Raw genomic sequence first — 71917 nt, 5'->3', positions numbered from 1 at the left:
CTAGACAACTTGGGATCCGCAGGTTTGAGAACAACATCGAGACAAGCGTGATTCGGTTCGTACTCTTTCAACAAAAAAACGGATTTACATCCCAATGGTGCAACCCCGTGCACTCTCCAATTACATCCGGGTTTGGAACAAACGGCAGTGACACGACCTGGTTCATTCTTGATATATTTGTAGTTGTTCTTCGTTGCAATGGTATATCGACCAAGAGCTTCTCGAAAAGCTTTGACACCACCGGGGAATATTTGCCCAATCTCCGTAAATACGTCGCCCCATGAGTCACATACTAACTTTTTCTCATTATTTTGAGATGTAGAAAGTGACCTTTCAGTTTCCATACTGCAAAATTGAATAAAATGTTATGAAAGTATCATCAATTGTATTAAAATGTTAACAAATGTGTGAACATCTAGTGTAATGTCTAAACACCGAGAATAATGTTTTGACATGCGTAGGAATGTTTGGTTATCATGGAGAATGTCGTAGAATTATACGTAATGTGTGAGTTTATGTGAAAATGATGGATAACATTATACTGATTGTTTCGAATATGTGGTATAATCAGGTGGTCCAAGAAGCAATGTCTGATCATTCTATCAAATGTTGAAGCAATGTCTAATCATTCTATCAAATGTTGGTCTAACTGCTAGTTCAATAGCTATGAAACAAATGTGTTAACACATGATAAACTACTTTTAACATGTACCATGTGTTCAGACATTTTAGAAAATGTTAAAACAAACTTCAAAGTTGTACCAGAAACCAAAAGATTGTACGGACAGCGGTAGAACTGTACGGACATTCCAGAAACTAAACAGTAGACGAGAAGGAAGAACAAGAGCATAAAAATCATAAAAAAGAGATTCAACATCAACAGTTACCTGGATTTATAGGACAAGAATATGGTGATTCGAACAAGTTGATGAGTCTAGAAACAAACAAGTTGATGGCTTATCTCTATGATGACTGAAGGAATAAAGGGTTTTGTAACTCGGTTTGGAGATGTAGGTGATGACTGAATATTAGAGAGAGAAACGTGAAAACGAAGATGATGATCGAAGAGATGAAGACTGTAGATAGATGAAGGTGGAAAAAAAGGGTTTGTATTTCGGTTTAGGTAGAGAGATAAAGTGAAAAAGAATTTGGAGAGAGAAACTAAATCAGATTTTGGAGAGAGATAGATATGAGTTGTTAGAGTTGAGGGATATATATAGGAGGGCAAAAGAGGGTTTAAAAGAAAATAGGAAATCTTAGAGATAAGAGTTGGGCCCGGATTGCACATTGGGATGTGTATTTGGGTTTGATATGAGTTATTATTTGATTATTGGGTTTTGGGTGAGATATTAAACCTTGTTGGGTTTTTTTTTGTATTTGGGCCCAAAATTTGGGCCTTTCATCAAAATTTTCAATAAAATTCACATAGCTTGTTATCTATTGCGGGCACATTGTCTCCCTTGTAATTGTGGGAAAAATGTCTCTTTAAAATGACAATCTCCACACCTTGTGGTAAAAATATAACCTATCATAGGTTTTATATATCTATAATAACAGTTGAATCAAAACCAAAGTGTAACCCTAATTATCGTTGAGGTACGAATTTCGTAAGATGAGTGAGTGTGGTAGGGACATGCACCAACATCCAAAAATACACAACTGAGAAATATTTGGTTGATGACCCAAACAAGTTGCAAAGAGTATTAGCCAAATGAGTTGTAGATGTATTATGAATGATTCAGCTAAACCATTCTAAGTATGAGCAAAAGCTACGGGATATTCAACATCAATGCCAAATGATATACAACATGCATCAAAAGTCTTTGATGTAAATTCACTTGCCCAGCAAGACGTATAAATTTAATTGGAAAATCTGGCAAATGAGCTTGTAATCTTAAAACTTGGAGATCAATACGAGTAGACATGAGATTAACATAAGACCATCTAACATATACATATATTAATATCGTAAAGTATTAGCCAAATGAGTTGTAGATGGGTTCCCTTTTTTCCTCGATCTTTGTTTGCTTCTTCATCTGGTCCATCTCTTCTTGCAATTTCAGAAGGGTGGATTGCATCAAGAGCATGGCGTCTTCATCCCGCATCTTTTCTTCCTTCAACCTTGCGATTTTTGCTGACAACTCTTCACTAGGAGACATGAAAAATTCACTTGATTGTATGTTCTTGAATTTGTGGGAACAAAATGCTCAAAAGATTGTTAAGTCTGTTTTTAACGAACGTTCGGGGGTTGCTAGAGGGCCCTCCTTCCTCTAATGCTCCAAAGTGATTATGTGGGAAAATGGTTTCCCCAGATATCTTCCTGACAATCAAGATCTCTGATCAGATGGTGAACTTTTCGTTGTGTTCTCGACTTGATGAAGTGGGCAAGTTCTGCAAAAAAAAAAAATTATACACTATGAGGCCAAAGCCATTAGTTTATTTTTTTTTGTAGTTTAAGCAAGTAATTAAAAAGTTTAAGTATAGAAAGATGACCTTCGATCCCTTTTAATGATAAACCTGATATGCTTAGGTAGGTTTGGATGACAACGTCAAAGTACAGCTGAGATGATGCGGTGATAAGGAATCAATTCTGATGATAACCACATGAATATGGTCGTTTGGAGGATAATATCTGATGAGTGCATATCTTTTGACACTAAACCTGTGACACAAACAAGTCATCTATGAGAAGTGTATCTTTGGCTATGTCTGGCCTTTCACGTCATTGTCGTTCTCTTCATGCAGATCTGAGTTCAAGGATGCCGAGCTCACTCTGGCCGATTATTTTGTGGCTTCGACCAGGGCTTAGGTCACGAAGTTGAATTGGATCCACCTTCCCACTTGCCTCGAGGCATAGCTGAGCTCAAGGTGCTGAGTTGACTTCTGTAGACTTCCCTCCATTATTCCAAGGCCATAGCAAATCTCTTACCAGAGCTGGTTTGGATTCACCTCTTCGCTTGCCCCTGTGTCAGTGTAGGGTTCAAGGTGCCTAAGACTAGGGGTGGGAATCGGGCGGGCGCGGACGGGCTCGGACTACAAAGTGCCGGGCTGGGGCGGATCAGGCTCGGATAAGCCGGGCGGATCGGGCCGGGCGAATCATTGAATTGAAGTGCCCGTAGCCTGTCCGAGCCCGGCTACCCGAACGGGTTTCAACGGGCTCGGGTCGGACGAGCTCGGGTCGGACGGGCTCGGGTTTTAAAGAATTATTAAAAAATATAAAATAAACAATAATTTAATAAAAAAAACAATAATTAATTAAAATACCAACCATTTTATATATGATTATCAGATTATATCATAAACAAAATTACATAATCATGAAAAGACCCATGCTAATAACAAAAAGTACCAAAAGGTCCAAAATATAAACAAAAAGTTACATTTCCCTCCTTCATTAATCGAGCAATTGAACTTGAGACATGCTAGGACTAGGAGTTGGTTCGGGAAACCCGTCGTTTAACGGATCAAACTCCTTCAAAGTAACATTAAGCTCATGTTTCCACCAATCCTTAAGACAAACACAACACTCCAACATTTTCGGAGTTAGGCTACTCTGATAGTCCCCCAAAATTCTTTTACCTAAAGAGAAAGCCGACACGGAAGCAACAGTCGAAACCGGGACAGCAAGAACATCACGTGCTATTCGGGACAAAATCGGATACCTCTTCTCGTTCTCACTCCACCAACCCAAAACATTAAACTTTTCAATATTATCAACCGAGGGATCCAGCTCCGACTCATATCTAGATATTTCTTCGGAAGCGGTAGCTATAGGGTCCTTTCGGACTCTCTAAATACTTCTCCAAAAAGCACCACGCCTAGACGATCCATCGGGCTCACTCTCGGGTTGATCAACAATAGACGATGAAGAAACGGATGTAGGCACACTCAAATCAGCCGTATACTCTTTAAATAATTCGCGTAATTTGCCGATTATGGTGATAGATTGTTGAGTAGAACACTTGATAACATGAGACGAACTTTCGAAACAGTGCTCAAGTTCAGTTAAAAGCATATCAACTTTCATTTTGATCATTGGATCTAAAATACATGCAATACCGAACAATACTGGAGTTTCACCCTAATACTTGTAAAATTTAGCTTCCATCGAGTGAATAATGCCTGCGAACATAGGATCATCTCGATTATCCAAAAATACCATCCCAATATCAACCAAATACTCCAAGACGGAGTTAGAAGTCACATAATCAACACCAGAAAAGAAATTGGTTGCCTCATAAAAAGGCTTCAAAAACTTGTACAACAAAGTGGCGTGCTGCCAATCACTACTCGATAAGACAAAAGGTGGAGATCGATCAGATAAAAACGAGTCAATCGGATCCTTAAACGGAAGGGCACTTCTCAACATAAGATAAGTTGAGTTCCAACGATGTTTTACATCCAACTGCAATTTTTTAGGAGAATAATTATTTGATTCACAATGTGTTCGAAATTGTGCATTTCGAGTCTCCGATGCAGCGATATATTCAAGACAACCTTTCAGCCGTGTAAGCATTTCTTTAAACTGAGGAACTTTAAAACCATCCTGAACAACTAAGTTCAAGATATGACAGCAACATCGAACATGAAATAATTCGCCTCTCAATGGTAAATGAGGCATTAACTCGATGAATCGAGAAATAGACACAGTATTTGCACTGGCATTATCCATTGACAGGGAAAACACTTTGCCAGATATCATCCAATCATTAGTTAACTTATCATACAAAACATTGGCAATGTGTTCCCCAGTATGAGACTTGTCCAATAGAATGTAAGAGATGATTCTCTTTTGGACACACCAAATCTCATCGATGTAATACGCAGTTATGCACATGTAACTCAGCCTCTGGTTCGAAGACCAGATATCAGAAGTAAGAGCAATTCGGCCAGGAGCACTAAGTAAAGCATTTCTAAGTGCATCTTTTTCTTCCTTAAAATATTTAAGGATATCATTTCTAACTGTGCTCCTGGAAAATGACTTGAACCCAGGATGGAAGGAATCAGTAATATAAAACTCAAAGAAAGGATCCTCCACAAATTGCATCGGCAACTCGCGAAAGATTAAAAGCTTGATCGTGTTTTTGCGAGCTCTCGCCTGACTAAACTGAAATGAACCCATATTTCCACTCTTTGGATCTTGTACCAACTTTGATTGAGATAAGTCGATTTTGAATTTGACAGCACACTTAAAGGTGTGTCTCTTAAAATGGGTTGTCCCATTAGAAGATTTCAAATTTCGAGAAACACCACAAAAATTGCATTTGGCCATCTTAATGATCTTGCCTTCATTTTTAGGATCAGGAGCATCATGAAAGGAATAAAAGTCCCAAACATTAGATGTTCTATCTCTCGTACAGGTTGATTTTCCAGTCGGCAAATCTACTTCGTCTGCGGGAAAACCAGTAGGAGCAGATACACCAGGAACAAGAGGATCAGCAGTACCAGCAGGAGATATTTCTCCATGAGCACCACTCTGACTCTCCGTCAAATCAACCTAAGTAGAACCACAACCAACATAGAAAGTCATTCTACTAAACTGAGTTCATGTGAAGAGAACTAAGATAACGAAGTTCATCATCGGTTTGTAGGAACGTCAATTTTCTTTCGGACATTCAATTTCTAAGTGTTTAAACAAAGCATCCGAAACTGAAATGACAAGTGATCCAGTCTGAAATCATGAATCCTAAAGAGAAGTTAAGAAACATACAAGTTAGAAATAGACAAGTTCTGAAAACAAATAATTTAAGAACTTAGAAGATAGAAACAAAGGAGTTAGAATAAAAATAAGTTATGACAACAAAGAGAAGAGGAGTTTTAGAAAACAAAACAGAGAGAAGTGAATAGAAGTTTAAAAAAAAAGAAAACATAAAAAAGAGTTGTTTTAGAAAAAAAAACAGAGAGAAGAATACATTTAAAAAAAGAAAACAAAGAGAGAAGTAGTTTTAGAAAAACAAATCAGAGAGAAGAGAAGTTTAGAAAACTTAGTTGTTTTAAAAAGAGAAGAGAATAGAAGTTTTAGAAAAAGAAAACTTAGATGTTTTAGAAAAAGAAAACAAAGAGAGAAATTTAAAAAACTTAGTTTTTCTAAAAAAGGAAAAAAATAGGGAAGAATAGTTTGAAAAAAGGAAAACACAGAGAAGAGTTTTTTAGAAAATCAAAACAGAGAAGAATAATTAAAAAAAAAAGAAACAAAGAGAAAATTTGTTTTAGAAAAACAAATCAGAGAGAAGATAAGTTTAGAAAACAAAGTTGTTTTAAAAAAGAAGAAAAAGAGAGAATAGTTTGAAAAAAAAATAAAACTGAGTTGTCCTGTTGATGAAGGCAAGATCATGTTGATGAAGTATGAACTTTGATTTTATGATCTATCTATCCATCTAATGGTTCTGAAACAGAACACTCTGATTTGTTTGATCAGACAGATCGATAGTCAGATCTGTCTGATTAAACAAATCAGACTCAAATGACATACATTATGTTTCAGAACTATAAAAAAAAAAAAAACTTGATAATCATAGTATCATACTATTGGACGAAATACTAATACCAATGATAGTATGGTACTATGAGTATGATCTATTTATCAATTTTATCTAATGGTTCTGAAACAGAACACTCGGATCTGTTTAATCAGACAGATCTATAGTTAGATCTGTCTGATTAAACAGATCAAACTCAAATGAGATGTGTTCTGTTTCAGAACTAAAAAAAAACATATCCACTAATTTTTGTATCTGTACATGTACATCTTCCATCGACATCAAGTCATCCACCACAAAAAAAAAATTACAAGAAGGAAACAGACCTCTATCCGATCCATTTGATCAGACAGATCAAAGGTTTACGTCTGTGATCTGTCTGATCAAACAGATCTGACTCGTTAGAGTCGAGATCTTCACAGATAATCATAACAAATAACATTATAGACATTATTCATTAAACATTACAACCTTTAACAAAAAAAAAAACAATAAATAACATCAAATAAATCAAATAACATCAAATAAGAAATAGATCTGACTCTAAGATGAGTTCGAAGGCTTAACCACATCCTTTGATCCGAAGATCATCAGCGTATACCCATTATGAACATAGCATCAGAGAGATCAGAGATTTCAACCCACATGTAGTCTACTGGAAAATCACAGAGAGATGATGTACTAACCATTTCTTGAAGCACCAAGGCAAGGACGATCAAAGAGAGACTTCGAGTTCGGTGTTATAAAAACAGTAGATGCAAAAAGAGAGACTTCGACTTCGAGAGTTTAACCCTAATGGAGTAGTGGTCTTTAATGGAGATAATAGAGAGAGATTAGTTTAACAGAAAGAGAGAGAGAGAAAGGGGCGGAAAGAGAGAGAGAGCGGCGGAAAGAGAGAGAGCGGCGGAAAGAGAGAGAGAGCGGCGGAAAGAGTTCGGTGAGTGAGAGGCTAGGGTTTTTAACCTGAGAAAAGAGAGGGTATATATATGGTGGTTGGATTTAATCCAACGGCTGAGATATTATTTAATCTCAGCCGTTGGATAAAAGAAAAAACAAGCGGATCCTTCGGGCTTATGGACGGGCTATTATTCGGGCTATTCAAACGGGCAACCTATCGGGCTCTATCATCGGGTTATTAATCGGGACGGGACTCGGACGGGCTTTACGGGCCGGGACTCGGAATTGAGAGCCTGTCCGAGTCCCGGCCCTCGGGTTAGCCCGGCTCGGGTTGCTTTCGGTCATCGGTCTCTCACGGTTCGGGCCGAACGGGCCGGACCGCGGGATTTCGGACCGTTTTCCCAGCCCTACCTAGGACACTCGTGGTGACCTCCCATGTTAAGACTCAAGTGGCAAAGTCACGTCGGATTACCTCCCTGGTGGCGTCGAAGAGGGTCCACTTACGTGTATCGTCGTTCAATCCGTTGACGTCTTAACTTGGCCAATGATGACCAATATTTTTGGCGTAGCATTATAGACTGTATGAACTTTGTTCATGACATGTTAATAGGTTTTTGTGGTTGAGACTTCGACCTAATTGATGTTAGGTGAAAATATTTGCGTGAATTATATGTTTGTTATATGATGAAGTTTACGTATGAAATGAAATCCTGTAACGACTAATGTTTAATGATGTTTTGAACATTGTGGTTTCTTGTATGATATGCGAAGTCGCTGAAGTGGGTTGGCACTAGTGATGCGACTTTGGAAGCTAAAGTGCTCCGGTCTCTGCCCAAGGTTCTCGCGCCTCCGCCGCGAGGCTCAAGGAATGTACACCTTTAACCGCTCGATTGGTTTTGAAGGGGATGATTGGGGTCGTTCTGCTTGGTGTCATATGACTTTTTGTTACTTTACCTTTATGTATATTTAATTAGGTTAAAAATGTCTGTTTTCATTCGAGAAGCAAATATTCAACTTCCAACTCTTCCAAGAATCTGAATGAAGGATGTTTAAAGATTTCAACTACAACAATTCAAGAATGGTTTTTTATGTTAGACTTCTTTCAGAGACAATAACAATGCTTTTTAAAGTATAAAAGAGAATAGGTGGTTCTTCCTGACCAGATACGGTAGGAACAACCTGACAATTACCTAAAAAGTTATGTCAGTCTGTTGTTTTGGATATTTTAGAATCTGTATGGGAAGGAATATCAATTGTAATGGTTTTAAAGGTTCGAGCGGTTCGATTTATAGAGAATGTTCTACTAAACTTTTGTCTCGTCTATAAGTTGCTAGGACGTGGTTGCACCTCCTTTCGAGCAAGGTACGTTATATTTTAGGGTTCGGTTGTTCTATATTAATTTATGGAATATGAGTACCTTCCTAATTCCAAAGCAAAACTGAAAAAGTTATATCTAGAAGTTAAGCACAAAAATCAGTAAGTAAAATTTAGAGATAATCCTAAAATGAGAAAACTTAAAAAACAAGTTGGCCTAAAAAAGCAAGATGATAATGTTGAGGGCAAAAAAAATCAATTGTTTTTAGAATACATGTTATCAATGTCTGCAGAAATAGCTAAGAATGACTAGAGATGGAACGTATACACCACTATCGTTTGTCCGAGCACAATAACATATAGGTGGATTGCTAGACTATCTTATGATTAACATAGATTGATCGCATGTTGCCCTTTCATAGGATCCTGAGCTATCTTAAGGAACCATACGGGAAAGATCGAAATTGCAGCAACAGTGTAAGCATATGGAGTATCCGTGACCGCATATGAATTGCAAGAGGTGTGTCTAGGGCAACTTTTGGTAAGCTGAATGGAGTTGAGAAGGGTACTCCTTGTTATCGGTTCATCTGTTACCTGTGCTTTGTTGATGAGTGACAATCAAGTGCCCCAATGACAAAAATTAAGAATCTGTTATAAGAATAACGAGCGATGGGTTTGAAGACTGTGGGATCAAGCTCGTCTACCGAGAGAGTAATGAAGCTGTAGATTTCCTATTAAAGGTTAAACCAATAGAAGACAAATACACAAGTTTTATGAAGAAAATATTTCAGGTGAACTATGTGACATTATTGGATGATAGATTAGGAGTTATACTATTCCGGCGAATTCTTATACAATAAGTTATGATATTGTCGCTACTTTTTTCGTGTAATTTGACGACTATGTGTCATTTTTCAGGGTCAGACTCTTCAATCCGCTGATATATGAGACGAGAAATAGTTACTACGATCTTATAACTCTGAAGAAAAAGATAATTGAGAACCTTTGAGCAAGTACATAAATTCATAAAACAAGATTCAAGATAATGTATTTACAATTAAACAAGACTAAAAAAAATACAAACCCTAAGGGAGAGAGATTGTTAGGTTCCTGATTTCTGAAACAGCAGCTGCATTTTTTTAAAAGGTATATATGATTCAAACTTTGATCTTTTCAGTGAGAACATGTACATAAACGCTAAGCGTTTCACAAATCGTTAGTGAAGAAAAAAATGAAAGCAAGCTTCTCCATCTACCTCCTTATATGTTGTTCTAATTCCACCATACCTATAACTTCTCCCCTTGATAGACGATCGAATCACGTATTTTCTTTCTTCAAAGGTGTGTAACTCCAAATCCTGAACATAATAATGTAAATTTTTAATGTTAATATGATAAAGATCCATGTGTAAATATAACATTGTCATAAAATATCGTTTTTCGAATCATTTCTCCCAGCTCTATAAAAGAACAAAGGTGAAAGGTCGCCTCAAAAGTGGACTGATCACATGCCGATGGTTGATGTGGTCGCACCGGATTGGTCAGGCGTCTTAGAGAGCGCCACCATAGCTCCACCATCTAGTGGTCACCACCACCACAACCACCACTTTCTTCCCCCTCCCACCACACCACCACCATCATCCACACATTACTACCCTCATCACCATTTTTCGATATCTACTTAAATCGGAACTAAGAAGAAATTAAGCACATTCAAATTCCAAATCATATGATAAAATATATCTCAGCTATTGAACATTTTCTCATAAAATCATTACTAAAGATATCCTAATATATTTTCTACCAAAAAGTTTTTTTGTGAATTTTTTTTTCTAATCTAATTTGATTACTATAATCAAATGCTTGAAGGATAATGCAATCAAAATAACACAAAAAAAAAAACTCATAATACAATTGTAAATAAAATTAAACAATCAAACCTTTCATCGAACATCTCTATCGACAACTTCAAGCTCTTCTCCTTTGTCTTCTTGTTCTTGTTTATCATTCATCAAAGAAGGTATAGGATTCATCACCATATTAACCACACCCTCTTGATTCTCATTACCAACACTCTCCATGTTCCATATTTGATTAAGAACCAAATCATCATTACCATTCTGATGTTCTAGATCATTATTATGAATTTGTTGCATAATCATTGAATGATTCATGGGACTACTATAAACATTCAAAGCCGAAGAAAACGAAGACGACGACGAATATGCTCTATATATATAGAGTTGATTTAAAACAAATCTAAGTTCATCTTCATATTGTTGAATTTTATTTTGAAGATCACAAACTAACTTATAACACCCACCAACAGGATCATCAGCTCTAACCTGAGCATGAAATATCATCGAACGAATCGCTTGTTCTTTATCTAATGGATCATTTAGGTTACGAATTGTCTTTAAAATATTACTAACACCAAAGAGTTTGTGTACATTGAGGAATTGAGTTTGAAAATGAGAAGGAAAATAAGGAGCAAGAACACAATCGGAACTACATTTTTTTCTCTGGTATTTACAAGCAGCACAAGCAGAAGAAACCGGCGTTGCACCACCTATTTTAGTGGATCTTCTTTGGGTATTTTCTGATTGATTTATGGTGGTGGTGGTATTTGTGTTAGGGTTTCTCGGCTCCATTTCCGGTGGTGTTTTTAATTTTTTTTTTTTTAGGGTTTCCGTGTTTTCTCTCTTACTATTTACCTTTTGATAAGGATGGAGATTGGAGAGAGAAAAAGGAAGACAAGAATGTTATGATTTGTTTCTATGTGGTGAGGATTCTAAAGAGAGAAAATATGAGGTATACAATGTTTAATTTTGGAAGAGATTTTAATTAACAGATTTTGGTGAATTTAATATTTTAAAATTTGAATTAATGGATTTGATATGGTGAATGTATTATAATTGTGCCCATATAAGTATACCATGGGAGATTTGGTCAAAACTTTATACATTATACTTTTTTTTTTTGAACTAACTTTATACATTATACTCTCCAGTGCAAAACTTTTAAAAAAATTATTGGGCTTATGTGTCAAATCGCGATTGAGATTTTCTGTTTCAAAATACACTGTTGAGGTAGTTGCTATGGTGTTGGCTGAAACCGTGGATTCTTAATTTGTTTAGTTAAAATATTATGTGAATTAAGGACGATTTTAATATTAACCATTCTAATGTTTTATTAACGATAATTTTGTCCATCAATATCAAATCAAATCATTCTGGGAATGGAAATCACAAGCTCACCCCCATCGCGTTCGCCAGTACCCTATTTAGAGCATCTCCAATGCAAAACTCAATCTTAAAAACTCGGAGTGCCACATAAGATTTTCTGAGTTGTTCTTAAAAAATCATCTCCAATGCAAAACTCAACTAAGATCTCAAAGATGATGTGTCGAGAGTTGAATAGAGATCTCAAGAGGACACTTTATTTTCAGAGTGTCCTCTTGAGATATCTCTAATTGTCCAACTCATCAATATTTAAATTTCAACCAATAGAAATCAAGTCTTCGTATATTTCCAAAATAACTAATTATTTTTTACAAAAATAACCATGACACGTAAGTAAAATAAAAGAGTTTAGAGTGTTGCATTGGAGACATAGAAGAATTGAGGATCTCTATTTTCGACACCTAGGAGTGAGAATCTCAATTGAAACTTGACAAATAGGACGAATAGAGATTTTTTTGAGTTTTGCATTGGAGATGCTCTTAGAGGAATCCCGTTCCTATAGCAATAAGATTCTCCATGTATTCCCGCGACCCAAACCACTGTCATGATTAGGATTCCCAAGAACCACATTCTATTCTCATGTGATACTCGCGCACCAAACACAGCCTTAGAGTTTTTAAGCTTGAGTCTTGCGTTAGGGTATTCTTAGGGAAAAAAAATCCATCAATCTTGTATACTCATCAATTTTGGTAATTTATCTCTAAAATAATTATTATTACGAAAATACCTTAAATCTCATGAGAAAAACATGTTAGTATGATAAGTAAATTTGGTGTTGGATTTTACTTTGGTTATCTTGTCCAAAAGAAAGTTAGTGTCGCCATGAAACACAAAGACAATGAAACATAGAGCCGCGACCAATTTTTTTACGTTTTAATAAAATCTTATAAAATTGCATATATGCTTAAAGACACTAGAAGACGGTGGTATATAGATTACGAGGTATAGCCTGTGCCCAAGGCACAAACAATTCTATAATCTCAACCCTTTGAGATAAGTTTGAGAGGTATAATCTCAACCATTTAAGAAAAGTATGGGAGATGGAATTTCAGTCCTTGGAGATAAATTTGGGAGGTGTAATCTTATCCATTGAAGAGGATGGTATATCCTAAAAAAGACATTCTCCTCCTTATTAATAGGATATATATATATATATACACACACACACACACTAGGTTATCTTCGCGTCCTGCGAACGATAATAATATAGAGTGATTAATCAAAAGAATAATATACCCATTGCAGTTGGACGATAATTTCATATCTAGTGAGAATTCATCGAGTTATCGATGGAGTAGTTAGCCAAGAAGATAAGTTTTTTTTTTTTGTTGAGATACAACGGAACTATCTAAACCAAATATACAACTCCTCTGGGAGATCTAATAAAGAAAGCCACAACCATGTTCCCCTATTCATTCGACTCCATTTTGCCAACTGGTCCGCTTTGTAGTTGCCCTCTGTGGGAATATGAGTACAGATCACCTGAGTAAAATTGCTTTCCAGCTGGTGCACTTTATCTATTAGCTTTTCGGTCTGCCATGTTATGTCTGTTTGCTCTTTGTTATCCAATGACCATTTCTCTCCAAAATCATAGGAAATAGAAAATTGTCAAGATTTACCAAAAAATATGTCATCTTTGGTTGAATCGAAAGTTGGTTTCTTTTGAGAAAATCGATATTTCCTCTTGATTTTCATGCTGAAGAAACAAATTGTGTATTAAGTACGCAACCCAAAGTCAAAGTAAATTAAGCTCTGGATGGAAGTTTAAACATCTTCCATGCAACACTCAATCTGAAAAACTCTAAGCGCCACTTAGGATCTAAGATGTATTAATATTTGAGATTTCTCTTGAGGATCTCAATAATGTCATATAGAAAAGATAATCTCATTTGATAGAATGATAAAAGTTTTTTTGCCCAACAACTGGCAGCCTATTTGATATTGCATCTACTTCGTAATAAAGAGGTCTGAAGTTCGATCCTATAAAAGTCCCAATCCAGAATTACTCCTTAAATTTGGTATAAATAAAGGTGGGTAATTTGGGGGAATAAGAAAATTATCCGAGGTGCAAAATTGTGGATGGAACCAAATTTTTTTTGGAACATTTTGTTTCCTCCAAACACTTCAACCTTTCAGCTTTTTCTTCCTCAACCAAAAATTCTGGCGACCCCCACCATACTCCGGCGACAACCACCATTAACGTCGGCGATTTCCATCACCAAGTTTGTCTCTTTTTCCTCTCTCTTCTTCCCTGTTCCTTTTCTCATCTTTTTCTCTTTCTTTTTAATCCTCTTCGCTGAAAACTCGTCTGGATCTAGTTCTTCCAGACCCAGACAAAGCAACCTCTGTCTAGATATGGAAGAACCAGATCCAGAAGAAGGGATCCAACGAAGGCGCTCTCCCCTTCACCAGAACTTGAGAGAGAAGCAGAGAGGGATGGAGAAAGAGAAAAAGAAGAGGGAAAAAGGGTAGAGAGGTAGAAAGCAGAAAGAGTTGTTGTCGTCTCGCTGGCGACTCTCTGTCAACAAGGGAGGACGTGTTTGACTATTTTTTTTTCACCTTTTAAAATTTTGCACCTCGGATACTTTTCTTATTTCTTCAAATCAGACACCTAAACAGAGTAGTCAGACGGGTTATAGGTCACTATTAACATGGCATTGATGTATCATTTGTAAGGGAACCTCCATTTTGTAGATCATTTGTAAGGTCTCTCAACTTCATAATCCCCAAATACCCACAAAAGTATCCGTATCCGATTATGGCGCTTTTTGCACCAAATCTCTTCACCTCTTCTCTTTCTCTCTCCTCTTCTTCTCCTTCTCTTTCATTTCTGATTCTACAAACCAGAACCCAATCTTCAAATGCTTGCAGAAATCTCAAACTCAGAACCTCTTGTTCATACCAAACAATCGAACTTGACAATGATGTACCCCAGAAAACTAAAACCCTTAAGAAGAAGAGAAAACTCCGACCCAGTTTTTATGAACAAATTCGAAATAGATGGTCTCTAAAACATCAGTCACTCAGGCAGAAATTTCCATGGCAAGACCAAGATGAACAAGATGAAGAAGAAGAAGAAGAAGATGATGATGATGAGGTGGAGGAAGAAAAAGAGGAAAAACAACAACTTTCTAATACCCAGAATTCATCACTAAAAAAAGAGGTAAATTTTGATGAAGGTAATAGAGTTATTTCACCTCCTTGGGTTTATAAACGCAAACCCACTGAACTACATTTGAATTCTGAAAAACCCAGTGAAATAAAGTTCAATTCTGAAATTAAAATTGCCAAAACCAGTTCTTTTAGTGATGAAGAAGATAATAATTTTGGTGTAAAATTGAAGGATTCAAAAAGGGTTGCTAATTCTAACTCGAGTTTTAAGGAAGAACATAAAGTTAGTGAATCTTTTAACTCTATTAGTAACATTGATGCATCTAAAATTGGGCTAGTAGAAGAGGGTTTAATGGATTTTAGTGATAAAATTAGTGTTAATTCTGTAAATGAATACAAATCTAGGTCTAACAATGTTAGTACTTCTGTGGGATCAAGTAGTTTTGGTAATTCCGTTGAGTTACCCTGGGAGAAGAGAAGAGTGGATTCTGTGGTTGGGCAAACATGGAGGAGGAACAAGACTGAGTTGGCTGAAAAATTAGTTCCAGAAATTGAATTGAGGAGGCTTAGAAATGTTGCTTTAAGAATGAAAGAGAGGATAAAAGTTGGAGCTGCAGGTATAACACAAGCATTGGTTGATTGCATTCATGAGAAATGGAAAGTTGATGAAGTAGTCAAGTTGAAATTCGAAGGGCCACCCGCCCTTAACATGCAAAGGACCCATGATACGTTAGAGGTTAGTATTTATAACTTATTATAAATTACGTCTACCCACAAATTGGATTATAAAATGTTCGTATTTTATACTGCGAAATGGTCTCCTTTTTCGTTTGGTTTGTTGTCTGGAGTAGTCTATTTTTTCTCTGTTAAAAGGGTATGACGAAGTCTCCTATACAAAGATTTCACTCGATTCAAGTAGTATTTTGACATGCTATGGCCACTATGTTTTGTCAGAGTAGAACAGGAGGACTGGTGATCTGGAGATCTGGTAGTTCAATTGTGTTGTTCAGGGGAATGTCTTACAAACTATCTTGTGTACAATCATATACTAAACAAAGTCAAGCGATTTTGATTAATACTCCCTTAAGAGGTTCATCTATTGATGGCATCCGTAGTGTAGGAGTTAGTGACTCTGTTAGAACATCAGACGCATCAGGTACTGGTTCAGCAAAATCGCGAAGAGATCCATCTGAAGAAGAACTCATAAATCTCGCTGAGCTAAATGATTTGTTGGATGAATTGGGTCCACGCTTCAGAGATTGGTCTGGTCGTGATCCGCTGCCTGTTGATGCGGACTTGCTTCCTGGTTTGGTTCCTGGATATAAGCCTCCTTTCAGACTCCTTCCCCACGGTATACGACATTGTCTTGGAAACAAGGAAATGACGTCTATTCGTAGGCTTGCGAGAACAGTTCCTCCTCATTTTGCCCTGGGTATGTGGTTTATGATATAAATATATATGTATGTATATATATATATATATATATATATATATATATATATATATGTATTCTTAACATTGTCCTTAGTCTTTTAGTACTTAACTACTGTAGGACGAAACAGAGAACTACAAGGCTTAGCTGATTCTATGGTGAAGCTTTGGAAAAGAAGTGCTATTGCAAAGATTGCCATCAAACGTGGTGTACAAAATACCTGTAATGAGAGAATGGCGGAAGAAATCAAGGTTTGGATATTAAACATTTGGAGGCTACTCACGTGTTGTATGCCTTCTTGAACCTGCTGTAATATGAAATATAGCATCTTAATTGACGTGATTTACATTTCTGCAGAAATTAACAGGCGGAACCCTTCTTTCTAGAAACAAAGATTTTATAGTCTTCTATAGAGGTAATGACTTCCTAACACCTGCTGTTACGGACGCATTAGTGGAGAGAGAGAAGTTATCTGTACTGCGCCAAGATCAGGAAGAAGAAGCACGGCAGAGGGCGTCAGCGTTAATGGCTTCAAGTTCTAAATCTTCGAGAGGTCCATTAGTTGCTGGTACCCTGGCTGAAACTCTGGCAGCAAAAGCTCGCTGGGCTAATCAGCCAAGCAGTGAAGATATGGAAAAAATGAAAAAGGACTTGGCATTGGCTAAACGTGCATCACTAGTTAGATACCTTGAGAAGAAGCTAGCTCAAGTAAGTTCAACCACGCTTTTGGGTCTTCCATCATTTTTGACGTAAAAAAAAAGCAGCAATAAAAGTTCATCTGCGGTCATATATAGGTAACTCGTTTTCCTCATTTTTAATTCGAATAACTTCAGGCACAAGAAAAGGTCAAAAAGGCAGAGAGGGCTTTGGGTAAAGTTCAGGAGTTCCTGCAGCCAACAGATCTCCCTACTGATTTAGAAACCATTACTGACGAGGAAAGGTTTTTGTTTCGTAAAATTGGTTTAAGTATGACACCGTTCTTGCTCCTAGGTAAAGCTCCTTCTCTTATACTTTCTTTCTCACTTGGCCGCAGACGAATAAAAGTATTTACCTTTTTCTCCATTGTTTAGGGAAGCGTGGAGTTTTCGATGGGACCGTGGAGAATATGCATTTACACTGGAAGTATAGAGAACTTGTGAAGCTAATTGTAAAGGGGAAGAGTTTCCCACAAGTGAAGCATATAGCAATCTCTCTAGAGGCTGAAAGTGGTGGCTTATTAATATCTTTGGACAAAACTACCAAAGGTTACGTGATAATCGTCTACCGTGGGAAGAATTATCAACGACCTAGTGCAATAAGGCCAAAGAATCTATTGACAAGGAGACAAGCATTAGCACGTTCAATCGAACTTCAAAGACGTGAGGTATAATTATAAATGTCATTTTTTCTCACATTTCTTGTGATGTTGATACCGTTTTTTCCTGACCTTCTAAGAATTTATTTGTTCATAATTGCCCCATACAATTTATTGGCAGGCATTAAATCATCATATTTTGAGTCTCCGAGAGAGGATTGAAATGCTAAAATCTCAACTGGTATATTTTCTGTTCTCTAATTTTAGTATTTCGATTGAAATGCCATGCCATTGTCCAATGACCACCTTGTGAATCGTACAGTACCAAATGGATGATATTAAGGAGACCGAAGATGATGAATTATACACAAAGTTGAAGGATGCTTATTCTTCTGATAATGACATTCAGGTACAATGTTTTTTTTCCCTCCCGTTTAAAGGAAATGCTTCTTTCGCCTAGAGATTTACTCGGAGGTTGATGTAGGTTTCACCTTGACGGACATGAGACATATTTTCATCAACTATTTCTTTTCTTTCTGAAAATTTCAATGATTCAAAATCAACAAAATGGGTTGTGCCGTCGAAGTTTGAGTTAGACTATGAGTAGTATCGATTTTGCTTTCGTACTTGACTTTCTATTTTGTGTGTATCAGGATGAAGGCGAAGAAGCTTATCTCGAAACGTATGTCTGTGAAGATGACGAACTAGATCCGAAAGAAGAAACTAATTGAATTATAAAGAAACAATCTTTCTGAATCACCCATGAGATATCTCTCAAATGGGAGCTAATGGCAGCATCATCTTCAACTCCTATTAACCATCACATTGAGAGGTAAGAGTAGTATAGGAACCGGAACTTGTATTAAATTTCTGTAGATAGAAGGCTTAGATTCGGTTGCAACTTGTCATGGTAGGTTAATCCGTTGATTCCTTGGTCAATCCGATCTTCACTCTCTTACCCTTATGTCACAATAGTTTCAAAAAAAAAACCCTTATGTCACAACCGTATAAGAATCCATACTACTGAGATCACGTGCCATTTCTGTTATCGGCTTATAGGGGATATCAAATACTTAAATAGGAAAAAAGATGTGATTTTCCCCTTTAAAAGGGAGAACAAAGAGTAGAAACCCTGTAATTAGGAAGTTGTTATCATCTTGGATTTGCTCCAACGAATATTTGTGCTCCAACATTAATTAACCAAATGCTATAATTTTGTATTATCTTATTTCAATCTAAAATGGTATAGATTCATCGGATTTTTTTTATTTTTTTGCATCCTTGTAATGATATTTGAACGGGCATTAGATTTCTAATGTCGGATTCATAGAGCTGACAGTTTGCCTTTCAAACCTGAGAGCTGAGGTCATGAAACATGTACATGCTGGTGCTCATAAAACTTCTGCCCACTATTATATTGCTGTCGAGAAATCTCTGAAGTAGTAAAATATTTTTTATCGGTAAAATGAGTGCAGGTGTAAAACAGAAAAGAAACAGAATGGTTGTACCCCGTAAAAATAGAAAATAATTGATGTTGTAACTGTTACATTATGAAAGCACATATTGGTTATTTGACTATTAAAATCCATTATTATATCGGTTCAGAAAAATTTCGACCTTACTCTTCATATGTAATCTAGCTGACTCAGTCTATGGATTTGCGAATGCCCCTGACTTCGCGGATTTTTAAATGCATGTGATTGAATCTCAGACATCTGCAGATTTTAAAATGTATGTCACTGAATATTTCAGACATTCACAGACTTTGAAATATCTGCAATTGAATGCATCAGACATTGGTAGACTTCTGAAAGTCAATCAAAATCCCCATTGACTATCCCTCTGAGTAACTCATTGCTTACACCATCCACGACAATTTGGGGGAAATTTGTTTGTCTCAAAATGCACACGCAGCTCCTCAACTCATCGTAGGGTAAGATATATAGATGCAAAACAACAAACCCTAGGAAAATTGTATATTTATATGTATTAGGTTTCTGCCGCGTCCTACGGACGCGATAGATCCCTCTTGGCTTCGTCGGTAAATCCCATAAAAAGAAGTGGGAGATCGATTTGTTTAGGGGATGTCTTTTCTTGTTTCTTTTTAAATAAATTTTCTGTTGTTTAGAGAGAGCATGGTGTAAAGAAAGAATTTGGAGAGAAAAATGACAGAATTTCATTTTTAAGCCAAATAGTTTGGGGGTGGAGAGAGAAATTAGGAAGATATGAGAGAGCGGGTTAGTTATTTTCTGCCACGATTTTCAAATGTAAAGTGGAGAATATTGGTAGTTTCTAAGATGTAATCCGTGGGAGAAAAAAATAGGGAGAAAAATATGTAGGGAGTGGTTATTCTAACCAATTTTGATTGATTTACATAGATACCCTTCTTTTTTAATCTATTTACATAAAAAGATTTTATATCATCCGTCGGATGTGTTCCCAACCAAATCTCTAAAATAAAAATAGACGGTCAGACTTATCCCCTGGATAACCGACTGAGCTGTTTTTATATAATAGATTTCATTGGGAAATGAGAGGTTAATACTAGTGAAACTAAACTGTGAAATTGCACGGTGAGAGGAGAGATCATGTCTACACTGGCGTACTTGTTTCCAGTGCAGTACGGCTAGAGTGAAGTCGGTTTATCGAGCGAAAAGCAGTCTCAGGTGAAAAGGCTCTGCAACTTTCTTCTTCTAACAAGATGACCTCTGTGATAATCGTTGTTGAGTCAATTATTGGTCAGCTTTGGCCAGTCAAGAAGTTAACAGATAAACCACAGTCACACATTCTAGAGCCCACGCGTCCATCAAATAAACGCTCGATAGAGCTCATCAGTGGGGTGGGAGTTTGCCGCCTGAGCTCAACTCTGCTCAACTGTTGTCGGCATAAGTCTCCTCGTCTTGAACCCTGTGTTGGCTCAAAGGTAAGCTGAAGGGTGGATCTGAATCAGCTTTGCACCTGAGCCGTGCTTGAGCCTTGAAAGAGAGTAGGAAGGTCCGCATAAGTATAACCCAAGGGGGATATATTGTATTTCTATTACTTACATGAACAGTATTACCCAAGGGGAATGTATAATATGGAGTATACAGCTACAAACTCTGGTCCGGAAGTTGCAGGATTGCCAATAAAAAAAGAAAAACAATACACTCAGAAGTATAAAATCTAAAACAAGTCCGAAATTTCAAACTCATCAGTGTTGCCCTACCGGAAAGTATTTTAGTCCTGCTGGATTGGTTCTTTTATGAAGTCCAAAACAGCTTCAGCTAACTCAGGTTGATGTTTAGTGTAACAATGATCAGCACCTTCTATTATGTGCAATTTGTGATTAGGTATGATCTTGTCAAACTCAACTCCATCTTCAACTGATGTTATTTCATCCTTTGATCCATGAACTGTAATCACCCTGTTCACAGGAATCATAAAAGGCGGTAACACTACAGCAAAACAGTCTATGGCGGCTAATAGTTATATTGGACAGTAGGGAGTCAGACGTGATTTTCTTAATCATTAGAGCTAGGTACTAAAAAAAAATCAGCCAACAAAAGGTTAGCGACAGAAAAGACGATGACGCATCTGTATAGTTGTCAACCTATCCAAAGTCGATGAGTCATTCAGGCGGTTATATATAGATATATATGCAAGAGACTAAAACATCCCAGACACATACAAGCGTAGTAAGAAAGATAGAGCAAGCATGCCTATTTATGGGTCAAGGCTGAATTTGTATTCATCAAATAAGATTGATCTGAGTACCAACTACCAAATTTCAGAATTATGCAAACGTCTCAATGAACTGACAAAGCTTAGGCTTTTACAATAAGGACTACGAATATGAACATGTACTATATATAGCTCGTCACTTTCGACTTTGAAAATGGACTTGAACATGTGTGTACTATATCGTGCTATATACAAATACCAAAATGTACTATCTTGACAATTATGAATATAGAGGTGAACATGTACTATGTCTTGTTAATCACGAATATGAATGTGAACAGGAACATATAATTCTTAACCAGACATGACAAATAATATAAAGGTGCAAAGAATCAGATGGATACAGGATATATATACCGACCTGCAGTTTTTTCCAATAGAAAGGCATGCAGCACGCATATCAGTTCCAAGACGATCCATTAAACTGTCTTCTGTCACACGGTACAGGACATTACCTACAATCAAACAAATGTTAATCAAGTACATAATTTACCATTAAATGATATACCAAAGTGAAATTCTCCACATAAGAATCACGCTTTTACGGTACAGTAGTAATCAGAAGTCGCGACTACCCATGCTAGTAAAATGAGATATATCTAGTAACCGGTATTCGAGATGATGTTGTAACAATTTAGGAGGCGATATAAAACATGGTCAGTCAGATAGTAATGAAAATTACCTTTTTTATCCTTTACGTCGATAAACCCACTTTCCTTAATTCTTTTCATAAAATCTTTACCCAATCGTTCTTCAGTTCCCCTCTCTAGATCGAAGCGCCCCGAAAGATTAACAATTCTAGGTATGTCGTGGTACTTAGAAGCATACAGGAGTACCACATTCCCTCCTGCAAGAAACCATTTCAGTAATATAACACTTCAAAGGAAAGCAGAATAAGTACTGAAGCATCTAGCTGATAGCCTGATCTGCAATTGTAGTTGCAAAATTGAACTTTCACCATTCTTCAAAGGTTATTGTGTGATGTGTGTCTGCGTGTCTGTGTGATGTGAATCGAACCCTTAAAGCGCTCCTCTAAGGACGGACCACAATTATTCGTTACAAAATTTTAAATTCTTATAAAAGTTTTAGAGGTTTAAAACAAAATTTTGGTTTAAATTCAACATCTCAACAGTTACATCAATATATATGTAGATCTATTGGTCAGTAAGAAAAACTAAATTCAGTATCCATAGAATATGCTAATTTACCTTTACTATGTCCAAGAATTCTATAACCCGTTTCGCTTCAGAAAAATATAAAACCACAGCACGTAAGTCTTCTGCCTCTCTACGGTAGTAGCCATACCGAAATGAACCTTCACTCTCCCTAGAAAACAACATTTTCTTAGCCGAACTCAATGTCAAAGAAAAAAATATTAGTACGATATGTCCGTGACAGAATCTAGAGCAAGGGAATGTGTACACATAGAGGAACAGATAATAATATCGAAGAAATGGAAAATATTCTACAAAAGAAAACAAAGAAATGAAAGATAATTGAAGAAAAGCGTACCCGTTTCCAGAAAAATCGAAACGGAACACACTGATTCCTTGTTTTGTTAAAGCATCAGCAAGGTTCACAATGACACTGGTTTCCTAGACAAAAAAAAATTACATCATTTCACTACTGCCCTCGTCGATGAATGAAGTAGTTTTTATTAGCGAAGGTACTTCAGATTTTTTAAAACTACAATGCCCAACCTTTGAGGATTGAAATCCATGGCACAAAATTACGATCTCTGATGAACCAGTTTCATGTAACAAACCGACAAGCTTTTCACCATAGTTGTTCTCTATAGCAATTCTTTGTTGTTCAATCACTGGAAACAAACGAATATTACAAGACTACAACAAATTTAATACAGAAAACTGAAAGAGACCCATTTCTCAAATGCCAAATCCAATATAGAAGCGTCGGAGCAGTGTTTTAGAAATCGGTCAAGGCGTGAGCCTCGAGTCAATTTGGTCGCTCTTGCCTTGAGGCATAAGCATTTTTTCATTAACAAGGCGCACACGTTCAATTTTCACCTTGAGCACAGGTCTTCCAAAAACTCAATTTTCTCGTTTTTCTTGTTTCTTTTTATAAGATTTCTCTGCTCGTTCCTGGTTTAGACGATTCTTCCAAAAACTCAATTTTCTCATTTTTCTTGAGCACATGTCTTCCGAAAATTCATTTACGACTTTTACACATCGAGGGTAGGCCTCAAGGCACCAGTTCACATCTTAGGAGCCGACCGCCTTGAGGCCGAAAATGGTTTTTAAAACATTGCATAAGATTTCAAGGTGAATTAAGATTGTTCTTAAAGATACTCACAAAATCAAATATACAAAAATTCCCATAATATTTCCATTATACTTGTACCACTCTCATAAACTTCCATGAATTCTTTGTTATTTCCACACCCATATCTTTAAATGTGAAAACAATTTAAAGTAAGTCATCATAAAAAACAGATCATTCATGTTCTATTGAAATACCAATAACCCATCTCAACTCAGTGATGATAAGTTCAAGGAATGATCCACTATTGTCTTACATTAACCAGTTTTGGGAAAACATCTGTTTCCCATAAAATGAAGATCCCAACTAAATCATAGAAGACAAAAAATTTGAAGAATCTTAATGTGGAATTTAAAAGAAATAGGGGATTCTGATCAAACTCAAATATACCCATTAAAGACAGAAATTTAAGGAGTAATTTGATTAACAAATTCTTTTCTTTTGCTTTTGTTCTTACCTGGGTTTGGATCCATATGTGACGATTGAGATGTCATGCTTGTCAAGATAGAGAATGATTGCAAATTGGCAAGGACGACCTTAAAGTTGGAAACTCACTTCACTGGCAGTGAACTGAATATTTTTCTCTCCCATTTTGATAAGGAAGCCCCTTCCTTGCCCAACTTCTTTTTTTAAGGACCAATTTAGTCCAATAATATTGACCAATGAAAGTCAAGTGACATTGGGTTCGGCCCGTACCAACGGACCATTTTCTTGTCGGTCGGTACCAAAGGATCATTTTCTCATCGGGCCGCGTTAGGCCTGTCGGATGGGATGGGGCTAATCATACATTTCTGAACACTACCAGCCCAACCCCAACATATGCTTGGCCAGTTGGATAAAGGGTAAATCAGGGCTCAGGTTGGGGTGGGAATCGGGCAGGTATGGGCGTCCACGGGTATAAACACTTCGGACTTGAACGGGTCGGGTAGATCGGACGGGTAATTTTTAATTTTCCTCTGCCAAAAACCCGCCACACCCGCTAAAAGAGTCGGGTTATCGGGCAACGGGCGGCTCGAGTATTGGGCATAGTTCTGCATCCAAGTCTGAATCATTTTTTTATTTGTTTGTTTAGGGAATCAATTCATTTATTCTTTCATATTTTAGTAGATTGTTATTTTATATTGATCAAATACTTATATATATATATATATATATATATATATATATATAAGTATAAGTATTTGATCTTAGTAATAGATCTTAGAGATCCCTCGTCTAACAGCATACATTCTCTCCGCCTTATTGAAGATTTGAAGTGGACGTCTTCTTTTAAGCTTTTTAATGGACCACAAACGGACGAATATATACCCATCGAACTTACCCTATCGGACTCGGGTATGGACGGGAAGTCGGGCAAGGGTTTTAACCGCGCCCGCCCACCAAATTTCATTGGGTAGGGCGGGATCTACCCGTAACAGGTAGCGGGTGCCAGTGGTCAGTCATGGGCTCGGGTACTCATGAGCAGTTTCGGACTCACGGGCAACATTCCCACCCCTAGGCTCAGGTGAGGCCGTAAATACTGTAGACTACCTAGTAGAGATTATAATTCTTAAAAAAAATATTACCAGTGGATCGGATGAGCCTTTTATCCCCCGGTGTCAATGCCTCACAGCCGATATTTTTTTGCCCATTATGGCATTTGTTCGTTTGTTCAGGAAAATCGTTCTCCCTGTGAAGAAAGAGATTAATTTGAAGGGGAATACTTTCTTTTGGTAACATCTTTTTATGTTGCAAATTTAAAGTACATCTAGAAGACTGGAACGAAAACGAATTCGACTTGAATTTCCTACTTACACTGTTCAAAGGATCTTAAGTTATTAAGTAATAAGCACAATTTTTCTTATGGAGATTTCATTGGCAATACCTAAAATTGTTAAAGCTAATCTCGCTAAAGGCAATCCCACTATTGATTGGAGGTAATGTGGTTTTGAGGACAGCGTCCATCTTCTTCTTTCTCCGGTAAAAGGTCGTCGACCGTAAATCTCGGACTGGTGACCTTCAACCCATTTTTTTTTTTATTTCTTAACAAACATGATATTATTCGACATCCTATTATTGTAACGAATCACCACCATTGTGAGTGGTAAAGTATGTAATTGTTGTGGCTTTATCCAAGTATGTAGGTCGTGAATATCCGACTGAACCTCGTTAAATATGATGTTCTTTATTTATGTTTATCTATCTCCGATTGTAATGTAATCATGAATTTAACATTCAGATTTTTCTTTTTACAAGCAAAACAATTGCACTTGATTATTTTTTTGGTGTCGACTAATTAACGAAGTGTACGATTACAATAAAGATGTGGGGTGGTACATCACATCATTCCAAATCTTATCCTCATGATGGTTCTTGTACCATTTTGGTAGAGTATCAACTGGAATATTGCATGATCTATTTGTATAAGTAAATTTGATGCTACTGAAAGATGGGATTAACCTTCATATCTGTTTGATATATATGATGGATTGTCATAGGGTGATTTTGCTTCTTGTGTGGAATGAGATTTTGGTTGTCAATATTTGTTGCTGCCCAACTTCCCATTAGAATTGTTTTGGCCTTTTCACTTATTCTGGCTATAAACGTTGAAATTTTGGCTGTAATGAAATTTGAATGATGCTCATGAATAACTAAACTAGTACCAATATCCCATCAATTTTAGTAATTATGGCAAAGAAGATAAAAAATCGTAGGGAATTGGCAGTTGGATAAAGAAAAAAAGGTAAATGTTCACTCAATCATAAGTCAGATAAATAAAATTATAATTATAAAAATACCATAAAAATATAATCAGATATTTTGAGAAAAGTTAGATGCCAAGTCGAATTATCAGACACAGTTTGAGGCCAAATCAAACTCCCGCAGACTTATCGAACCAATCAGCTCATTGGTCACAAATTGGAGATCATAACAGGATTAACCCTTATATTCCACACAAAATGGAAATGTCAAAGGTTTTTGATAATGTGAATTGGATTTTCTCAAATTAGTCTTTAAAGCAAATGATATCAAAGGTTCACTTTGATGTTATTAGAGCAACTCCAATCGTGAAGGGGCTTAGGCACAAAAACCACTTTTTCTTTAATATAATTAAATCAGTGGACCTTATCTCAAAAATCAACTTCAACTTTAAAAGGGCATAGGCCTAAAAATTGTCGATGTGCCAAACACGTGTGTGGTATTTTGTATTTTTTAAAAGTCTCAAATGTTCTTTCGAACGGAAAGAAACAAAATTTAACAAGTTTATATTATGAACTAAAAAAAATAGAAATAAAGGGATTAACAGTTTGAATAATTACCTGATCGTAATCGTTTTCTTCACTTTTCTGTACTTTATTTACTAGCTTCAAAATCGAAATAAAGCTTTAACATTCAGAGTTTATCTCGCTAAAACGAGATTTACAACTCCTTAACGTACGTTCTAGGACCACCTTTGCATTTTATTCATCGAATATTTTTTTTTCCAAGAAACTTAAAATTTTTTATATCTTCTGGTCACCGCATCATATGTGAGTTTCAAATAACAATGAACAAGTAAAATATCTTCTTCTTGTGCATACGGCATCCGTTGAGTTTTTTTTGTTATAGTCGAGTCATAAACAGTATCATATGTTGAGGGAATATGTGGTGATATTTCCTCGGTATCATTATTCCCTAATTCAAGAGACGAGAAATAGGAGACATAAATTTCATAAACCTTTTGTCATACATTTGTTGCACACCTTGAGGATCCATTATATGAAGAAATTGTTATGCAAAATAGTATTAAAAAACCAAATAGTAAAAGCAGAATTTAAATGAGCAATAAACAGTAAGTTTAAGTAAAATCACTTATCTTTTTGCAGAGCTTAATCAAGTAGTAATCAAACCAACTAGAGAGAATGAACCTGCAAAAAGACTGTAGTATAGTAATGGTGGAACATAGGCACAAGTTTAACTCGCTTTCCTGAAGACTTTAAACGCCCCTGCTACCGTAGAATTTTGTATTGCTTTTGCAGTATTTGAACGTAGTCCCCTAGGATTCAACTATTCCTTATCAGAAATTGAAGAAGCAAAATTCAATTCTCATCTCCTGATCTTGACAGAACTTAAAGGTTGTTGGATATTCTCCAAATCAAAGTCAGAATATGGCTCTTATGGGTGGTTTAACAAAATATGTGCCAATTACAAAAACGACTTTTTTGTTAGGTACACTTTCTCTTTGTGGTATTCCACCTCTTGCTTGCTTTTGGTCAAAAGACGAGATTCTTAAAGATAGCTGGTTATATTCACCTATTTTCGCGATAATAGCTTGTTTCACAGCAGGATTAACTGCATTTTATATGTTTCGGATGTATTTACTTACTTTTGAGGGGCATTTAAACGTTTATTTTCAAAATTTCAGTGGAAAAAAAAATAGCTCGTTCTATTCAATATCAATCTGGGAGAGTACGAAACCAGATCAGAAGACCTTAGGTTGTTTTGATCCAACGAAGGAGAATAAGTAGCCAGTACACACGTACTTGGACTGATTCCACTAGCCAGTAGTGGAAGAAGAAGTCAGAGAAGAAACCAGATTTGATCCAACGGAGGAGAATAAGTAGCCAGTACACACGTACTTGGACTGGTTCCACTAGCCAGTAGTGGAAGAAGAAGTCAGAGAAAAATAAGGCACTGGACTCTTTCCACTAACCAGTAGTGGGAGGAAAAGGTCAGAGAAAAAAATTAAGGCATTTCTCTGGTAGACCAAGACCGAGTCCGAGTCCGGGTTCCGGACCCGCGAGGGTGTGAAAGAGACAAATGTAGGTGTGCCTAAGGTAAGGGTGCCTCTAAAAAGTGATGGGTCTCTCCTCCGAAGAGCACTATTGTAACCCCAAGGGCCACACCCCTTACGCCAAACTTTCTCCTTATAGACACAAGCTTGTTTTTCTCTTTGAAAGATGTGGGACAAAACTTTTAGTTTGAAAGTTTCCATTTCCCTATTAGTAAGGATGATAAAAGTGTTCTCTACTTTATTCTACAAGTGTTGTGAGTACAATGAGTATTTTGTTTGTTTGTGGGTGAAAGTAGTCTAATCCAAAAGTAAACTCACTTTAGCTCAAATAGAAGTAGTTGTTATATTTTATTCAAACACTACTAGTAACAGAAATGGATAAAATGAGAGACAATGAGAGAATTATATAAGAGACAAAAAGAAAATGAGAAATAATGAGAGAAATTATAGAGAAAAATGAGTATGAGAGTGAAGTATGAGTTGGTTCCCTGTTTATTAGGAACCGACCCAGTTTGGACCATTGGATGAGCCCCAACGGTCCTGATCCAGAAGATCTAGCAGTTGGGGCTCATTCAACATCAAGGAGCAATCCCCCACATGTTCGTGGGGAGCCCAACGGTCATGCAGGAAGGCCCTCAGTGGACTCTACAAGTAGAGTCCCAAGAGGCCTAGGTTGGACTAAGCCCTAAGGATTGGAGTTGCTCTTAAGGAGAATTCAGAGGCTTAAGCAAAAGCTGCCCCTGTCTCCATATTTATTTCAACCTCCTATACTCTCATGTATTTTCAACAAAAAAAAAAACTCTCATGTATGAAAAAACATGAGAGAGCAATTGTCTTTTTTTCCTTCGACATTTGTTAAGTAATTATCGTGTGTTAGCTTATATCTCATTCTCGGTTTGAAGATGATCTCTAAATATGTCGTAGACTGACCTCTGGTAATATCAGTTCTCTAAAAGAAATACTTGATATCTCATTTTCAACTTCTAGTCCTCAAAGATCTAACGACTTGTAGTTCTTATATCTATTTGTAGTATATATATTCCATCTTCAGAGTGTTTAAACCGGTAGGCCTGAGTGACTCAAATGTAGAGTTTGCTCTCAAGACCTGAAAGTGACACAGCCCGTTGCTTTTTTATGATAACATAATTGTTCAATTCACAGTTCTTATCATTCTTATATAACTAGATAAAAATGATATCCTGTACAAGATATTCACAATTTCACAACAAATTTGACATAAAACTCAGAACTGAAAAACAAGGTACTTTAATAGTCTCAGGTGCATAAAGAACTTATTCAATACGATGTTTCAGTTTCACACCAAATACACTAATTTGATCTTGCCGTTCATCGAAGAAAGATGTTAGACTTCGTAGAACATCTTACAACAATCAGACATAGAGCCTCAGTATATCATTCAGCTCCTCCTGAAAACAATTGAAAGATCATTAAGAGGTGCATTAGCTATCACTTCTTATTTTTCTAGAAAAACATACAAATTCCATTTAATTAAGTTGTCTTAAACTCTATATATTTGACATCACGGTATATCTCCTCATGGACATGCAAGAATGTTAGATATATCGTCTGGCGCCCCCCTCACTAATTGCGAAGAGAAAAGGAAACCCTGTCATCAACTACTTAGCTTAAACTACAGATAAATATCGACCAATACTAAGATTGGAAACATCAGCAGTATCATTTATAAGATAAATTGATCATTCCTTTGCTGTTGCAGATCACTTATTATTGGAAATGTGGTAACACGAATGGAACTATGAATAGGCCTTATAATGCCAATTTGAGTGGCCGAATTAGTGCAAATATCTTCAGCATTACACTAATTGGTCCGTGTCAATCAATTCATTAGAGTAGTCCAAATGAACTAGCCCCTTCATACAAATTCCTAGATCCGCCTCTGTGTGGCAAGATATAATGGAAAGCCCGTAAATTACAGGACTATAAGAGCACAACTGTGAAATATGTTATTGGATAAGGTGGTATACCTAATGAAGTGTGCTTTTGTTCAGTTGAATAGATTCCTTTACGAAGTTGACGACCACCTCTGTTAACTCAGACTGATGATTACTGTACCCATGATCAGCTCCTTCTATAATGTGCAATTTGTGGTTGGGTATAATTTTGGCGAACTCGAACGCGTCTTCAACTGGTATTACTTCATCAGAAGAACCATGCACTGTCAATACCCTGTGCGCAACTTCAGTGATAAGTAACTTGCACAATCAGATTCTATCGAGTTTACCAAATCTAATATTTGGGATACATGTGAAGTACACAAACTGATCTCAAAGAACTCGCACTTATGAAACTATGGCCACTTAATGTTTTTCGTGACGAAGATAATGAATCTCAAAGCATTGATACCTTTTCCGAGGTCCCGATTGAAATTTTGGCCAAAGAGGCAATTTGCAGAGTTTGTGAGTAGTTGTTTAAAGGGTATGAAACATCAAGTTAATGTTTTTCATGAATAAGCTGGTCTGGATCGCCAAATGAACTAACCCAAACAAATTTTTTTCATGCATAACTTAGTAGGCGGATTGCAAGTTTGCTCGGGCTTGGGAGTAGAATGAGCCTAACCATTCCCCTCTTTTCTTTCATTTTCTTTGTTTCATATATGGAACTTCGTAATCGTAGTAAGAAAAAATTGTCTATATATGTATACACATTTTCTTCATATCAACAAAATATTATCTTTACTGGTCAAGTTTCTACTTAGTCGATTTGCGAGCTCAGGGCGACTTAGCAATGAGAAGTATGGAAACAATCTTTTGCAAGCTCATTTGAAGAGGTTCATTACTATAACAAATTCCTAGTCTAGAGCCTTATAGCATGTGATATAATTTTATCAATTGGAAAAAATAATGAATGACTGAATGAATAATGGTATCAGTCTGTAAGGTGAAAATGGAAGAAAAGCATTAACTACATGCAAACCTGCAGGTATTTTCGATAGAGAGGCATGTTGCATGCATATCAGTAGCAAGACGCTCCATCAAACTCTCTTCTGTAACACGATACTCAAGATCTCCTATAATTCAAATAAAATTTCATCAAGTGCGCATTTTGTCATTATAGTAAATCATATAGTTTTTATGGGCAAGGCCCGCAACGACTGTGAACTGTTGCGGGTTAGACACCCAGGCGAGCCTGGGTTTACAACACCTCCCCACAACAAAACCTTGAGATGGGAAGCGGAAATCAAACACCAAATCTTCGGGTGACAGATAATTAGGCATGGTCCTAATGCAACCTAACTGTCTCACTTTGCTGTACAAGTGCAGTTGAGCTACAAAAGTAAATATGTATTGAAAGATCTGATAGAAAGATAATCATGAATTACCTTCCTTCACATCAAGAAATCCATTTTCCTTAATTCTTTGAAGAAAATGTTTACCCAAGTTTTCCTCAATTCCTCGGGCCAAATTGTACCTTCCAGAAACATTTACAACTATAGGCACATCATGATACTTAGAAGCATATATGAGCACCCCATGTCCACCTGCAAAAAGCCTTTTCAGAAATTTAACTGTTCGAGGAAAGCGGAAATGCAAAATGATGAACTTGAAGAAATTAAATACAGATTGAACTAGCTAGGAAGATTCATCTTTGTGTTATAATACAACAAGGACATCTGTTCATCAGGAAATAATAACTTAGAAGTGCATGTTTCTTTTAGGTACCTAATGTAGTTACATCGCCAAACTAATATTCATCTTGTCATCTCAAAATCTTGTGCGTTTGCCAGAGAGAAATGGAAGACCTTTTGTTAAACAAGTAAATACACATAAATCTGACTGAGATTAAGATCCATTAAAAGAAGACCTTCGTGTATTGAACTTCACATCCACTATAAAATAATCAAATAATGAAATCCAAATTCCAAAATTTAACAGTTAATACTGCAGAAATTGAACAACGGCCAATAACATAACTCAAAAATAGTGAATCTGCATTTAGAGCTTTAAGTCTTGCTTCTAACATACCTGAAATAATGGATCCTTAAGTTGCTTAAGATAGTTGTTACTTGTTAGCAGTACTTTGTTATGTTATGTGTAAAATGGATTAGCGGATAAAAACGACAAATAAAAATCATCTTGTTAAGCATACCAAACTTACCTTTACTATGTCCAAGAACTCCACCAATACCCCGTTTCACCCCGGAAAAGTATTGGACTACAGAATGCAAATCATCAGCCTCTTTGCTGTAGTTACCATACCCATGTGTACCCTCACTTTCCCTAACAGAGAGAATATTTTCCTATATCAGGCCAAGCACTGATACTCTAGAGCTCTTTGTAAAAGCCATCATAAAATATCCGCTTAAAAATCAAAGCGAAATAAAAAGATAGCATACCCATTTCCAGAAAAATCAAAGCGAAACACACTTATTCCTTCTTTCGTGAAAGCATCAGCAAGGTTCACTATGGTTTTAGATTCCTGGAGACGGAGATGTCAAGATTTTATTGCAAGGCAAACATAACCCTATAAGTTTCTTTTAACAAATTAAAGAATATAGTTAGATAAGCTAAGATAATGCTCATCCAAAAACTATAAGTGGAAAATGTACTTCAAAAATTTGAATCTTGCTATTACAAACCTTAGAAGAGTTAAATCCATGGCACAAGATGAAAACTTCTGCAGAACCCGTTTCATGTAACAAACCTACAAGCTTCTCACCATACTTGTTCTCTATAGTAACTCTTTGTTGTTCAATCGCTGAAAACAAATAAGTACTTTACGTTTCTTTCTTCTTTCTAATTTCTTATTTGAACTTATCGCCATTTAAAGTGATATGGAAAATCGCAGAAGAAGAAAAAACAATTGGAAGATAACGTGAATGAAGAATTCAAACACTTCGATTTCGTAAGTAAGCTTTAGTTGCAATAATTATGGCATCAAATCGTATAAAGTAATTTCTAAAAAATCCTCCTAACAGGATAATGCTACCGTGCTACGTATAGAAGAACATTGATAATTATTATTCGTTTATCGCACTAACAAATTTCCCCATTAAATAACCTCAAGTTAAGACGATATCTCGAATATCAACTACTACCTTTTCAACAGCTTCTTAAATTGTTTCACGGAACATCTTGGATATTCTAACCAGCACTAGGAGTTCCTCAACTTCTTCAACTTTAAAGGTAGTCTCGAAAGACAGTTTTCGTAATCACAAAGAGTTGTTAAGTGTTGAGCAGAGTAACAAGAATGAAGGTAAAGAAAAATATATTTAGGTTGCTGAAAATAAATTTTAATGGTGTCTCGAGTAATGGTTGACGATGTTTATTACCCGCCCATTTTCTTATTAAAATAACTTCATGGAAAATTTGGCATACTATGGGGTGTTTTGTGTTTTTCTCATTGTCTGAATCTGACATGTCTAAATCAAATGGACCCAAAATTAACCGTGGTGAACCATTTACACGAGTCAGAAAAAAACAAACACTCTTAATTCTGGCTGAACTCAATTAAGAAGTCAAGTCAGATTCGAGATCTGACTTAAAAAAAACTACCTATAGCAGTCAAATAAAGAGTACAAGGAAATGCAAGATAAGGAATTCATTAAGCCTTTAGCCATTAACTGGAGTAAACAAAATGTTTCTCCATAAAAGTTCAACAATTCCTTCTTCCATTTAATTCTAATGCCCTAATTTATGCTCTCGCATACTTCAAATATAAATATGATAAATTTTTTATGTTCTTCTTGTCAATCAGATAGGATCATGTACTGGGAGAATTTACAGTAACTCCATTTTTCAAAATCTAAACCTAACCAAGTGAGATTGAGAAGATGCACAAATAAATGAAACTTAAGCTCAATTTAACTACAGAATCGACCTAGTTTAGTGATTCCAGTGAAGTTTTAGAAAAAGAAAAATCATAAAATAATAATCTGAGCAGTGGTTGATATAATTGACCTAGTTTTTGCTGCTCGGGAGACGAAGAGGACATCCTTGCTGGCTGCTGCTGAGTTAATGAAACAACGCAGAGTGTGAAGGGAGAAGAGGAGGACGGCCTGAAAGTGAAATAACACTATTCAGTTGTTCAATTGGTGGTTAGGGCTAGTGGTGGGAAAAAAATCCGATCGGTTCGACCGAGACAAAAGGCGTCCATGGGCACCTGAGAGTCATTACCGTCTAGGGGTGGGAATCGGGTGGGAATCGGGAGGGTTCGGGCTCACCATTTTCGGGCACGGGCGGGTTCGGGCGGGTAAACAAGAGCATATGTCGAGCCCGCGGCCCGATTATGCCCGAGTGCCCGTTCGGGCACTACCGGACTCGGGCGGGTCGGGTTTCGGGTTTCTACCAATAAATTAAATTAAACTAAATTTAATAAATTAAACTAAATTTATATATTAAAAAAACATAATTAAAAAATATCAATAAATTAAACTAAATTTCATCCATTATATTAATATAATCTCTACACAAAAAGTTACATCAAAAGTTGAGATTTTTTCACAAAAAATTACACAAATTGAACTTAAGCCGATGGTTTGTCGGTGGCCGACTCTAGAAATCCGTCGTTCAAAGGGTCAAATTGCATCATACTAACATTAAGTTGGTGTTTCCACCAATCTTTCAAACAAACAAGACACTCCAACATTTCCGGAGTTAAACTACTTCTATAATCACCCAAAATTCGTTTTCCCAAAGAGAAGGCAGACTCGGAAGCAACAGTAGAAACCGGGACAGCAAGAACATCACGGGCAATTCGAGATAAAATCGGGTATCGTTTTTCATTTTCACTCCACCAACCCAAGACGTCAAACTTTTCAAGATCATCTACCAAAGGATCGGGCTCGGAATCATATCGAGAAATCTCTTCAGAAGCAATAGCCAAAGGATCTTTTCGAGCCCGCTTTATATTTTTCCAAAAAGCGCCCCGATTCGAAGATTCGGGAGGCTCAGAGGAACCAACAGTAGAAGAATTTTGCGGCTGTGAAATATTAAAAGTAATTGAATACTCAGCGAAGTTTACTAACCATGTTGGCGGACTGAGATGAAGAACATTTAATAGCAAAGGCCGAACTTTGAAAACAATTCTCAAGCTGAGTTAAACCTATATCAACTTCCATCTTTATTCGAGGATCAAGAATACATGCAAGACCAAATAAAACCGGAGTCTCTCCCCAATACTTAATAAATTTCGATTCCATTGACAAAATAATTTCTGAAAATAGTGGATTGCTCCGGTTATCATGAAAAACCATCCCAATAGCAACCAAATGTTCAAGAACTGAATTCGAAGTGACATATTCAACCCCGGAAAAGAAAGTAGTTGCTTCATAGAATGGCTTCAAAAATTTGCATAACATGTCGGCTTGCAACCAATCAAAATCAGAGACAACATAAGGAGGAGATCGATCAGACAAAAAAGAATTTATCACAGTTTGATATGGCAATGCATTTTTCAACATAAGATATGTCGAATTCCATCTATGTTTCACATCTAACTGCAATTTCCTAGAAGCAAACCCTTTCGACTCGCAATGGGCTCGAAATTTGGCATTTCGAGTCTCAGAAGAAATAACATATTCCAAGTTTCCCTTTAACCTTGTAAGCATTTCCTTAAACTGAGGTATTTTCAAACCATCTTGAACCACAAGGTTTAAGATATGACAACAACACCTAACATGAAATAATTCGCCTTTCAAGGGCAAATGAGGCATCAATTGAATCAATCGAGATACAGAAACAGTATTCGCACTAGCGTTATCCATCGAAAGAGAGAATATTTTTCCAGATATCATCCAATCATTCGTAAGTTTATCATGCAAGACACTTGCAATATGATCACCAGTGTGAGACTTGTCTAAGAGAATGTAAGAGATAATCCTCTTTTGCAAACACCAATTCTTATCAATAAAATGGGCAGTAATAGACAAGTAGCTCAATTTTTTATTCGAAGACCAAATGTCAGAAGTGAGAGAAATCCCACCAGGAGCACTCAAAAGAGAATCTCTTAAAGCATCTTTCTCCTCCTTAAAACATTTTAAAACATCATTTCTTGCTGTTCCTCATGAAAACGATTTAAAACAAGGGTGGAAGGATTCTGTTATGTAATTTTCAAAGAACGGATCCTCTATAAATTGCAAAGGCAATTCACGAAGGATTAAAAGTTTAATAGTGTTCTTTCTTGCTCTTGCTTGACTGAACTGAAATGAAGACAAATTCCCAAGTCTTTTGTTTTGAGTCAACTTAGATTGTGAGAGATCAATCTTTAACCTCTTTGCACATACTTCTGTATGCCTCTTAAAATGAGTGGTGCCATTTGATGTTTTATTAACTTTCATAACACCACAAAATATGCATTTAGCCATTTCAATCTTAAGGTTCGGATTTTGAGGATCAGGAACATACACAAATGTATAATTTATCCAAACCGGAGATTTTTTGTCTTTAGAAGACTCCTTAGAACTCGGCACTTCCACCGGAGCAGAAACATTTTGTTCAGCAGGAATGTCAGCAGGAATGTCAGTTATATCAACCTATGTTTCAAACAAAGAGTGCATGTCTAAATAAAGTCATCATGTCTAAAGAATGTAAATATTTAAACCAAAGTCTGTGTCTAAATAAAGTCCATAATTTATAATGTCCATCTAAAAAATAAAACACATTTACATAACAATGAATCCATGATTCATCTTTGAAACACACCTATATCTATTTGATCAAGCAGATCCATCAAGTAAGATCTGGTTGATCAAACAGAACCTTATGGATATGTTTCACAGATGAATCTACAACTTTCATCATCATCCAACTATACACTATATCAACATCATCCATCTCTTGAACCATATGAACGGTATCATCATCGTACATCTCTTTAACCATGAGGGTTGAGGACAGAGAGACCCTGATGAGTCCGGCGAGTTCTCGATCGATGAACCAACAAAGAAAAAAAATATTTTAGTACCATTACATCTCTGAGTAAACAGATCATTTGTAATAAAAATGAAAAAAATATTTTAGTATCATGACTTCCCTGATCTATAACATCATTGTTTCACAGATCATATGTGTTAAAAAAAACAAAATATTTTAGTATCATCCCATCTCTGTTTCACAGATCATATGTAATAAAAAAAAATTGAATCATCATTTGATTTAAATCTCAGATCTATAAACCGAGATTTAAAAAAAAAAATTTATAAATGAATAAATCACATCTGTTTCGATGATCATATGTAAAAAAAAAAAATTATCACATGATTCAGATCTCTCTGATCTATTTCCATCTCATATTCAAAAAAAAAATTTATAAATAAATAACTCACATTTCTTTCGATGATCATATGTAAAAAAAAAAATTATTATCACATGAATGATTCAGATCTCTCTGATCTATTTCCATTCCATCTCATATTCAAAAAAAAATAAAAAAATTTATAAATAAATAACATCACATCTCTTTCGATGATCATATGTAAAAAAAAAAATTATTATCACATGAATGATTCACATCTCTCTGATCTATTTCCATTTCATCTCATATTCAAAAAAAAAATTTATAAATAAATAACATCACATCTGTTTCGATGATCATATGTAAAAAAAAATAAAAAATTATTATCACATGAATGATTCATGTCTCTTTGATCTATTTCCATCTCATATTAAAAAAAAAAAGTTCGATAAAATAAGGAACATCACATCTGTTTGGATGATCATTTATTTCCATCTTATTTTTTTTTTTTTTAAAACTTTTAAAACTAACTATCATCACATCTGTTTTAAAAAAACCATCTCATATTCACAGAATCACATCTATAAATAAATCTAAGAAAAAGAGATTTGGTTTGGCTTACTAACCATTTTATAATAACACTGCGAGAAGGAGCCGTCCGGTCTGCGTCAAAATAATCCAAAGTCCAGATTTAGGTTTTAGTCTTTTAAAAAGATCTAGATTTATGTTTACAAATTACAGTGGCCGTGAAGGAGAGGAGACGAGAAGTTTTTAGGTTTAGGTTTTAGTTTTTTAGGGATCTAGATTTATGTTTTTAAGGGATTTAGATCTAGATTTCGGTTTAGGAGAGGAGATGAGGAAAGGAAAAGATTTAGGTTTTAGTTTTTTAGGTTTAGTTAAATTAGGGTTAGGCCTGGCCGTGCTGCGTGAGGGAGAGGAGGAGAGGAGATGAGAAGTTTCTAGGGTTTTCTGGTGGTAACTGGTGTTTGAGGTCTATTTATAGGCCAGATATTATGATCCAACGGCTGTTGATGCTCAGCCGTTGGATCATAAAGTAATTGGATCAGGATTAGGTCGCGGGTCGTGGGTAACGAGCGGGTATGATTCGGTCGGGCGGATTTCAGATATGATTTGGTCGGGCGGGTCGGGATTGAATTTCGGGCGGTCTTAATGGGCTAGTACTCGGGTAAGCCTCACTACCCGAATACCGCCCGTGCCCGCCCGAAATTTCGGGCCGGGTACACCCGCGGCGGATCTTGTTCGGTCTTCGGATCACCTCGGATCGAGCGGTTTGGGCCGGATTTCGGATTTCCGGACCGTTTTCCCGGCCCTATTACCGTCAGTGCCCGACTGCCCCATAAGAATTGGCGGACGGTCACGGTCAAAATTTTATGTAGCCGCCTGCTAACTGATCGACTAATATGGCCCGTCTAAATACCCAACTAGTGATTGAGTAAACCCGTCTTCATTTTCAGAGGTTATAGACCGTTGGATTTTATATGATGGTCGTTGGATATAGAAGACCGAAGTGAACCCTAAGCCCAACTAAAGCTTTATAAATACCTTCAAGTAACTCTAATTCTCTTTTCCTCTCATTTCTTCCAAGGTTCAAGTAAGGCCCGTATAACTTTGTTTTATGTTTTTTTTCTGAATCTTTAGTCTTTACTGGTTTGATTCATACTTACAGGTTTCATTTCATACACATATACTGGTTCGGTTCATATTTGTTGTTTGAGAGTTGCTTCACGCGGATGAAAATGAAGTTTTAATTTTCTGTAAATTGTTACTGGAAAGTCTGAATCGAGACCGACCAGTGTCCGACTGGCCTGGAAAAATAAACGGTCTTGGACGGCCAATGGACAAACAATTCTTGAGAGTGACCGCCCGAATAAATAGGTGGTCACCAACATTTTATGTCCGAGTCGATCCGATGAAGTTAGACCCCTGTTTCGACCGCCTCGGACTGATTCCTACCCCTAGTTAGGAACACAGGCACCCAAGATTTTCTTATGAGAGCCAAAAATATTCATACAAATCAATTACATACTTACAAGTCTACCACTAATAAACAACAAAAATTATTTTTCCTCATACAATTGATACACCTCTTTTTTAGTTGTTGTATAATTATGGTATATTTTGTTATATAGATATACTAGAAGAAAGGGGTAAGAAATTGTTGTAATCTAGCTTGCCTTTGACCCAATTCAAAAAAAAAAAAAAGTGAATGCTTTTGTTTGAAGTGAGAAGACCGAAGTGAGTCTATTTTATGAACTTACAAAGAACATATATATTTTTTTTCGGTTCTTCTCTCACTCTCTGTATCGTTCATCTTCTTCACGACCACCATCGCTGACCACCATCGTCGACCAATCTCTCTTTCTAAAGGTAAATAGGGATGGAGTTTTTAGAAGTAAATGGCCTTATAATTACGTCTGCCTCATAAATCTAAGAAATAAGAGCCCCTAATAGCACCCAAAAATTGCTATTACCACTCGGGAACGAGATTGACTAAGAGGGTGTTTGATTTTTTAGCACTTGTAGTGCTACCACTTCCTAAGTGATAATCACTTAGTAAGGTATATCACTTGTAAGTGTTGTGGCGTTTTTTTTCCATCACTTCTAAGTGCTTGATTTTTGTTTTTATATTGATTCTAAATGTCATAAAAATGAGAAATTATCTATTTTAACCTTAAAGTATTTACATATTAGTATTTCATACTAATTCATTGTGCTCGCGAGTTTGGATACAAGAGAATTACATTTTATGAATACTTTGTGTTGAAAATATTAACCTCAAATAATAAAAAAGTATGAAGGAGAAAGAACTTACGCTGCATCATGGAGTTTCGGTAGTTCCGTGACTAATGAAGGAAGAGATGTGAAAAAAATTTAGGGGAAAAGCTTAGGTGAAGGATGAGTGAAGAAGGAAAAGAGTCATCGCTAAAGTCATAAAAAGATTTTTTACTAATCAATTGTTTAAGATTTTTTTTTTGAGTTATAATCATATTGGTAATTATTATATTTGGAGAAGGATAAAAATGTCTTTTTTAGCACTTAGAAAGTAAGTGCAAAAAGATAAGCTCCAAATTGGAGCTTATTTTTTTGCACTTACTTTGGCCCCACTTACAAGTGATATTCCCTTATTAAGTGAAAAAACAAACGGCCTAAAATTGCCGGCCCACACTTATTAAGTGAAAATCACTTAATAAGTGCAAAAATCAAACACCCTGTAAGGTCAATCTCCTTTGACCCCAAACATTTATTGGCACTCGGGTGGGTATAAAGAACTTGAATCGACTTATCTGAAACCCAAAGCAAGGCTTCAGACTAGGATCAGTCTGAATCTTTGTTTTGGATCTTGGACTAAGCAATCTGAGACTCTCAGACTAGTCAATTCGAAACCCTCAAATTGGTTCGAGTCTGAGACAAGTGTAAGAGTATTTTCAATGGTGGTTTTGGATCAAGGGTTTGGAATCAAGGTTTTTTCTCTCTCTAACTCCCCATCATAGATCAAATTTGGTTGGAAATCAAAGTTCTTTTCATGATAGTGTTAATCTCTTTCTCTCTCTCAAACAAGATTTTTTCTGCTTCTAACTCTTCACCGTGGATCAATGATAATAAGTTTAGAAACAAGGTTGTTTTTATGATGGGGTGATGACGGCACGAACAAGGAGAAGAAGAAGAGACAAAGAAGGAGGAGAAGAAAAAAAATTAAGGGGATACCAATTCCATTTGGTGCCTTTAGTGGGACCCTAAGGCCATGTTTGGCACGCGGGAATCGCGTGGGAATGGAATGTGATTCCTGGGAATCACATTCCCGACTACTGTTTGGCTCGCGGGAATGCAGGTGGAATCCTATTCCTAGAGGAATGGGATTCCCCCCAAATGGGGTAATAGCAAATCCAGGGAGGGGGGTGGGTTTGTGATTCCCATTCTAGGGAATGATTTGATTTAATATTTCTGGACAAAATAATCCTTGATAAAATATTAGAATGACTAATAAAGCCGCGACCTATTAAAATCGTCATTCTCATAATATTTTTACTAATAAATTAAAAACCTAGGGTTTCAACCACCATCATAGCAACACACACTCTCTCTGTCCCACCCTCTCTCTCGCTCGAACGTAACTCTCCCTCTCTATCTCTCTCTCCATATCTCTAGTTTTTTTTTTTTTTGCTTCTCTCTTGCTCTATGTTTATTAAAAATCAATTTCATAACGTTTAAAAAAAATTAGTCGAGACCTTATTTATTTTAAATAAATCTTTAAATACAACTTAAATTAGTGTATTACGTTACTATTTGATATCTATAAATTTGAATAGACAATACTAATTAAAATATATATAACAAATTTGACCTATAATTTATGTAGTTTATGTAAAAGGATAAAACAGGACTTTCGTAAAATTTACATTCCTATTCCTACACAAACCAAACAACGAGTTAGGAATCCATCGGGAATGGAATTCCTATTTCTGGTCGAACCAAACATTAAACCAAAATAATCTGATTCCCGGAAATCGCATTACGGGAATGTGATTCCCAGGAATGACATTCCATTCCCGCGCGCCAAACATGACCTAAGAATTTATTTGCCTTCCTCCCATTTTTTTCTTTTATGGGTTATTTGCTAAATGACCCCCTACTTTATGACCAGGTTCCCGCGTAGGACCCTACTAGATGGCTCCCTTTTCCGTTGCCATAAAATGTTCGTTAACTCTCTCTCCTTCATTTCATCACCTCTCTCTGTCACGTCATCCCTCTCACCACCTCATCATCTTCCATAATAAGGTCGCTGACCGATCAAAATTTCCGGCGATCGGCCTGCGACTTGCATTCTTTAAAAAAAATTCTCTCTCTCTACTCCTTTCTTCTTCTTCTTTTCTTCTCTCTCATCTTCTTATTTTCCATCTCTTCCTCTCATTTTCTCTCTCTATCTATTCTGGCCGGCGAAGGGCTCCCCCTTCGCCGGCTGTTGGTCTAGGAAACCAGAACGACGAATGTCTGGAAACCCCAAACCTTTGAAGGTATGGGAAACCCCAGATAATAAATCTAATCTCAAACGGCCTCTGAAATAACCTTTTAGTCATTTTGAGTTATTTCTGACTCAGAAATAAATTTTTCTAGTTGAAACTCTGAACTAATCAGATAATAAATCTATTCTCGAACGGCCTCCGAAATAACCTTTTAGTATCAGTGTAGGTTCATAGTGCGTCGTTGTTACGACATTAATCCCCGACTAGAGTGACTACAAATCAAAGCTTTGTGATCGGTTTCCTGCCTAGCCCCCTACTTTATCGAAAATACCCAAATGACTCCCATTTTCTTTATGGGTTATTGCAGACCTTTAATGGTCTGTGAACAGACCATCTAGATCATCACCAGATCTAAAGAGAGAGAGGATGGATTATGAAAAAAAAATTAGAGAGAGAAAGGGGAGAAAAGAAAAAAGATAATTTTTTTTTTATGTTTGCAGGTCGCCGACCGGAAAATTTGTCGGTCGCCGGTGAAGACGATGAGGTGGCGAGAAGGTTAAGTGGCAGAGAGAGGTGATGAGATGGAGGAGAGCGAAATGATGATTGGTTAACGGTGTTATAACGAAAACTGAAAAAGGGAGTTATCTGGGTATTTTTAATAAAGTAGGGGACTAGGCAGGAAACCGGTCACAAAGTTGGGGGTTATTAGGGAAATAACTCTATTTTATTTTATTGACCAACTTTTTTTAATTTTTAACTTATTTTCCCAGCTTTCACCTGTAAAGTACCAATGGTCATCGACAAACTTCAGGATGGTCAACTAATGCATAGTCTATTGAGTAAAGGGTCATGTGAATCTTATTATCAGTATCGTAACCAAAATAACATATTATATAACGGTAACTGAAAAAAGGGGTCATCTAGGTATTTTTTTTATAAAGTAGGGGCCTAGGAAGGAAGCTGGTCATAAAGTTGGGGTTATTTGAGAAATAACCCTTATATATATATATATATGAAAGTGTCTTGAATATGAATTCACCCAATTGGTAACCTAAAATGTCGTTTTGATAATAATGTGTCCATCGGCCCATTCTGGTCGGTTCCATTTACTTACCTTTACCCCATTCTAATAAGGGGTTTTCAAGTATTGTTTTTCTTAGTTAACTAGTTCTTCGTCAAGCAAAGGAAGAGAAGATCAAGTGAACGGAATAAAAGGAAATGAATATTTATAAGTTGAAGATTTTGACATACTTTGACATTTGTTTCGACAAGTTTGATTACATAGTAATGATGTATCAACTCGGGAAATGAAAAAGAATACATGAGCTGCTAATGTATATGATGTCGATGTCATTAGGATTCCTACTGATTCTCGGGAAGTTTCCTCCTATCTTCTAAAGAAATATTGCGCTTACTGGAACCTCTAACCACGACAATGGGCCGTATTGAACTGACAAAGTGGATGGACCAATGTATCCTTGGTTTCTTTTACACAAATTGTTTTACAAAATCCACGATAACCTCTGCTAACTCAGATTGATGTTTGCTATAACGATGGTCAGCGCCTTCTACGATATGTAATTTGTGGTTGGGTATGACTTTGGCAAACTCATATGCATCTTCGACTGCTATTACTTCATCTGAAGAACCATGAACTGTCAAGACCCTATAAAAATAGATTAATCGTAAGTTGATGAAGATTCAACAATTTAGAATTCAATGATTTATGGAGGAGACCTAGTCACTTGTCATTTGAAATATCATTAAGAAAGGCATGTGAACTAATTGAAATTTTGGCGGTTGAGAGCATTTATGAGAATAAGAGGATTCATATTACTCAGAGAAAAGTTCGGTATGTCAGGATAAAGAAGATAATGCCCACAAATATGAAGTCTCTTAAGAGAATAAATTGTAACGAAAATCAACTCAAATATCAAGTGCACCGTGCAAGCGGTGTGCGAGTAGCATTCCTATTAGATATTGTGGGAAGCCTCAACTGATTCTTTTTTTTTTTCCTGTTATTGGTTACAGAAGATGATCCGGGTCTTCAAATGAGCTTGTGGAAACTAAGTGGTGTGTTAATTTAGGCATTTCAATTGTGTCGATTGTCTGACTTGTTTGAACTTTGAATTATCGTACCTCGTGGTAGAGTCAGATCAAAGTCGGCATATAAATGCTTGACCGCTTAACAATATTGATCAGGTCATTTCAATTTCCTAACATCACTATAATAAAAAATTAAAGGTTATGTGCCAGGAATCCATTTGGGATGTCTATAAAAGGATAGACGCAACCCAATTGATCTCAAACTAAAAAAAATGTACAAACTAGTCTGTCTAATAATTTTAATGCTTTTTGTTGCAGAAAACCATGTGATAGTTCCACTAAGAAAGGACAAAGACAAGCATTTAAATTCCATAGCAAGAGATCTAACAAATAAACAAACTACGCTAACCTGCACGTCTTTTCAATTGAAAGGCATGATGTACGCATATCAGTAGCAAGACGCTCCATTAAACTCTCCTCCGTTACCCGATACTGGACATTTCCTATTATACAAATCATTTTTGTCTTGATCAGTAAGATAGTCATTGCCAGTTGGCAGATGTTAAATTGTGGGTGACTCGGTATTTCCTTTTTTCGAGAAATGGACTACAATCTACGTTAGTCATTATATGGCATTGATACATCATCAAGATGTGATAAGCACGATAACCGCCTAAGTTAAACGTAAACCAATAATTAAAGGGGTCTAAAGCCCAACAACATAGAGCCTAAAGTCCGGCAAACTTATTATTTATACCTTTCAATAACCCAAATTCAATAACCATGGATTCCACCTCCTTTAGGAATCGAACCTGGGACCTCCAGGGTTTTTGAAAGACAATATCAGGAAAATCTTAGAAAAGGAGACCCCAGAGTAATTAATCCTTTTCAAATCCAACCAATAAACGTCAGCTATATGGACTACATTATTGGAGAGTTCAATATGCTTGCTGTTACTGTACATCATATTAGGTAGTTAGTTGCCCCATATCTGATATACCCTAATAGGAACTAAAATAAACTCATATCATACATGAAATTATTGATAATAGGGTCATCATTCGGACTATATTGGAAAAGTAAGAAATGAGTTACCTTCTTTATCCTTGACATCAATAAATCCAGTTTCCTTAATTCTTTGAATAAAATCTTCACCCAAGCGTCTAGCAATTCCTCTCTCCATATTGTAGCGCCCAGAAAGATTTACTACTCCAGGTACATCCTTATACTTGGAAGCATATAGGAGTACCACATTCCCTCCTATTACAAAACCCTTTCAGACTTCCAGTAATATAACTCTTGAAACGAAACAAATATATGATGATGGTTACTTAATATGATTTAATCATTTCGTACTTCAAATTATTTAGCATTACTTTAACACAAAATGACCTTGCTCACTACAGAATTACGCATAAAGTTTGTTGATTCTCCTAGTACTCCGTAATTCCGTATCACATAACACCTCAAAGTATTTCATTGTAGAATTAGATACGGAGCCTACCATCATATAATTGCACAATAAATAGAGGTAAGCTTATACTTACGAGTGTAAACAGATAAATGTGATAATTTTTTTTGACAATAAGATTTAACCCTGCTCTTTGTTACCACTTCTCCAGAAAAAGTGGGTTTGACATTATTAAAAGAAATTAGCTCGAAAAAAAGTGTTGAAGCCTCAAAACTGTTTATACTTTGATAAGGTGAGGTGTCTCCTCAAGGCTATGCCTTGATTCAGTAAAAAGTGTAACTTAATTTTGGAGAAAAAAATAAAATAAATGCTTAACATTCGCACAGAAGTTAATATATATGTATATATATGTAGTCAGTTAGTGACTTGGTTGTTTACTATTTCGCAAATATAATAGTAAAACAAAAGAATCTACCAAAGAAAAACCAAGTGGTCCAAGTCTCATTTAAAAGGTGTTTAAAAAATTATTTTGTAAGTTCTGATTGAGCACACAAATTACAAATATATGTGTACTTAGTAAGCTTAGTACGAATGATATGCGATCACTTTTATCATTAGGTTCTAAAATGCTTCAAATATTTTCCTCTATTCTTATTAATAGGTACAACTTCATTAGAGGAACTAAGAAGCATATACTTACCTTTACTATGCCCAAGAGCTCCACATATCACACGTTTCGCCCCAGAAAAATATAGGACTACGGCACGCAAATCATCAGCCTCTTTTTTGTAATTGCCATACTCAAATGAACCTTCGCTTTCCCTAGATGGAAGAACGCTTTCCAGTATCAGGTCAAGCATTAATAGCAAAGGGAAACTTTAAGCATATCCTAAACTATGAAATATGAACTAACAACAAGAATATTACGAAGAATTTTACAGAATGAGCAAGTAAAGAGACACTGAGAGATATCATAATTTGAAATAAAAGCGGCACAACGGAAGAGCTAACAACCGAGGAATGTCAAATAATATCCTGTTTGACACGCAATTGGCTTGGTCAATTTATTGAGCAGGTTTGTAGTGAATAAGTCGAAAATTTTGAGATATATGTACATATAAAACAGACTAATGTAGTGGACTTACAACCACCAATCTTCTAGTTAATTTTTTTTTGGGATCCTAAATGATCAAAAGATTGGAGCAAGGTTACCTGGTATGCTGATCGTTCCGGTACGTGGTACGGGTACCGGTACGCTGTACGCTACCATGTGAGTATCGGGTACGCTAGGGGTATACTTCTTCGGTTCGCTATTTTCAGTTCCAATATGTTTTTTACTATTTTCCTAGACAATATGACTCTTTATGATGCATTTGTAACAGATGCACCTAATTTCAGCTGTTTTTTCTCCGTAAATTTAAAATCTAACTGAATAATTCATCAAATTCTTGTAGTTAACTATTGAACTAGTAGAAATTATAGATTTTTTACAAAGGCGTTGGGTTCATTAAGACTAAAAATTCCGGTACGCTAATTTTTGAGTACTGGATCGCAAACCCACCCAAAAAGGGTATGGTGAATTGGGTACGCGGTACGCTAGTGGGAAGAGAGTATCTAGTTGTAATAGTCCCACATTGCTCACGAGAGTGTCCAGAGGCTGCGCTATATGTGTAAGCTCAAGCTTGGTAAGTACCGAGGCCTTTTGGGTGGGCTTGTGGTGCCTTCGCCAAGAACAAAACCCCGTACCTGTGTGAGGTGGTTAAAGCGGGGACAATATCGACAACTGCTAAGGCTTGAGGGCGTTACAAAGTGGTATCAGAGCCGAGGACGGCTCTTCGCTGAGGGTGGGGGACAATATCGGCAACTGCTAAGGCTTGGGGCGTTACAAAGTGGTATCAGAGCCGAGGACGGCTCTTCGCTGAGGGTGGGGGATTGTAATAGTCCCACATTGCTCACAAGAGTGTCCAGAGACTGGGCTATATATGTAAGCTCAAGCTTAGTAAGTACCGAGGCCTTTTGGGTGGGCTTGTGGTGCCTTCGCCAAGAACAAAACCCCGTACATGTGTGAGGTGGTTAAAGCGGGGACAATATCGGCAACTGCTAAGGCTTGGGGCGTTACACTAGTAACGTTGGATTGGAGAGTTGAAGTTCTGTCAACGGTAACTGTTTTTCTTTTTTTTTGAAACAGACACAAGTCACACCCGAAACTACACGAGAGATTACCATGAAAATGTTAAGCTATCAGACCTAGTCAACAGTTTACCCTGAGATCGGAAAATAAAATAAAACGAAAACAATGAAGAAAGATAAACGAAAGAACAACACACCCATTTCCAGAGAAGTCAAACCGAAACACACTTATTCCTTCTTTTGTTAAAGCATCAGCGAGATCCTTAATAGTTCTACTATCCTGGAGACAGAAACTTCCATAATTTTATTATGAAACAGGCATAGCCGATAAACACTCCAATGACTCCATATTGATTGATAAAACAAAGTGCATTTTCAAAAACTTCTAAGTGGAGAAAGTGCTTAAAAAGCTTAAATTCTGCAATTACGGACCTTAGAGGATCGAAATCCATGGCAAAGGATGAAAATTTCTGTTGAACCCGTTTCATGCAACAAACCCGCAAGCTTTTCACCATAATTATTCTCTATAGTAATTCTTTGTGGTTCAATCACTGACATGAATGTTACAAGAAAGTTAAACATGAAACTGTTTTCGCTGATATGTTTGGGAATAAACAAAAAATCGTCTGCCCAAGTCCTATGCCCGATCCGAGCACGAATGTTTGTCAAAGCATTTATGTGCATAAGTAGCATTCCATTAACATATGCAAAATGAAGATATAGAAATGCAGGTTGAATTTGTGATAATATAAAAGACACAAGAATCTTAGGTAAAATTTGATAACCAAAACAGTAAGAGGATGAAGTGAATGAAGAATTCGCCAACAAGGGTAAAAAATTATTGCTAGCGTACCACTTTTTTTGGACAAAGGGCTCCAACACTCATTACATTCATTATATTATTGTAAACAATCCCAATCGGTGGTGAGAAGGAGTGTGGTGTGCAACCTTTCCTAGTGAGGCCTTCTGAAAGTGTGAGGTCTAGAAATGCCAAAGCGGATAGTATCACTAACAACCCAGACGGTTGGTCCACATCATCCCATAACATATATGACATTAACAACACCATGAAGATACAACATTTAAATAAAACATGAGGATTGTATGAGCACATACACTGTCAAAATTGACACTTCTTAAAGACCATACAAAGACAATACACTGTCAAAATGGGATTCTAATGGAATTAAAGATTTGAATCTAAAAATGTAAGATAAACAGTTCCTCAATTTGATTTACCTGGTTCATGAGTTTTCTGAATGGAGGAAGAAGAAGAAGAACAAGACATTGTTGAGTATTTGATCCGGCGATGAGGATGTGAGCAGACAAGGAAGGAAGAGGAAGAGCCGGAAGGTGAGAGGGAATGTTTGGTTACTGGGTTTGGTATGAATTGATGAAATCTACCCACAACACTTGCCATCTTTCTCTCTCTCTCTAGATATCCTTTCCCAACCAAAGTTTTGAGAATCAGTGGTGGGAAATTTTATAGGAGCCATAGAAGGCACCTCAGGCCTCAGAGTTGGAATTTGGGTGTCTACAGTAGTAGGGGTGGGAATCAGGCCGCCGGGTTTCTGGTATCCACATGCACGTAAGGCCTCATCAGGTTAGGCTTCAAGTTGGGCTTCCGGTATCCATAGGCGCACGTAAGGAAGGTTGGGCATTTTGGGATCCAAATAATGAAATGTCAAGATTAGTAAAGTTTTCAGCCTCCCATTTGGGCCGCACAAAATTAAAAATATTTTACACAAAACCACCAGACACTTCTAGAAATGGGCTTCTTTGTAACGGGCTGATCGAGTAACACGTAAGTTATTTATTAGTAGGATAATAGTGCAATGCCCGGTCAATATCCCCGTCAGGGTATTTGGACGGGCATGATCTAGTGAGAGAAAGTCAAACACTTTCTTACGAAAGAGAAAAGTGGGGATGAATAAGTAAATATACTGAAGTATAAAGAGAGAAGAAAGATAATCATTTTGGACCAGGTTGTTTTCTCTCAGCCAAAACCACATCAATGATGATAGGGGGCTCCTTGGGCATACTCCCCCTCACAGTGACAAGGCCATTTTGATCTTTTCACAGTTTTTGTCAGACTGAAAAGACCAAAATGGCCTTGTCCTATGAGGGGGAGTACACTTGGGAGTATGCTCCAGGGAGTCCTCCATTCATTTTTCAAACCACATTAGGGGACGAGTTTGAATGTTAGGTTATCACCATCAACCGGACTTCCACATTAATAAGGGTTCAATTGAATTAACTTAGGATTGATCGTTTCAATTGTATAAATTTAGGGTTTAATTCAATCTAGTTCAATTAAGTCAGAATCCAACTAAGTTAATTTGAAAGTCATGATGAGTAGCTAACACTGAAGAATCCAAGATCATTACATAGAGATGGAGTTGTGGGGGTTACCTGAATTTCATCTATGAGATTGAGAGAGAAGTTGAGTGTTAGAGAGGGAATAAAAACGAGATAAGCGCGAGAGGAGAGAGAGCGTGTTTATATTGAGGGTGAGAAAGTCCTTTTCTCACCTTTTTCGTGGGAAAATTTATAAGTCTATTTTTCAACTTTCTTTTCTAACTGAAATTGACTTTCTCATTTTTTTTAGTCTTACCAAACAGCGGAACATCGATTTTCCCAGCCCATTTTCGCACGTATCAAACAGACCCTAACTTGAAAACTTTTTTTATTTTACACCTAATTGACCAAATTATCTAGGAACCTAAGTACATCTCACTATCTCAAAGACATGTTAACTATGCATAACTATGCCAAAACAAAAACTATCCATAAAAGCCTTCAAAGATCTTAGATCATATGAGACATGTATTGGACCAGAAGTATTGACAATAGTTTTTATTGGCCTGAAGTCTTGACAATAGTTTTTCTTCGGAATCGATTTTAAGGTGGAAAGTGATCTAGCATGGGAAATCTTAGGCGGATTTGGGAGAGAATTTTAGATCCACGTCTAGGGTTGATTTTTCAACATCCTCTTGATTTGTGTTCTAAATGAACAGGACATCCTAGTAGTTGATTTTGGATTTCTGCCCCAAATGTGGTTGGGCTTTCTCCCTTCCTCTATCACTAATGTTATAAAGTTTCAAAATTGCAATAGTTGAAAAGGTTAATCATACACCAAAATTATTTGAATCCAAATTTTCAAGAATTCAGAATGTCTCTGTGAGTTCAAGTGAAGTACACATTAAAAATCTCATTCAATCATAATAAAAAAAAAATATGCTTCTTTCTCTAGAGTTTACTAAGTTGATATCTTATCATCCTAACTACTTGTTTTTCTAACAATTACCCTTTCGAAAGTCTGATTCATTTGAAGTTTATAGTACAGAGATCAAGCCATATATACTTCAAGACCTTCACTACATTTCTCTTTGTTAACCTAGCTAGCGAGGTTTCTCAGTGATCATAGCATTTTCTATTAACTTAAAGTATAATTCTTGTATTAACTACATAAACTCTATTACAATCTTAGCAACCAAGGTTGGCAACATAGATCAAGTTGAAACAGGAATCCACTCATTCCCTTGAATAAAATTCTGCACAGAATACATACTAACATGCTCAGCCGGAACCTGATTACTCCAAGAAACCCTACTAGACTGGTCCGATCCGGGGCCAACATTTTCGAACTCACCATAATACAAAGTTGACAAGGCAAAATCCCCACTCCAAGGCATCCAACCTTCTTGGGTTACAATACTTCCCAAGTAAGATTGAATAAAAACAGTTCTTGAGTACTCCTTCCATGGCCTACCCAAGAAGTTCCTATGAGCTTTAGGCTTCTTGTTATACAAGTCCAAATACTCCTTCGTACCATTGATTACACAATTTTTGAAAACAAACCCTGTCGACTCTGCAGGATCAGTTCGTCCATGAGCCGTTACTGCATTATTCTCGCCTTTCTCGGGGTTTTTGTCCCGAGGACGGACTAAAATGATTGAGTCTTGAAAGAATGCGGCTGAATTTCCGAAAATGAAATCGACGTTTCCTTCTATATGACATGATTTGTAGAACTGCCTTAAGGTATGGGTATAGAGTGTGTCTTGATTTCCTAAGAATTCACAGTTTTGGATTATGGAGAGATCACTACTTGATCTGAATGCTACTGCTTGGTGTGCTTCTCCACCTGCACTGTTCTCAAATGTAATATCACTAGCCATGAATCCATCTCCTAAGACTCCTGCAACAAAGTAAATGAACTTCCATTAGCAATTAAGAAAGTACCCGTTCTCGTTTTAAGTTTTTATTGGAGATATACGGACACAAAGTTCAACATTTTTTACCAGTCCGTGTCGACCTAAATCAAATTTCAGACTGTTTACTTTTTCATCATGCTGACTCGTGAAACAAGTATCTCTAAATTATATTCGACCAACCTGGCCACCTCAATCAAATTCATTTGAAGTCGAAAGCGACGAACAAATATATGACTCAATTAATTTATCTGACTGACTTATTATGTAATTAGACTGAAACGAATGCCATCCAGATCAATCAAACTCAAACATTTGGAAAGAAAGAGAAAAACGAATTTTAGGTAATTATTCTCAACAACCACAATAACTGAAGCCAGTTTAAGTGTAACTTGAATAATCTAGATGGAGTTAGAGGAAAAAATAACTCTACTTTTTCCTCTTCACATGATTACTTACATTTTCCGCGTATGATCTTACTGTCTACAAAAATAACTAACAAATTCACTATCACCGAGTGAGACAATCTAGCTTGCTTTTATACACAACCATTTGTGCTCAAAAGTTAAAATCCATTTTATTAGAAGTCAATTCCAACCTAATTTTTTTTGCTAAAATTGTGAGTGTAGTAATGATAGTGGAAGTGGCTGAGGTGATCATACATGATAGAAAGTGAGGTGCTAGTGATCTACATGTAGATAGTGAGGTGCTAGTTGACAACAACTTAAAACCATAATAATGTGGTATCAGATTAGACTCTGATCTACTTCTACCGTTAACAAAGTACCCATATATACGTTCTTATATCTCATGTGCTCTTGCATAGAGTAAAGAACAAAAGAATGGGAGAGGGTCGATCCAGACTTACTAAATGATCCCAAAAATAATTACAATACCACACACAAAATGTTTCGTGTCCGCCAACAATTAACGGATCAGTATAATAAATTATCAACTATAAAGAACCAGAGCAGTATAAGAAAAGCTATCCATTAAAGAATCTTTGCTAGACGAACAATTAACTAACCAGTTTTTAGTAACACAAATTACTGTTAAAACATAATAAAGATTTTCGAATACGAGACCTTCCTCTCTTCAGAGTAGATGCACAACTAACTAGCCAAATAGATGGCAAATCAAACCAATATTATAACAATATTTCATTAAAACGATATATGATATAATAAAAAAAGGACTTAAGGACTTCACAAGCGTGATTCGTCAAATTCATAAACAAAAGGGGTTCTTAAACGGCTGTCATAAAGAAAGAAAAACTGCCACGATTTTCGGCCATCTTTTTTTTTTTTTTTTGGGTAATTCCATTACAATTGGTATTGATACATCATAGATGTGATAAGCTCGATTACTACCCATACAAACTCAAACAAACCGGGCCTATAGCCCATCTAAACTATGGCCTGAAGCCCATCTAAACTATGGCCTAAAGCCCATCTACATTATTATTAATACCCTAATAATCCCATTTCAAATAACCAAAGATTCCACCTTCTCTGGGATTTGAACCTGGGACCTCCAGGGGTTTCTGGAGTTTATGTCAACACCTTGGACCACTTGGGCTACCAACTGTTGACGATTTTCGGCCATCTTAAAAAGTGAGATATTGACCCCAAAATCCTGGCCGTTAGATTCTGATTTCGGTCATTTTTGGGCTTAACTTTTCGGTCCAACTACCACAATTATTTATTTTATTAAAAAAACTTAACGGCTAAATTAACGGAAATTCAAAGACCACCAAAGAAAGAAGTCTTACCGACAGTTGCAGTATTATAGGTAGAAAGACCAGGTTGATTAACACTCAAAGATCCTGTAATGACTGTTTTACCCATCCCATCTCCTAAAAATACCACATTTTTCTTCTCTAACGGAACCCTAACAATTTCCTCATAAACCCCTTCTTTTATTCTTATTACAAATCGACCCTCCCCTCCATTTTCAGGAGCTTTATCCACTGCTTCTTGAATCTTATTATAATCACACCCCACTCCAATTTCCTTACACACCGTTAAATCCACCGTTAAATCTGACGGAATGCCACCATTAAAACCTAAATCTCCACCATTACCACCACCACCACCGACTTCCCAAAACCCATTTCTCTCTGTTAAAGGTGGTTTCCAATTAGTGGTTTCATCCCCAAAACGATCATAAGAAACCACCATACTAAGAGCATTACTAGTAGAAACAATTAAATTAATATTTAAAAATGACATTGTCTCGTTGACTAATTGACTGTCGTTGACGTATTTAAGTGCTGACCAACAATCGTACTGGTAATGAAGGGCACCACTCATCCATGCTCGAGCATCTTTGATTTTACTCTGTGTTAGGGCATCAATTGTTGATGATAATCGGTACTCCGAATTGTGTAATACCTCTAAACAGTTTTTTGTTGCTGTTAATCGATTTGGGTTTTCAGATGATGAATCAAAAATGGATTTTACCATTGATTGAGCTGTTTTAAGGTAATGGGTAGATATAAAAATTGCAACTTTAATGATTTCAATTGGTTTTGGATCTTGGGTTGTGAAATTTTTAGATTGGGTTAAATCAATTTTGCAAGATTCAGGGTATCGAGTAGCTTTACAAGGTAGATCGAATTTTGAAATTGTTTCATCTGTTGAAGGATTTTGTGGTGGTGGTGGGTTTGGGTGATTATGATGATGGTGGTGAGTTGCAGAGGAGAGAGAAAAGAATAGAATGAGAGAGAAAATGATGAGAGAGAAAAGAGAAGCCATGGAGAAGAGAAGAAATTTTCTCTTGGAGAGAGAGCATGGTGAAAATGAGGATGAGAAGGGTTTTAATGGTTTTCTAGACATTGATTGATAGTGATAGAGAGAGAAAGTGTAAGTGGAGGGGGGGGGGGGGGGGGGGTGGGGATAATCAATAATGGTGGATGTAACTGTTGAATTTGAGATTATTTGTCAAAGATCCGATAATGTTGGGACAGATATTGGTGGAGTCACGGGATTTTTACAGTGTGGGAAATGAAAGCGTGGCCACTCACGAGAAGATGAAGATGAAGGAAATAGAATTTGGGGATTTAGGTGATAAGAGTGGAGAGTTTAGTTTATTAATGAAGAAGACAAATCCAAATCTTTATGGGTATTTAGGGCAGCAAAAGAACATGACATTCTCAGTCGGTAGAGATAGAAAGTGATAAGAGAGAGTTTAGAGAGAGAGAGAGAGAGAGAGAGGCAAAGAGAAAGTTTATGAAAGAAACGGTGGAGATGGTAGTGTGAAGGTCGGTGACAATAGTGGGATTTCGAGTCAAGGGGCAAAGCTAGGTCGAGTAGAGTGACGGACCAAGCTGAACAGAGTTGGTAGAGCTGGTTAAGAAGAAAATGGTAAAGAAGTTAAAACAATTCCATTTGGAAAATAGAAGCTATCCCTGGAATTATACCTTTTTTTTAATGGAAATGTGGCACTGACAGTCTTCCAACAAGATATCGAATTGCCTAACACATTGGTAACATTTTGGAATACCCGAGTGTACTTGACCAGAAACTATCGAACGTGTTTTACTTCAGTAGTGCACTTTTGCCAGAAATATTTGATTCTGTTTTAATATTACTTCTTCTAACATTATTTCTCTTGAAGATTTTTTTTTTTGTTGAAGATTATTTCTCTTGAAGATTGGATCACCACTTGGAACGAATTGTATACACCAGATAAAACAGATAATACTAATATCCATGCAATTATCCTCTGACACATCTGGAAACCCAGATGCTAGCATTGCTTTCAACAAACTATAATATCCCTACGTCAAGTCATTAACCAAATCAAGTCATTACCCTATGTCAAACTAAACACATATGCCTCAATGACAAATATTAATGACATTGGAATCAGTTGTGTTATTCAAGATAACGTTTGACACTTTATTGCAACTAAATTAGCCACTCCTCAGAGCTAGAAATGTAGAAGGGAGTGAAGCAAAAACTATACTAAATAGCATATAGTGGGCAGCAGAAAATAATTATACGACAATTTAAGTAGAAAGCGACTATATTTCGTTGATACACCATCTTCAAAATTAGGCCTGTAAACGGTGGTCCGAAAATTCGAATTCGATCTGCATCCGTACTCAAATAATCCAACAATTCAGATATCAGATATTTTTTTCGGATACTTTCGGATATCGGTTTCGGATATAGCTATATCCGTAATCGAAATAATCTGATCCGATTCGAGTTTGAAACCAACGGTTAAGATTCACCCAAGGGATAAAAGAAAAAGAAATTTCTTTATTCTCAACTTCAAGTAAGTCTTCAACAGTTCAACCGTAGTCAACAAAAAATAAAAAACCCTAGGCAAACATGAAATATCTTCTTCTCAATTCTGAATAGCATTTAAAAAGAAGTTAAAAAATTCAGAATTTCGGATCGGATAATATTCGATATCCGAATGCGGATATCATTTTTTTACCATCCGTCGGATATCGAACCCTTATCGGATAGTCCGAATATTTTTCGGATATCGATCGGATAGTAGTGTATTCGAAAAAAGTTCGCTCCGTTTACAGGCCTAAAAATGCTAAAAAAAACAATACAACGACAATCGTCAGCCGATATCAAGAACTTCAGGAAATTACTCCTTCAACTCTATAGCGTCAAATTCTCATATATCTCAAAAGAGAGCAACAATCAGGCAGAAATATTAGCAAAATGAGCCGTAATCAATCAGAGAGAAAAAAATTATCATAAGTACGTTTAGTAAAAATGTTACTTTTAAGTAAAGAAAAAATCAATAAGTTAGTTTGGTAATGTAATTTACTTTTCTATTTTCTAATTTCTTTTCATCATAAACATTGATGATTTCCATTAAATTTATTTTTGATTTTCACGATTACTCTTTTGGAAGAGGTGATGGTGGTAGTAGTGGTGGTAGATCCTTTGAGGTATGGTGATGGAAACGGTGGTGGTTGTGATGTGATTGAGATGTGGTGGTGATGGAGGTACGGTGGTAGGAATATGGTGGCGGTGGAGGTATGATGGTGGTGGTGGTGGTGGTGGAGGTATGATGGTGGTGGAGGTGGGAACGACAGTCGTGTAGGTACGGTGGTGGTTGAGGTGTGGTGGTGAAGGTACAGTGGTGGTGGTGGTGGTGGTGGAGGTACTATAGTGGTGGAGCTGTGGTAGTGGTGGTGGTTGAGATACCGTGGTAGTGGAGGCTTGAAGTCTGGTGGTGGTGGAGGTGGGTACGACGGTCGTGTAGGTACGGTGGTGGTGGCGGTGTAGGTACGATGGTGGTGGTTGAGGTGTGGTGGTGAAGGTACAGTGGTGGCAACGGTACAGTGGTGGTGGTGGTGGAGGTACTATAGTGGTGGAGGTGTGGTAGTGGTGGTGGTTGAGATACCGTGCAGTGGCGTGGCTGTGATTTTGGGGGCCCGGTGCGAGATTTTAATCGGGCCCCCTAAAAAAATAATATGGAAAAAAGTGAAACGCAAAATATATAAAAGTGCAAAACAGTTTGACCATAATACTTTTAACTGCATCATACAAAAAGTATTATGCAAGAATTTATACATGAGGGTACCATTTTCATAACTAATTCGCTTAAATTTTTTTGAAATCTTATAAGGTGATAATGTATCAAAAACACAATTCCATGCTACAATGGACAATTACGATGATTTAAATGAATTTAAAAAATATGATTTCGAGAAGTATTCAAAATAAATATCCGATTAAAAGAGATTAACAATAAATAAGAATTCAGTTCTGCATTAATACATATAGAGAAACAAAAGAAATAATGTGTATTTTTTTAAGTGAATAATAATCGACAAATGAGTATCAAGAATAGTTTGTGTGCACATCAATTGTCTTTTAAACTCTCCAACGCTAATAAAGTGATTCCAAACACTAGTTAAAACTGATTAGGTTAATATGACTTTCTTAAATTTTGGATTTATTAGGTGGGTTAAAACCCAAAATTCATAACGGAAAAGATATTGATATGTGCAAAGGACAATCCTTGATTTTTTTTTAAGAGGGATGCCTTTATATTGTGGGCTTAGTATTTTGATTTGGAAGAGATGTCCTAATAATGACCTAAGTTAATGTGACACTATATAGACACTCTACGAGTATACATTGCGCTTTGGCCCACACATCATGGAGTGCCCTGAAGAATATCTCTTAAAAAGTGAGTAAAATAATTGTGGGCTTAGTATTTTGATTTGGAAGAGATGTCCTAAGTATGACGTAAGTTAATCAAATAGTGACACTATATAGACACTTTACGAGTATACATTGGGCTTTGGCCCAAACAGCTTGGAGTGCCCTGAAGAATATCTCTTAAAAAGTTAGTAAAATAAATGTGGGTGCAGGGATTCAAACTCACAACCTATTGTAGGTTAGTTGTAACTCCGTGCCCATCTGTATGTCTATTATTTGCGGTTCTAAAAAAGGGGCCCTCAGGGTGAGGAGGTCTGGTGCGGTCGCACCTCTGGCACCTCCTCACCCACGCCCCTGATACCGTGGTAGTATAGGCTTGAAGTCTTGTGGTGGTGGAGGTGTAATAGATTTTTCTGATGGCATAACAATACTTGGACAAAAAAAACTGCTTTAGTCATTAGTGTAAATTCTGAGGTCTCTATTTATCTGGGTTTTTGAGTCGTGTAGTTAGCCCAGAACTTCCATTGAAGATGTAACCAAATGGAGATTAACCACAAAAAGAGTTTAACCTCCCATTGTGGTCTTTGAGCTGTCACAATCGTAAAAAAAAATCTATAATAATGAAACCTACAGACATTTTAAACTTTAAAATTTACAAAGGAAACAACATAATTTATCAAAATGAAAAAATGAAGATTGTTTATGTTTGAGCAGTAGTTTTTGTTCATTTTAAAGTATTCGACAAGCTTATAAGGATTTCATTCCATCTATAACACTTCTATTACAAACTAATAAAACGAGGGACTTAATATTGGTTATGGAAGTAAACCGAACAAATTGGGAAGAGAAGTTTAAACAGATGAAGGTTGTGTTTGTTTTTCTGCGAGGGTCTGAATCTGAATTGGCTGAACTAATTAGATGAATCTGAATTGGTTGAGTAATTTTATAGTAAGATGTTTGTTTTTCAAATCTGAATCATTTCATCTGAATTAAATAAAATTACATTTATACCTCCATTTTTTTTTTTGAGAATTTGACTTCGATGTACGATAGTGATTACAATAGTGTTGATACATCAAAGATGTGATAAGCACGGGGACTGCCAAATCAAACAAGAACGGGCCTAAAGCCCAACTAAACTATGACCTAAAGCCCAACTAACTATGGCCTAAAGCTCTAGGGTTCCAGCTAGATAGAATTTGTGTGCAATATATTGAGAGAGATCTCCTTGAAGATCGACTCGCAGGAATATAGGAACGAAATGCTCAAGTTTTCGCAAGAACAATAGACTCAAGAGAGGGATTTGGAGCTACTAAAAGAGGGATTCAAGAGAGAGAGAGAGAGAGAGAGCTGAAGAACTCGATTGGAATCTGATTTGGTGGTAAAGTTAAGATATCGAGAAATTCTAGATATCTCTTTTATAAGAAGGGTAGAAAAGGAAGAAATTTTGTAGAAAACTTAGAAGAGGGCAAATTTGCAAAGATTCTTCGGCTTAGGGCAAAATTGCTCAAACACACCCAAATCGGGGCATCTGAGGAAAATCCCCTTTCTGCAAACTTCTGTGTCCTAATTGACTCACTTGATTGTGGTATAAGGTCAACCAACCCCAAAAACATGATTACCACAAATATACACTTGATATGATGAAACTTGTGTGCACTTGTAACTATAAAGAGTTGGATTGGGTGGTTCATTGAGATAAAAGGGTTATAACTTATTTTGAATCAACTTTGTATTTAAGCAAAGGGATGTCTTTCGAAACAGTCCATGTTGGTGCATTGCTTGCTTTTGAATTAGGACATTTAAGTTTGAAGCGTGAACTTACGGAAATTATACTCTAGATTTTCTCGAGAATATGACTTAGCAAGTATAGAGGCTGGAAATTGTAACATGGAACGATATCAAACAATATCCCCTGTAAGAGATAGCTAGAATCTAATAAACTAGCGGAGGATTTATCGAACTACATCACCATATCATTGCACCGTAAATGTTGAGACTTCAACTTAAAGTATGATAAAATTTCAACTAGATAGCTAAAAAATCTGGTTACTTTGATATCTTGATCCCAGTGGAAATAAGATGGGTAGCAGAACCTTGGCCTATCCCTAGATAAACAAAGTAATTTCATAAGCCACTGCTTGTTTAAGGCAGGTTTAAGAGAGCAGATCAAGGGACTGTGCTTCACCACAGAGCAAATTGACAAAAGATCAAAGTTAGAAGTACCTTAGAAACCCTTTAGAAAATACAAACAAACCTAAGAAACACAAGTGTTCAAATTGGAATGGGTTAGAGTTGTTACCTTCTTGTCGTACAAATATGTTCCATAGTTCGATTGACCCATATTTTCAGTCTATACAACAGAAAAGGAATCAATTGTCATGAACGTTGACTTCACACTTATGATCAATATTATTTCGTTGCATATATTGGATTCCTTAGCTACACTGACATGTTCATTTACGTAGACCTGACTAAGTATTCACAAAAGAAAACCTGATTGTACATATTGACACGTTAAACCTTTAAATGGGGACTTGTTTCGGTTAGTGTTTGGCACGAATCATTTCACTCATCACAATTCTAGCTAGAGATATATTTATTTACGAGTAAAACCATTTATGTTTCTTCAGTCAAAAGACCCCTGTTCCCTGAGAAGATGGGGTATGGTTTATTTCATTCTATAAAAAAGTCGTGATAGAAAACTATGGTATGCGTGTAAATACATGTATCAGCACCTAAGAAGTCCTCATGAACATGAAGTCCTCATAGTTGGTACAATGCCGCCACTTGAACCTCATAAAACCTTCAAAGATGAAAATAACAAAACAAAGGAAATCACTTATGATGTAGTTGAGCTCACAAGCACAAGGTTAAGAGCTTTAAATACTACCAACTCAACTACATGAATATCGAGATGCTTGCTTAATTAGTAAGAGTGATTGGTTCATATCCATCGTGAAGATTTTTTTTTTTAAGAGAAAAGAATTTCACGTAAAAGTACACGAAAAATATTCACCCTCCTGACCACAAGGTTAAAGCTTTAGATTGTACCGACTATGTTATGTGGTCTACTTGATATACATACATGTATCAGTATCGGCATCGTACCAGCTAAGCTACATTTTAGTTCCATAGTAGTGGACATAATTTCCTAAACCATATATCAATATTGACATTTTATTAAGTCAGGGAGGCTATACCCCAGATCCCCCGGATTTATGTGGATTCATTAACCACGGGTAGCTAATACCAATGAATCAAACAAAAACACATATACATTGGTAGCAGGCAGCACATGTATGTGCTTCATTGTACACCTCTAAATCCAGGATACTAAAACTTCGACCGTCGTTGTTTGTCGTCATTTGGGATGCAAGTTTGTTGCCTTTTCGTCGGTGTTTTTTGTCAGTTTGTCTTCACAAGGCAGACGTCTCGTGTTGTTGCCATGAGCTTCTAAACCCAAAGTGGGTATGCTCACTAAATGCAACCCTTCTCGTTGTTATCATCATATCATGGAATGTTTGTTCAAGATTAATGCCGTAATATTTCTACCGGTCTGCAAAAAATATAAAAGCTTCTTCATCAACCAATTCAATGATTGTCTTAATGAAGAATGTGACAAAGAATCGTCTTATCAAGTTAAATATTCCTACCCGTGATACAAATCAAGATAAATATTCTCATATATATCTCCAAGATACATATACACTTGAATTAAGATTATTTTTATATTCATGTTATTTATTCCCAACCATTGTATTACTCTTCTATTATAAAAAAACCTGGAGGTATATGGTTTTCCTCAACCCAAAACTTAAATCTTTCAGTTCTCATATGTGGGACTATTCTCAAAGAAGTACTAATTCTCCAAATGGATAACCTAAATCTTTTCAACCCGTCCACGTAAAGGTCATTGAGCCCATAGCCCATTGATAGCTGTATCTACAAATTTTACATGGCCCCGGTCAAAAAAAGGCAAAATCATGTGTGGTCCATTCGGATTTTTAAGAACCAGTCTTTCAGTAGGGCCATAAAGCTTGAAGAGTGTTGTTTGAAAGTTCTCGCGTCAGTCATGAGTATATATTTCCCTAGCAGCTAGATAAAATCAATAATCTTTAAATAAAATCAATAATTTTTATTTAGGATTTAGAATGAAAATCCCCCCAAATCGGAATAAACAGAGTTATGCGAACCCAGTCCCGAACCCGAATCACAAAAAAAAACCTACCAGCTAAATTAAAACAACTAATACCTATATTAATCAATCAATAACTAACGAAAAAAAAACTGAGACAAAAAAAGTAATAAAAGTTGAAAGATGTGAAAACAAATATCTATACCAGCTCCTCACTGTTCGACGAGTCGCTCGTCAGTAAGTATTTTATCTTTTAATATTTTTTTACACTTTATTTAGATATATTTATGGTATCGATTTTTTAGGTAGTTTCTTAAATTATATCTTTTAATATTTTCTTAGACTATTGCGTTTTTCGTGAGGTATCAATATTTCTTTATGTAGTTTATTTATTTAAATCCTATTTTATAGCCATTGTTTATTAAACTTTCTTTATGTTATACTTTTTAAGACTTGATTACCTCATTGTTTTATGTTTATTTTATTACGCCGTTGATAAATTTTTTTTATAACATTTTAGTAATTTATTTTTTAAATTATACATATATTTATTTATTTTTCTAAAATAATAAAATATAATTAATTACTTAAAAAAGATAAAAGAAAGAAATAATAATCAAAATATACCGCCACTTTAATTTAATCTCAAAATAGCATAGAACCCTAAAGGACTTTGATTACGTTATGTCTGAATTTGTAAATTGTTAACATCGCTAGATTAATTCTCGAAAGAGAGATCCTCTCATTTAACTCATTTAGAGCAACAGAATAATCACAAGGAACATGAAACAAGTATTTATAGCTTGGTTTCTAATGGGTGTTTTAGTTACACGGGATATAAAGAATATGCTCATGACAAGGGAACTTTCAAAAGGGAACTTTCAAAGAGCTCAATGGGCTTTACCTGGATGGCTTGAAATGTATATATCTTCATATCATATATCGAAAAAAGCAAAATCATGTGTAGTTTATTTAAATGTTTCTAGAATCAGTCTATCAACAGTGTCATAAATCTTGAAGAGTATTGTTTGAAAGTTTTCTCGTCATGAGCATATAATGCACGAGAAATTAAATAAAATCAATAATCTTTAATCAGGGTTTAAAATGAAAGTCTCCCAAAATCGAAATAAACACCCTAAGTTACGTATTTTTCTTAAATTCTGTTTACATATATTTAAGGAATCGATTTTTTTAAGTAGTTTTCTTAATTACATCCTTTAATATTTTCTTAGATTTTGATTACATTTTTTCTGAGGTATCAATATTTCTTTAAATAGTTTGTTTATTTATTTATTATCTACTTTTACAGTCATTATTTATTAAAATTTATTTATATTATATGTTTAAGATTTGATTGTCTCTATTTTTATGTTATTTATTTGGTCGTTGATAACCTTTTTTCTTTTAACACTTTTGTTTTTGTTATAAAGATCAATTTGTTTTTAAATTATACATATATTTATTTATATCTCAAAAATAATAAATTAAGTACTTAAAAAGGATAAAAGAAATAAACAATATCTAGAAAAAAATTAAACAATAAAAAAAGAAAAAATGATACAGAAAAAGTAATGAAAATTTAGATTAGAAGTGGTATCAGAATTATCAGCTCTTAGGTGTTTGATGTAAAAAGTCATTTGTCTGTTATTATTTTTATCTTTTTAACATTTCTTAATTTTTTTTTACATATACCTAAGGTTTCGAATTTTTTTAAGTAGTTCGTTTTAATTATATCTTTTATTATTTTCTTAGAGTTTGATTACATTTTTGCAAAGGTAAAATTTTTCAGTAAGTAGTTTATTTAAATAGATTACTTGTTGTTTTAAGTATTATTTTTTGAAACTTTCTTTATGATATATATTTAAGACATGATTACCTTATTTTTGATATTTCATTTGGGCATTGATAATCTTTTTTTCTTTAACTTTTTCATTTTTATTATACAGATTAGTTTATTTTTTAAATTGTATATGTATTTATTTAAAAACTAATAGATAAAACATAATCAAGTACTCTTTAAAAAAAATAAACAAACCTAAAATAAAATTAATCAATAATTAAAGAACTAAAAAAATCTGTTAAAAAAAATTAGTAATGAAAGTTTAAAAGATGTAAAGTGATTTCAGAAACATCTAACTCCTAACTGTTTGGTATAAAGAGACACTTTTCTGTCATATTTTCTTTAACTAGTACAATATTGGAACTGACGATGTCAACTAGTTTAGGAATAAAGACTTTGATGGACTCAAATTAGATTTTTTTTTGTTGTGTCCTAATTAGTATTTTCGGCTCTATAGGGAATAACAAGGAACAGGTTGAGAACACAATAATAAATTGTAGTGGATTGGTTGGTGATGTTGCTTGTTGGATGTGCTTTGTGCAGTAAATAAGACTTAAGACTCTCTCCCGCAAGTTACAGTTTTTATCTCTATCAAATTTGTATCTCCGAACTTTAAATTTGGATAGTTGGTCGTGGAAAGAAGTTTTCCAGTACTACCTTACCAAACACTGACATTTGATTATCGCATTAGAAACTTGTTTCTTTTCATAATTTTTTTTTTTTATAATTTTGGAGTTACTAGTCCAAAAATCTACACCTAAACACACATTTCGTCCACCCTAATATTAATATAGGATTTTAAGCCAAAAGAATAATTATAATGGATAATTGGATATTTATAGTCCAAATTGACACATCTCTATAGAAAAAAAGATCTTTATCATTTCTATTTAATCATAATACCCATTATAACCGTTTATATAAGAAAAAAAAATCCACTTTTGGAAACCAATCCCCAACATTCTCTTTCTTTTTTTTCTCAGATTTTTTCGATTGATTTGAAACTTACTATCTGTTTCGCAATATACACGATATTTAGTATCAATTACGTATATTTCTACAACAAAACACATTTAGTATAGTTAAAGTATGTCTAGATGTCAAAGTTACAGTGTTTTTCTGTTTATTGATTCTTGGTTTGTTTCATAAATAACGTGTTATTGTTAAAGTTTCATACTAAAATCCTATTTTCTAAGAAGATTGGACCTTAATCCTTTCTTACTTTTTTTTGAGCCTAAAACCCGTGGACCCGTTTTTTATTATCGAATCAAATTCTTTTCACATAATAAAAACCCTAAATGTTAGGAATTAGTTTTTCTTACCTAAAATTCCAAATTGTGTTTTGTGAAATAAAAGCCCTCGCAAATCAGATAAGTATTACATGAAAGAATGTTATGCCAATAATTAGGAACATGTTACCTAAGTTCGGATTCGTTTACGACTTCATATGAATTTTGTATAGTTAAATTAATTAAAATCTTTATTCATTATATCGTTGTACTTTCTTTTAGCTCTCTTCCAAAAAAGTCCGACTGAAATTTGACACAGGCTTCTAAATTGCCAGCCGTATAGGATGAGAAGTTGTCATAGTTTACTTTTGTTTTGTTGCAAAAGTCATACTACACTTTACAAAGGAAAATGTTTTATGTACAAATTATGGGTATCTTGACTTCAATTATTTTAGTTTTGAGGTTTTTGTCATGAGTCTCTCCATACTTTTTTTTTTGTTGAAGAGTATCTCCATACTTGGAATATGAGTTTTGAATTATATACGTTTTATGATTATTTTTGTTACTTTCTAGAGTTATAAGAAGGCCGCGGCTTAGGGGAGTGGCGAAAAATCTCCGGGTAATAAAGACTAAGTCAATAATAATAAACTTAGAGGGCATATTCTTTTTTAGTCTAAGAATTGACTTAATCAAACATTGCCTATCTCTCATTCTCTTACTCTCTCGCTCTCTATCTCTCACTCTCTCTCTTGTTCTCTTAATCTCTCCCTATTTCTCATTGTTTATCTCTCTCTATCTCTCAATGTTTCTTCTATAGCCATATTAACATGAACACAAAATCAGAAAACCTAATTTCGATTTTGAAGCTTTATTCTTCCACAAATTCAAATAACTCAAATCTAAGATATGAAAATCTAACAAATCATAGAAAGATTAAAACACAAATTGTTGAAGCAATTAGTCCAACAAAAGGATTGTATTTGAGACAAGTAAAAGAAACCCTAACTCAATTTGCTGGAAACATTCACATGATTAACCTAACTAAATTCCAGCTCACCAAGTTTCAGTTTGTCAATATTGAATGATCATGAGTAGGTCAAACAAAAATTAAAAATTGAATTTGAATTAAAATTTCTCTCTGGTAATATAAAAATCGAGATTGGACAAGAGGAAAAGCTTAAAATTGTCAGGAAGGGATAACTTAGAAGCATAGGTTAGGGTTATGATTTTGTTCGACAGGGAGAAGCTCAAAACGAATGACTAGGTATATTGGATAAAGTGGGCAATGTTAGAAGGTGGTAGAGAAGATGAAGATTAGGGAGCAATGTTTGATCAAGTTAATTTCTGGGCTAAAAAAATATGTCCCGGAAATACAAAAATAAACATAGATTTCCTAGAGAATTTATTTCCTAGAGAATTTATTTCCTGGAAATTAATTTTTATGCCACAAAGCCACGGACTTATAAGAATTGTAGCTGATCCCTATCTGTCTATTATTTTATTTCTTTATCAGTTGCAATTTCTTACACTAACCCAACTACCAATGAAAATCTCATTTTTGAGTCATGGCCGGATAATAGTTCGAAAAAACTGCTGTAGTTATAGTATAAACTGTTGGGGTCCCTCCTTATAATTAAAGGACTCCTAGTTGGAATAGGATTTCCCTTATTCCTTGTTTGGGGAAAAAAATAGAAGTTTCTATTTTTTCAAGCCCAAAAAGGAATTCCTATTTCTATTGGTAAACCTCCCTATTTATCATTATAAAAGGGAATGAAAGGGAAGAGATTATACACAACAACTTCCATAACAAAGAGAAGTCAGAGAAAGAGAGATTTCTGAAGTGGTTCTTTCAAGAGAGATTGAAAGAGCAGAATATTGGTTTGAAGAATAGAAGATTATTAATCTTGTGAAGCAATTTAGTTTGTGGTTATCTTCTTCAACCTTTAGGAATCTAGGATTTGTTCAAATCCTAAGGAGTAAGAGATTTTATTTCTTTGTTTCTTTGTTCAGTTTATCCACCATAGGTTTGGTGAAGAGTTGTCCAAGAGTGTTTCTACACATCTTGAAGAATTGTGTAAACCATTATTTAATTATAGTGGAAGATTTCTGGACTAGGTCCCGTGGTTTTTTTACCTTCTAGTTTGGAGGGGTTTTTTGCCACGTTAAATAATCTTGGTGTCTCTACTTTTACTTTCGCATTGTTTATCTTCATATTCCTGAACAAGTTAATTAGGTTATTTTTCTCAACAAGTGGTATCAGAGCTAAGGTTGGATTTATTGTTCAGAAATATGGAAGTGAATACTAATCGCATGATTAGTTTAGATGGAGAAAACTACTTGATGTGGAAAGCAAAAATGGAAGATTTGTTATACTGCAAAGACCTAGCTGCACCCATTGAAAATCACGGTACAAAACCGATGAAGATTGATGAAGAAGACTGGAAGGTATTAGATCGTAAGGTTGTTGGATTTATTCGACAATGGGTAGAACCCAGTGTTTTTCATCATGTATCGACGGAGACTTCCGCTTATAGTCTATGGAGGAAATTAGAAGAATTGTATGATCAGAAGACAGCTGCCAAAAAGGCTTACTTGTCCAGAAAGCTAGGAAAATTACAATATAAAGAAGGAACCTTAATTGCTCAACACTTGAATGAGATGAAAAGTCTAGTAAACCAGCTTTCTGCAATGAAGTTAGTTTTGGATGATGAGTTGCAGGCCTTACTTCTTCTAAATTCTTTACCAGATAGTTGGGAGACATTGGTGGTGTCTCTTAGCAATTCTGCTCCTGATGGCATAATGCGTATGAATCACGTAACAGGTAGTTTGTTGAATGAAGAAACAAGAAGGAAATCATCGTCAGACGAGTCTCATTCAGAGGCACTTGTTACAGAAAGACGGGGGAGAGGTAAAAGTAGAAAACCTCATAACCGTGATAAGTCAAGGGGGAGATCAAAACCAAAGAAAGAAGTTAGATGTTTTGGTTGTGGAAAAATGGGTCATTACAAGAGTGATTGCAGGAAACCAAAGAAGGAAAATAAAAAGGATGATGAAAGACAAGATAATGTTGCGGCAGTTGCCTCAGGTGATGACATTATCTTACTCTCAGGTTGTGGAGACACTTGCTTAAGTATGACTGAGTCAGAACCAGAAACAACATGGTTGGTTGACTCAGGTGCTTCGTATCATGCTATTCCATGTAAGGATTTCTTTAACTCTTACAGAACTGGTGACCTTGGCAAAGTCAGGATGGGAAACTTAGGTTTCTCAAAAATCGTAGGAATTGGAGAAGTGAAAATCGAGACGAGCACAGGGAGTACATTGATTCTTAAGAATGTGAGGCATATACCAGATCTTCGATATAACCTAATCTCTACCGGAGTATTAGATGATGAAGGGTACCACAGTCACTTTGGTGATGGAAAGTGGAAGCTTACAAAAGGGTCAATGGTGATAGCAAGAGGGAAGAAGTGTTGTACTTTATACAGGACTCAAGTAAAACTGTGTAAAGGAGAATTGAATGCAGTTGAAAAGATTCTTCCACTGATCTTTGGCATAGAAGACTCGGGCACATGAGCGAGAAAGGACTTCAAATCCTTGCTAAACTACAAGACTTACCGAACGTAAAAGGTATAAATTTAAACAGTTGTTCTCATTGTTTAGTAGGAAAGCAACATAGAGTTTCTTTTCAAAGGAATGCATCTGAAAGAAAATCCAGTGTTTTGGAGCTTGTTTATTCTGACGTTTGTGGACCTTTAAAGGTCAAAACACTTGGTGGTGCTTTGTATTTCGTTACTTTTATAGATGATGCTTCCAAAAAAGTTTGGGCATATGCCATAAAGACCAAAGATCAGGTACTTGCAGTTTTCAAGAATTTCCACAACATGGTAGAACGGGAGACAGGAAATGAAGGAGTTGAAGGAGATGTCCTTCGACCAAGGTGACAATGCGAACAAATTGTCGGATAGGACAATTGATGTGGAAGATCATCAAGTCCGATTGATTTAGGGATCGTAGAGTTGTAGCTAGAGACCAACTACGATCGTCGAATTACGAAGTAATTCGCGGCTAACTTCGATCGGATCCTACAACGGGTTACACATAAGAGTGACAAATTGATCTAGGATATGACTAGTGGGAGTGAGATATAATCATGGGAGTGTCCCATAAACATATCTCATAGGCCTAAAAAGGAATTAGGCAAAGATAGTACAAAAAGGCCAAAAACAGGGTTTTTGGGCCTAGACCGGTTCGGGTACTTCTAGGACTCGGATTGGGCTGAATTTTGGAGGGTTAGTTGCTGATATAATAAAAATTATATCTGCCAATTTTCGTGGTGTTTGGGAACCTCCTCCTTAGGGAATTGAGAAAATACCAATAGTTGCTATTTTCGACTATTTCCCTAAATCTTATTCTAAAGGGTGTTTTAGGAAACCTAAAAGGAGGTGGATTCTTATTAGGGTTCTATATAAACACTCTTAGGGCAGAGAATAAGGTGTGGAATTTCTCTCTAAGCTTTCTTACTCTACCACATCAAGTAGAGAGGAGAAAGTGAGCTAATTCCCAAGCTATCTTCTAGTCAAGCAAGAAGAAGGTCTTCTTATTTTCCAACCACCATTGGTGTGCTAGCTATACAACAAGGTGGGAGATCAAATTGATTGCTCGTGTCCCAAGTAGAGGAGCTACACTTGAAGCTCTTGGTCTTCTTCAATCAATTCAACTAGTTCGAGGGAAAAGCGATTAAGGTAATCTACTATCTCCATTAGATTAATTACTAGTTTTGCATGTGATCCTGGGAATACTAGTGTAGACATTAGATGTCATATTTCCGCTATAAACACTAGTAGAAGGGTGTAAATACCTACAGTGGCGTCAGAGCCTCTTGCTATTAACTAGTTTTTGCTAAGAATCGAACTAATTCATATGCTTGATAGTTTGAAAATTGAGTTTATAAAAGTATTTTAAAAGGTATTTTTAACTCATAATTTGATAGGATTCAATAAATTTTCAAATTGAGAATCACATTGATGATTAAAAGTGTTTTAAAAGTCTCAATTTGATTGAATTTCAAACTAATCCATGCTTGATTAAATTGATAGTTATGTTTAAAAAGATTTTAAAACATAAAATTTGATTAATTTTGAATTGGATTCAAAGATTTTTCAAAATTGATTTCAAAATTGTTCTTTGAAAAAATTTCAAAAACCTAGATTTTGATCCAAAATTGGTTTGATTAAGAGTTGTTTTTAAGTTTTGGAAACTTTTGAAAAACAAAATTTTGGAATTTTAGAATTTTAGAAGTGTTCTAAAAAGAGTAGTTTTGAGTTTGGTAAACTCTCAAAACAAATTTGGAAAAATTTAAAAAGTTTCTAAAAGTTTTGAAAAATTTTAGAAGTGTTCTAAAAGGAATTTCAAAAATTTAAGAAAAGTTTTAAAAATTGGAAAATAGCAACTTAAAGTTGCATAAGAAAAAAAAAAAATTTCTTTTTGGAAACTAGGGTTTTGAAAAACCCTAGTGTCCGGCCAGGAAGCTTCCTGGCCGGACCAGAAGCTCCTGGATGCGTCCTCTGGACGCGTCCATAGCAGCTGCTGAGACGCGTCTTGAAGACGCGACCAGCAGCTGCGACAGAAGCTTCTGGACGCGTCTTGAAGACGCGTCCAGAGCAGCTACTAAGGACGCGTCTTGAAGACGCGTCCAGGTCGCGTCTAAGACGCGACCAGCAGCTGCGAAGGAGCTTCCTGGACGCGTCTAGGACGCGTCCAGAGCACTCGACCAGACGCGTCTTGGAGATGCGTCTGGGAGGTTCTGGGTGTCTCGGACTAGTCCGAGACACCTAGTGCTGGTCCGGTCCAGTACCAGACACGTCTAGAACGCGTCTGGTACATGGACTAGCGTCCTGGCTCCGGCCAGGACGAGACCAGGCCTTGATAGGCCTCGGCCAGGACATGCCGGCCCTATGGGCCGTGCTATGTCCGGACCTTGTCCAAGCCCCTTTTTGGGCTTGGGCCGGGACTTGTCTAGGACTTGTCCCGGGCTTTTTCGAGGCTTTTCG

General features: G+C 36.0%; 4 protein-coding genes and 1 pseudogene across 6 annotated transcripts; 1 reads left to right on the top strand and 4 right to left on the bottom strand.

Moving 5' to 3' along the window:
- Positions 1-13989: 13989 nt before the first annotated feature.
- LOC147543695 (CRS1 / YhbY (CRM) domain-containing protein) lies at positions 13990-19027 on the top strand. Its single transcript, XM_086673030.1, has 9 exons — positions 13990-15778; positions 15997-16474; positions 16595-16725; positions 16832-17182; positions 17308-17464; positions 17545-17837; positions 17950-18009; positions 18091-18177; positions 18422-19027. Exons 1-9 carry the CDS (start codon positions 14690-14692, stop codon positions 18497-18499), a joined length of 2724 nt encoding a protein of 907 aa, XP_086529156.1. The 5' UTR covers positions 13990-14689; the 3' UTR covers positions 18500-19027.
- Positions 19028-20769: 1742 nt separating this feature from the next.
- Positions 20770-24389, bottom strand: LOC147543694 (uncharacterized; annotated as a pseudogene). Its single transcript, XR_015239673.1, has 7 exons — positions 24226-24389; positions 23189-23307; positions 23001-23083; positions 22697-22814; positions 22171-22335; positions 21850-21943; positions 20770-21171 (listed from the first exon to the last, which is right to left on the bottom strand). The product of XR_015239673.1 is annotated as an uncharacterized LOC147543694 (transcript).
- Positions 24390-29667: 5278 nt separating this feature from the next.
- Positions 29668-40048, bottom strand: LOC147543693 (putative uncharacterized protein YDL057W). Of its 2 annotated transcripts, none has more exons than XM_086634880.1 (9): positions 39723-40048; positions 34461-34604; positions 33140-33258; positions 32897-32979; positions 32659-32780; positions 31883-32041; positions 31477-31570; positions 30528-30729; positions 29668-29948 (listed from the first exon to the last, which is right to left on the bottom strand). In XM_086634880.1, exons 2-8 carry the CDS (start codon positions 34492-34494, stop codon positions 30528-30530), a joined length of 813 nt encoding a protein of 270 aa, XP_086491006.1. In that variant the 5' UTR covers positions 34495-34604; positions 39723-40048; the 3' UTR covers positions 29668-29948. The 2 variants fall into 2 exon arrangements, with proteins under 2 accessions (XP_086491006.1, XP_086491005.1); XM_086634879.1 differs by lacking the exon at positions 39723-40048 and adding an exon at positions 39072-39201 and having other exon boundaries at positions 34461-34679.
- Positions 40049-43916: 3868 nt separating this feature from the next.
- On the bottom strand, positions 43917-49841 carry LOC147543692 (uncharacterized). The gene is made up of 7 exons (XM_086673028.1): positions 49543-49841; positions 48736-48854; positions 48501-48583; positions 46874-46995; positions 45858-46022; positions 45172-45265; positions 43917-44382 (listed from the first exon to the last, which is right to left on the bottom strand). The coding sequence occupies exons 1-7, from the start codon at positions 49721-49723 to the stop codon at positions 44205-44207; spliced, it is 942 nt and encodes a 313-aa protein (XP_086529154.1). The 5' UTR covers positions 49724-49841; the 3' UTR covers positions 43917-44204.
- Positions 49842-51732: 1891 nt separating this feature from the next.
- LOC147543691 (putative pectinesterase/pectinesterase inhibitor 51) lies at positions 51733-56068 on the bottom strand. The gene is made up of 2 exons (XM_086637026.1): positions 54286-56068; positions 51733-52501 (listed from the first exon to the last, which is right to left on the bottom strand). Exons 1-2 carry the CDS (start codon positions 55349-55351, stop codon positions 51816-51818), a joined length of 1752 nt encoding a protein of 583 aa, XP_086493152.1. The 5' UTR covers positions 55352-56068; the 3' UTR covers positions 51733-51815.
- Positions 56069-71917: the final 15849 nt, after the last annotated feature.

This window comes from Eschscholzia californica, unplaced genomic scaffold, assembly GCF_041429995.1.
Source record: "Eschscholzia californica isolate CP2 unplaced genomic scaffold, dmEscCali1.0.p SCAF_4, whole genome shotgun sequence".
Lineage (NCBI taxonomy): Eukaryota > Viridiplantae > Streptophyta > Magnoliopsida > Ranunculales > Papaveraceae > Eschscholzia > Eschscholzia californica.
The sequence above is the reverse complement of the archived record's forward strand: the minus strand, read 5'-3'. Positions and strand labels throughout refer to the sequence as shown.

What these genes read in the sequence shown, in the direction of transcription:
- LOC147543695 (XM_086673030.1), top strand. Translation starts at nt 14,690, where the DNA reads ATGGCGCTTTTTGCACCAAATCTCTTCACCTCTTCTCTTTCTCTCTCC. An exon ending in TCCTCCTCATTTTGCCCTGG is followed by an intron (nt 16,475 to 16,594) that starts GTATGTGGTTTA and finishes TAACTACTGTAG; the next exon opens with GACGAAACAGAGAACTACAA. An exon ending in AAATGCTAAAATCTCAACTG is followed by an intron (nt 18,010 to 18,090) that starts GTATATTTTCTG and finishes TGAATCGTACAG; the next exon opens with TACCAAATGGATGATATTAA.
- LOC147543693 (XM_086634880.1), bottom strand. Translation starts at nt 34,494, where the DNA reads ATGTCCTCTTCGTCTCCCGAGCAGCAAAAACTAG. An exon ending in AGTTCTTGGACATAGTAAAG is followed by an intron (nt 32,042 to 32,658) that starts GTAAGTTTGGTA and finishes GGCTTTTTGCAG; the next exon opens with GTGGACATGGGGTGCTCATA. An exon ending in TCTATCGAAAATACCTGCAG is followed by an intron (nt 30,730 to 31,476) that starts GTTTGCATGTAG and finishes AGTTGCGCACAG; the next exon opens with GGTATTGACAGTGCATGGTT.
- LOC147543692 (XM_086673028.1), bottom strand. Translation starts at nt 49,723, where the DNA reads ATGGCAAGTGTTGTGGGTAGATTTCATCAATTCATACCAAACCCAGTA. An exon ending in TTTGACTTCTCTGGAAATGG is followed by an intron (nt 46,996 to 48,500) that starts GTGTGTTGTTCT and finishes TCTTCCATCTAG; the next exon opens with GGAAAGCGAAGGTTCATTTG. An exon ending in TCAATTGAAAAGACGTGCAG is followed by an intron (nt 44,383 to 45,171) that starts GTTAGCGTAGTT and finishes CTATTTTTATAG; the next exon opens with GGTCTTGACAGTTCATGGTT.
- LOC147543691 (XM_086637026.1), bottom strand. Translation starts at nt 55,351, where the DNA reads ATGTCTAGAAAACCATTAAAACCCTTCTCATCCTCATTTTCACCATGC. An exon ending in CTATAATACTGCAACTGTCG is followed by an intron (nt 52,502 to 54,285) that starts GTAAGACTTCTT and finishes ACTTTGTTGCAG; the next exon opens with GAGTCTTAGGAGATGGATTC.